The 60,948-nt window shown below is 29.9% G+C and overlaps 5 protein-coding genes across 6 annotated transcripts; 1 reads left to right on the plus strand and 4 right to left on the minus strand.

Moving 5' to 3' along the window:
* Positions 1-14,451: 14,451 nt before the first annotated feature.
* LOC125422443 (probable calcium-binding protein CML47) lies at positions 14,452-15,738 on the minus strand. The gene has a single exon (XM_048474151.2). It carries the CDS (start codon positions 15,638-15,640, stop codon positions 14,771-14,773), a length of 870 nt encoding a protein of 289 aa, XP_048330108.2. The 5' UTR covers positions 15,641-15,738; the 3' UTR covers positions 14,452-14,770.
* Positions 15,739-18,486: 2,748 nt separating this feature from the next.
* Positions 18,487-24,660, minus strand: LOC107408486 (ribonucleoside-diphosphate reductase large subunit). Its single transcript, XM_048472895.2, has 17 exons — positions 24,184-24,660; positions 23,738-23,799; positions 23,508-23,595; positions 22,863-23,126; positions 22,517-22,757; positions 22,366-22,442; positions 22,001-22,171; positions 21,815-21,907; positions 21,568-21,717; positions 21,387-21,473; positions 21,063-21,227; positions 20,860-20,979; positions 20,321-20,523; positions 20,098-20,247; positions 19,865-20,012; positions 19,437-19,520; positions 18,487-19,344 (listed from the first exon to the last, which is right to left on the minus strand). The coding sequence occupies exons 1-17, from the start codon at positions 24,409-24,411 to the stop codon at positions 19,252-19,254; spliced, it is 2,424 nt and encodes an 807-aa protein (XP_048328852.1). The 5' UTR covers positions 24,412-24,660; the 3' UTR covers positions 18,487-19,251.
* Positions 24,661-31,293: 6,633 nt separating this feature from the next.
* LOC125422245 (H/ACA ribonucleoprotein complex subunit 3-like protein) lies at positions 31,294-33,713 on the minus strand. 2 transcript variants are annotated; one of them, XM_048472920.2, is made up of 4 exons: positions 33,555-33,713; positions 32,834-32,909; positions 32,327-32,369; positions 31,294-31,620 (listed from the first exon to the last, which is right to left on the minus strand). In XM_048472920.2, exons 2-4 carry the CDS (start codon positions 32,885-32,887, stop codon positions 31,523-31,525), a joined length of 195 nt encoding a protein of 64 aa, XP_048328877.1. In that variant the 5' UTR covers positions 32,888-32,909; positions 33,555-33,713; the 3' UTR covers positions 31,294-31,522. The 2 variants fall into 2 exon arrangements, with proteins under 2 accessions (XP_048328877.1, XP_048328878.1); XM_048472921.2 differs by having other exon boundaries at positions 32,834-32,906; positions 33,555-33,711.
* Positions 33,714-35,410: 1,697 nt separating this feature from the next.
* On the plus strand, positions 35,411-39,083 carry LOC107419234 (uncharacterized). Its single transcript, XM_016027974.3, has 4 exons — positions 35,411-35,841; positions 37,319-37,357; positions 38,570-38,654; positions 38,758-39,083. The coding sequence occupies exons 1-4, from the start codon at positions 35,479-35,481 to the stop codon at positions 38,838-38,840; spliced, it is 570 nt and encodes a 189-aa protein (XP_015883460.3). The 5' UTR covers positions 35,411-35,478; the 3' UTR covers positions 38,841-39,083.
* Positions 39,084-51,293: 12,210 nt separating this feature from the next.
* On the minus strand, positions 51,294-54,460 carry LOC125422407 (cyclic dof factor 3). Its single transcript, XM_048473946.2, has 2 exons — positions 54,211-54,460; positions 51,294-52,995 (listed from the first exon to the last, which is right to left on the minus strand). Exons 1-2 carry the CDS (start codon positions 54,361-54,363, stop codon positions 51,637-51,639), a joined length of 1,512 nt encoding a protein of 503 aa, XP_048329903.2. The 5' UTR covers positions 54,364-54,460; the 3' UTR covers positions 51,294-51,636.
* Positions 54,461-60,948: the final 6,488 nt, after the last annotated feature.

Consider the following 60,948-nt stretch of genomic DNA (forward strand, 5'->3'; position numbering starts at 1 on the left):
GTAGGTTAATACACTCGCATGGAGGTTAATACACCTGCCGAAAGCTAACACATCTGCCCGAAGGCTGGAATACCCGCCCAATGGCTAACACACTTACCCAAAGGCTAGAACACCTAAAGACTAATACACCAAGATGTACCATATGATATACTAAACAACGGCTCCATATACACCACAACAAAATGGGGTAGCAGAACAAAAAAATAAAACTTTTAAAAACATGATCGATTCCATGTTGAACAGTTCAGGGCTTCCAGACAATTTGTGGGGTGATACATTACTTACTGCTAATTTTATATTAAATAGAATTCCAATGAATAATTCTAATGAATCAACATACGAAATATGGAAAGGAAGAATTCCATCAAATAAAATGTTGAAATTGTGGGGTTGTCTTGCAAAAAATGCTTGTTCCATTACCTAAGAGAACTAAACTAGGTCCTAAAACTATAGATTGTGTATTTATTGGTTTTGCCAATGCTAGTGCTGCATATAGATTTTTAGTTTATAAATCTGAAATTTCTAATATACATGTAAATACGATAATTGAATCTATTGATGCCGAATTTTTTGAGAATATATTTCCTTATAATGAAAATAAGATTAATGTTTCAAAGAAGAGAGTTCTTGAGGAACCTTCTACTTCAGGAGTCCAAGATCAAGACTTGGAACCGAGAAGAGGTAAAAGAATTAAAATGCCAAAGAATTTTGGACCAGACTTTATTACATACGTTACTATTGGAGAACCACAAACATATAAAGAAGCTATGTCTTTACCTAAGGCACCTTTATGAAAGGAAGCTATAAACAGTGAAGTGGAATCCATTTTACAAAATCATATATGGAAATTGGTTGATCTACCACTAGGTAATAAGCCAATTGGTTATAAATGGATTTTTAAAAGGAAAATTAAACATATGGATCTATAGACAAATATAAAGCACGTTTGGTTGCTAAAAGATATAGATAAAAAGAAGGATTGGATTATTTCGATACTTATTCTCCTGTTTCGAGAATAACATCAATTAGAATGCTAATTGCAATAGCATCTTTATATGGTATGGAGATACATCAAATAGATGTTAAAACAGCATTTTTAAATGGAGAATTAGATGAAGAAATATATATGAAACAACCTGAAGGTTTTGTGGCTAAAGGTCAAGAAAATGAAGTTTGTAAATTGGTTAAGTCTTTATATGGACTTAAACAAGCACCAAAATAATGGCATGAGAAGTTTGACCATACAATGTTGTCACATGATTTTAAAATAAATGAATGTAATAAATGTGTATATATTAAGAATTATAAAAATTCTTATGTGATAGTCTGTTTATATGTTTATATGTTGATGACATGCCAATAATGGGAACAAATAAAGATGTGATTATGTTAACTAAGAAAATGTTGAATACTAATTTTGACATGAGAGACTTAGGTCTGGTTGATGTCATTTTAGGAATTCAAATTAAAAGAAATAATGATGGTTACATTCTCACACAATTCCATTATGTAAAAAAAAAATATTAAATAAATTTAGGCAGTCTAACTATAAGGTTGCTATAGCTCCCTTTAATACAAGTTGTAAATTAAAGAAGTTTACAGGAGATGCAGTTTCTCAATTAGAATATTCACAAATAATTGGAAGCCTAATGTATTTAATGAATTCTATTATACCAAATATAGTTTATTCAGTAAGTCGGCTCAGTAGATACTGAAGAGTTTTAAGGTATTTAAAATATATCTTAAACTATGGATTACATTATACGAAATATCCACCAGTACTTGAAGGGTATAGTGATGCTAGTTGGATTTCTAACAACATAGAAACCAAATCAATTAATGGATATGTATTTACATTAGGTGGGTGCTGCTATTTCTTGGAAATCTTCAAAGCAAATATGTATAGCACGTTCAACAATGGAATCTGAATTTATAGCACTTGATAAAGCTGCTGAAAAAGCAGAATGGTTAAGGAACTTTTTAGAAGATATTCTAGTGTGGCCTAAGCCAGTGACAGTCATTTGTATCCATTGTGATAGTATGGCAGCTCAAGCTAGAGGCAAAATCAATATATACAATGGTAAGTCAAGACATATAAGGTGTAGGCATAATACTATTAAGCAGTTGCTCTTTAATGGAGCAATCTCCATATAATACGTGAAATCAAAGGAAAATATCGTTGATCCTTTAACAAAAGGCCTACCTAGACAGCAGATAGCATATACTACAAGAGGAATGGGTTTAAAGCCAATAGAATGAGTTAATCTAGGCGAAAACCTAACCTAGTTGATTCTAGGTTCAATACGCAAATTGGTTTGGAGAAACTCAGAAGGTAGACACACACAAATCCATTCTTGAAAAATTGGTAATATGTTACATAGTTGTTTAGGCTATGCTATGCATTTAATGATTTATTAAAAATCACCTATATGATAATAAATGTGGGGTCGCATTTATGAGAATTAATGGCTGAATTCTCTAAAGCTATCATGAATACCAGGATATATTCAGGACCAAAAAGAATATAAATGAACGAACAAAGAATATTCAAGGTGTGTTATGTGTGAACATATTGTCTTGATTTACTAAGTAAAGAGAATAGTTTTAAGATCCTTTATATCCATTGCATCGCTCTGTAAATCGAATATGTATCACTAAGGTAAGTTCAAGTCCAAAAGACACTTTTCCTGAAGCATGACACATCTATTTCCTCTCTGGTTACATAGCATACATTCATTATATTATAATGTTTTGTTTCAAAATATGGGGTAATGTTGAAGTTATGAGTGTTTTGAAACAAAAACACTTAGTCCCACACAGAAAGTTTAAGAGAAACTTTTATGCTTTATAAGCATAAGTGATGTGGGTTAAAACTTGAATATGGGCTCCCCAATAGGGGCCTACCTGATTACCCATTATATACATATTAAACTTAAACATTGACTCACCAACGGGGGCCTACCTAATTACCCATTATATACATATATATATACATATTTTTATTAAAATAAAATTTTATTTTATTTTTATTTTTTAGAAGTCTGTTAGAAGACGTTTTCAAGAAAAATAGAAGTTATTTCCTATTACAACTTCCACCTTTACATGGAATTGTATTGTTCCAAGAAAGAGTACGAATTATCCTATAAACAGAGAATAAATTTCATTCATTTTTTTTAAAATATATACACAATTTGCCAAAAAAAAAAAAAGCATTCACAGAGGAAATATATTTTTGTTTTGGCATTGGGTTTGGGATTGAGTGCTCAATTTCAAATATCTCATAGTTTAATCCTGGGAGGCAGTCTCCTACAAAACTTCAAGCACATAGAAGGGGAGAAATATTGTCTTTAGGACATTGCTACAAACAAGACTCTATCATCAACTCTTCAATACAAGTTTTCCTTTTTTTTTCTTGGCTGTATATTATTATGTCTTCTCTTCTTCTTTATTGTACATCATATTAAATATTTATTGAATATTTATACTTTGTTTTTACATTGTTTGTGAATTTTCCAACAGCACCAACTTGTCAACTTCCAAGAACGAGTTGAACTGCCTTTCTCAGAAAACTCCATAGGGAACTTTGTGCAATATTTTTCGATACAGGCAAAGGCAGAGGAAGGTACAATGGAGCTTCCAGATTTGGTGTGTATGTTAAGGAAAGGAATTGAGGAGTTTGGTAAGAAAGAAGCAAAAAGAATTGGAGGGGATGATTGGATGGAAGAGATTTTTTGATCATGGAAAGAGAGAAAAGACATTTCCATGAAAGAAGATACAAATCTATATACATGCAGCAATTTGTGTGGTTTTGGTTTCTATGACAGTGATTTTGGTTTTGAAAAACCAATATGGTTGAGCATAAGCACTGGAAGTTTTCTCAATGACTTCATCTTGTTGATTAGCACTAGAGATAGTGATGGAGTTGAAGCTTTTGTGACTCTCATTGAAGAAGATATGGAGTTATTTGAACTTGATTTTGAGCTTCTTTCATTTGCTTATCCTTCAAATCCAAGCTCTTTGTTAATATCTGGAATTGGTGGTAACCACCTTTCTAGGCTTTAATCAGAATCATAAATCATTCATGTAGCATCATTGGTAGATGTGATATAGATGGTAATTCTATATGGTATTAATAATACTTAAAAACCTGTAATTAAGGTTTCGAGGTCCAATTTTGAATTTTGCTTCTGACGTAAAAATTTTATGTGGTGTGTGAAAAAGAATGTATTTGCACTAGAATTTATATATATTTGGAATTTAGTAGTTTGTTTTATGATAATATTATTGCTAGGACCTATCTGGCTCAGCTTTTTGTGCAACATTAAAATAATATACAGTTTAAAGATGTTCAAAGAACCATTCAACTATAAGAGGTTAACTTGGAGGGGGAAAAAAAAGAAAAAAAGAAAAAATAACAATAAGAGGTTAGCATTCATAATTGTGGACATCTGTTATTGAACTTAAGTGGACATAATTTGTGCAAAATTATAACTTAAATGTAAATTTCCTTAGTATAATGTTATTCTTTTACAATAGTATAAATTTCATTTTTACTTTCTAAGTTTTGCTATAATTATAATTTTTTACACTTATAATTTTTAACAGTAAAAATTAACTAGAAAAACTAACAAATAGGTTCTGAATATGATTTTCAAAAATATGGATTAATTAAGACAAAATTGAAAAGATTTAAATGAAATATTCTTTTTAAAATATAAATTATTATAATTAGCCTTTAATATAATAGAAGGACTAATAAAAAAAATATATGATGTTAATGTGAGAGTGGTCATAATTTATATAAAAATTACATATATATATATATATAATTCTCACCTAAGAAAATTGTCAATACTCTATGGGGAAAAAATTTGTTGTGCTGGTGGGAGCACAATCTGTCTCTCACTAACTGATGGAATTCATGTAGGATCCACACACACACACACACACACACACACACACACACATACACATACACATATATATATATATAAGGGTATGCTATAGTGCATATGGTTTATATACGGACCATAAATATTGACGATGATTTTTGCAAAAACCATCATCAATACTCTTTTTGTGTATATAATATTAAAAAAAACCATGTTAATATCTATAGTTCGCATGTCGACCGTCGCACCATAATCACATTCTATATATCTTTATCTATAGATATATATATATATATATATATATAGAGAGAGAGAGAGAGAGAGAGAGACTACAGTCAAGACCGTAGTGACCGTTTCTATCCGGACCAAATTTTCCTTTTTTTTTTTCTTTTTTTTTTCTCTTTCTTGCCTAGTTGCCCACCTTGTCAGACTTTTAGATAAACACAACAGCATTTTCTCCTCTCTCACAACTAGCCTTCTCCTCTCTCTCATTCTCTTTTCCTCTCTCACAACCAGTTTTTTCCTCTTTCTCAGTCTCTTTTCCTTTCTCTCACAAATGGATGGTCTGCAAATCTCCTCTCTTTCAGTATTGAACAAATTTTTTTAACCATTTTGATATGAACATAAGTCGACTTGCTCCTAAACCCGTATTATATTAACCTGTATCACAATTAAGTTCAAATTTTAATAGACATATTAACCCTTAATCAACTTGTGATTAGAAATCTTGGTATATGATGAAGAAGTCACAATAGATGATGGACGTCCTATTGATAAGTCAAACTAAAACACTCACTCTCTAATGGTGTTTTAGGTGTTAAGAATTCTTTCTCATAAATAATTTTCTGTATTTTATTAAAGGTTTGTTTTTCTTGAAAAATAAACCCTTAAATAGGCTAAAGTCACGAAGCAATAAACCCTAATTTAGCTAGGTAAAACTGGTCATGAGATAAGGAAACAATGGGTTGGTCGAAATTCACTTACTTTCCTAAACTAATTTGGATTAATTAATTCTTTTATTTTGAATTAGGAATTAATTAATTTACAACCAAAATAATAAAATTCTAACTTTCCTAAGTTAATTTGTCCAGAAAAATAATTAAATAAAACCAAAATAAAAACTGATTTCCTAAATCAAAAAGTTAAAATCAAATTAGGAAACTAGTTGACTAATTTGACTACTAAACTAACTTTGACCAATTTTCAGCTTGTAAAAGCTCCAAATCATCTCTCATATGCCATGTAGGATGTCAAATAAGATTATTTATGAATCCCATACATTGCCCTTGATTGGAACAAAGAGAAAATGTCAAATCAATAAAATACAATAAAGCCAGCAACAAAACAACAATTTTGGCCAAAAACTCCTCCTATGCGTAAATGCCTTCTTTGATTGCTTTTGCTTCTGCCTTAACTTGTTTCCATGAACTCTTAGTGATATCAATTGGGTTTAAAAAGTGTTGAACCCATTCCTTGCTGCCCAGAGTCCAAAAATGCACTTAAACAGCTATCCGAATCCGTATCGGCTTCCACCACCTGAATGCATAAAATGGATCTTGTATCTTCAAATATGGATAAACCCTTTCGAGAATTGATAACTCGCCATATGAATCCAACTATGTTATCTTTAAATCTCTTGGCTTGTGCTCTAGTGATTGGTCCGGTCTTCATCTGTATTGGATCAGCTCCCTAGCAGGTAGTCGTTTGAGCGGGTTCAGGCATATTCTTATCACATTTTTTTCTCTTTTACACCCCAACCAAAAATTTGTTGAAGTTTAGAAGGAGGTTTTCTTCTTTTTTTTAATTTTATTTTATTTTTTTATTTTTTTATTTTTAAGGATAGAGGAAGAAGAAAAAGAAGCAAAGGATGTCTGGTTCTTATTTTTGTACAGATGAGAGACTGGTTGTGATGGAAAGGGGAAGAGAAGAGGAATCGGATCTGACTCACTACTTTCTCTACCCTTGAGTCGAGCTGAATAGTGGTGGCTCTGGCTGTCGAACGAACATGGCTTTCTGGTTGGAAGGTGGGAGATGGGTGGGAAAGGAAGGAAATGGGAGTGAAATCTTGACCGTTAATTTTAATCCAACGCTCAATAATATAGACATGTTTTTTATCCTGATACAAAATAGTCAAGATGGTTGTGACTGTAGCCTTTATATATATATATATATAGATATAGTGGTTCTAGTATCCAGATGTCTGGATTGTTAAACTTACGGATTAAAAAAGTTGGACATATTGTGATCCTTTTGATTATATCAACAGCTCGAATAGTTTGAAACAACAACAACAAACCACAATCATTTTCCATTACCAACATCATCAAATCAAATTGAACTCCTAGAAATTGTTATATATATATATATATTTTTTTTTTTTTTCTAAAATCACTTTCAGGCACAATCTTGCAAGCTTTAAACTTGTGAACCCAAAATACAAAACAATTCCTAAAGTTCTAAAACCCCATGAAGCCATGTTCCTTGTGAATTCATTTTATATACAGTAGAGCTTCCTCAAACTCATACTTATCAATTTGATACTGCTCAATCAACAAATTCCACCATTGTTGCAATTAGATGCTTTGTTTCTAGCATACAAGTCCATCGATTTGCTACTTTGCTCCCAGATCCTCATCCAGAGCTACCGAGCAATAATCCCAAGCACATCTTTTCACGGGGAACTTTAGTGAAACCTTTTTTATTTTAGCATTTTCCATAGCTTCAGTCCTTCTCCATCGGCGAGCAATACATTCATTTTCTTGAATTTCAAAATTTTACTTTTTTATTTTTTTTTATCAAATCATCTAAGCTATTGACTTAATCCAATGGATCAGAACATACCTAATTTTTTTAACACATTCTTAACCCGTAAATCCAGACGTTGGGATACTAAAACCACTCTGTGTGTGTGTGTGTGTATATATATATATATATGCTTGTAAAAGGCAAGACTGTGCTTTCAGGATAAAAATTGTCAATACCCAATATGGAAAGGAAAAAATCAATTAACCTAACAGCTCATAGGGGTGGGCAAAAACCGAACCAGACTGATCAAACCGACTAAACCGATATATTTGGTTTGGTTTGGGTTGGTTTTAACTTATTAATCGGTTTGGTTCGGTTAAATATATAAAAAAACTGAAACGGTCGATTTAGGTTGCGGGTTGAATGAAATTTTATCCAACCCAACCCGCACCAAACCGATCATCAATTAAACTAACATTTTATTTTACTTTTACATATAAATATAGTATATAATTATAAAATAAAACTATTATTTTATTTATTGTGAGAATGGGACTGAAGAGTATGGAAGAAGACTTTTTAAAATAATTTTCATTTTTATGAATTGTTAGTTTATTTAATCATAAGTTCATTTTGAAATTTAAGATTTCAAATATGGGTTGTATTTTATTTTATAATTAATAATGGTTGTAGATTTATTGTAGAATTCATTTATTGGTGAATGATGTATTTGTATAATTAGGTTGTAGTTGTAGACTTATATTGTAGTTGTATGGTTTTATGTTGTATTATTTTACTTGTATTGTAGTTGTATGGTTTCATGTTGCATTGTAGTTAATAGTTAGTTTATTTGGTATTTTTGCTAGTTGAATGTATGTTAAAATTATTTAATTTAGATATTATTTAATTTAAATAATAGTTTGAAAAAGATGTTTAATTCAAAATATAATACATAAATATGATTGAAGATTGATAATTAAAAAGGATTAAAAAAACTTTATACAATTTTGAGACCAATGTATACAATTTCTATCTCAAAATAGTATAAATAAAAAAATTTAAAACTAAATCCAAACCGATCAATAATCATCAATTTGATTTGGTTCAGTTGAACATGATAGTTAATTCGATTTGATTTCGTATCCATTCCAAACTTAATTGGTTGGTTTAGTTTAAAAAAATCTATAAAACCAAACCAAATCGCACGGGCCCACCACTACCGGCTCATAATTCGACAGGACTCATGCGGGACCCACATGTATTGATGCTATAAATGCTGTTATGCCAAACCATTTAAACGGTATTAAAATCCTTGCACAACCCTGCAACTGGCAATACACTTTTTTTTTTTAATTTCTATTTTTTGTTTGTCTTTTGTGTCTTCTTCTTCTTCTTCTTCTTGTATCTTTTGGTTTTGTCGTCTTCTCTTCTCCATGCACTGACCCTCCAAAAATCAAAGAGAGAAAGATAGAGTGTGATTGATTTCCTTGGCAGTTAAGAAGAAACTACAAAACTATTAGTATGCAACTTCAAATATGAATCCTTGAAATTGTGGAATCAGGAGAATCGGTGAATTTCCACGCACCGTTGATCTCCGTCTTGAATACGATTGGCTTATTGTTTATGATGATTATTTTGTATTCGCTAGGATGCTTTCACTGGAGCATCTCTTTAATTATTATTATTTTCATCATTAAAATGGGCAGCATGAAAGAATACGGAAACAAAAAAAAACAAAAAAAAAAAAAAAAAAAGACATGCATTGCTCATTGCTGGGTTTTAATGTGATGCGATTACCATTTGCCATTTAAATAATATGGCATCAATAATAATTGCAAATGGAAATGAATGGTTAAAATTTAAAAATAAACATAAATATGTATTTTCAAAAACCAAGTTAAATATTCAAATTTATTACTAAAGCATTTTTAATGATTATATCTTATTAAAATTTAACAATTAAAAAATATGATATCAATATTAAAAGATGTTGTTGCTTATATGGTAGATATATATTCCGTAGACAATATCTCTTATAAATTAATTTCTAATACATTTTGTTTACAATAAAATTTAGTGATGATGTATAATATAATAAATGATTTATTTTTCATTTAATTTTATTATTTTTATTGTTTATTTTCTGAAATTTTTGTCTCTTCCTTCACCATTCTTGTTCTTCAATAGACCTTGGCTATTCCTTCATCTACCCATTTTGGATATTTCTTTGATATTCTTCTTTTTTATTATTACTATTTATTTATTTTTATTTTTATTTTGTTTATATATATATATATATAATATTATATTATATCTAATTAAATGGCAAAAATCGAAAAATCCCCCTTTACCCGAAAACCCAAATCCCCCAAGCAATTCGCCAAGCAAGAAAAAATAAAAAATAAAAAAAATTATGGAATTATAGAGAAGATATGAATGTTTTAAGACCATCGCAATTGAAGAGGAAAGCATTGACAGAATCTACAAAGTTTTAGAGGTTGTGAGCAGAGAGGAGATGAGGGGTGGATATACTTGCAGTTGCAGAGTTGATCATGTTGTCTGCTGATTCTAACATGTCTAACAGATCTTAAAAAATAGAGAGTTATTTTGACAACTTCTCTCTGTTTTTTTTCGTTATTTTTTAGCCATATCAACTTAACAGAGCTCGAACTAGTGAAGAGAATTTTTTTTTTTTTAAATTATCTATTTATATAATATGATAAACAATTAACAGAGCAATGAATAGATCATTAAAGATGCTTTAGGGATGGAATATTGAAAGATTCAATTGATGGATTCTAAACACTTAGATTGCAACATCACTAGTGGCCATGGAACAACCTGTCAACTGGTCTTTCTTTAGCTTGTCCATCTTGCCATATTGATTTGAAAGTTTTTGTATGACAAAGAAGAAAAATAAATAAATCAATTTAATACATTCTAATCTGGAAGAATGGCAATCTGTTTGGGATCCCAAGCAGCATATATAACTCTGATCGCATAAAAATATAAACCCAAGATGCATTGCAAATCCATCAAGAAAATTGATTGTTTATATAGAGTTAACTTTATGGGAGACCTTCAATTACATATAATAAAGGTTTTTTTTTTTTTTTCCCAATTTTTGGCTGCCCAATTACATGTAATCGGGAGAGATCTTCTAAATTTATTCAGAATTATTGGATAATTTAAGATATTTTTATAAGAACCAAACTGTTTAATACCCAAACGATAAATAAGAAAAGTGTTGCATATAGTTTTGGACTTCAAAATCTTTTCCAAATTTGTTCAAAATTCTCACATTTTGGAAACTAATCAGAATACTCAGAGGATTAGTGCCTTAAGAGGCAACATGAGGTTTTTTGTAATTTTCAAGACAAAGTTCAAAATGTGTGATAATCCAAGAGGGTACGATATTATGGTAGTTCTATTTTGCACTACAAAAATTGATAGTCACATAATATTCTAAGCATTTTCAGATTTAATTTGGTTTTTACTTTACCAATGAAATTACCTAATTTACCAATAAAATGAAACTGCATACACCACATTATTTTGTACACCCAATTCCCATTGAAACTGATTGACATTTTCAATGACCCTAATTCCCATTGAAATTGATCTCGTCACAGTGAAATCATTCGACTTTATTCAACTGCTCTATTCATCTTCAAACCTAGCTCTCTTATGCCTAATTCCCAAACAACTCTTCACAGATGTTCATTTTAATGACACCTATACTAAAATAAATCATTAAATCATTAAACTTTTGTTTAGTTTATATAAATTGGATCACTTTATACAATTCAGTATATATAATTTAAATAGCCTTAAAATATCCGAGCTATATATACTAAATAACTTTCACCTATCATTCAATTTATGTTTAGTTTATATAAATTAGATTTAATTATCTTCTCCAGCATACAAAAGTTTTGAACAAATTCAAAACATCATGACTATGTATACCAAACAACTTCACCTGCATTGAATTTTTGTTTAGTTTACATAAATAAGATCCCGTTGCATCTTCTATTATACATAATCTTCATGAATTCAAAATGTCTAAACTATGTATATCGAAAAACTTCACCCACCATTAAATTTTTGTTTGGACATTTAAATAAACAAGATCCCATTGTAATTCCCATTATATATAATTCTGACAAATGCAAAATATCTGAAACAATATATTGAATGACTTTACCTATCATTGAATTTTTATTCTGTTTATATAAGCCAGAGTCCCATTAACTATTATGGACTATATAACGCAGACAATTTTAAAATGTCCAAATATATATACCGAACAACTTTACTTTATAAAAACATGATAATATATATCATGCTGGTTTTTTCATTTTTGTAAATGACTTGTGCAAATATCAACCATCATGAATATTATAAAAAGAAAAATATTTTAAAAAAATAATAAGATGAAAGAGATGATTTACCAATAATTCTTGTTCAGCTTTTTTTTTTTCATCGTTAAACTCTGCTGATCGAGTTTATTTTTTTTCCTTTAAAAAAATTACAATTTGTACATGGAATTTTATTTTAATTTTGTTTAAAATTTGAGAATATTTTTGACATTTTATCCATGGGTATTTTTGAAATATAAAAATATAATTAAATATGTAGTATGTCTATCATAATATGAATAGAACCACCCATAATATTATTATTTTATTCCAACAATTATGTGTGTTATAAGGATAATCTAAAGTTAACAGTCTGACATTGCCTTAAAACTACATTCTAGAATGGTATATTGATCCTATAGGAATGCGGTCAGAGGAAGTGTGTGCAAGCAACTCCAATGGAAATGTCGCAGCCGAGCTGGCCAAAGGCCATGCTTCTGTCCCATCCCTGCCCCGATTCAAGTGGCAGCGCGGCAATGCCGCAAAAACTACCAAAAATAACTCCAATGGAAATGTCATTTTGCCATTGACAATTTTAAAATTTGGTATTGGTATAAGTGCTTCAATGAGAAATACCAATGTGAATGCCAAATTTTTGCATAGTTTCTCCAGTGGCATATGCTAAGATATAGCATTGATAAAAATAATAATAATAATAATAACATTTGATCAAATGTTTGTGATGTTTGGATATATGGGCCCATAAGTTCTTATACAGAAATTCTCCATCGTCGTTACTTGTTAAAACCCGTCTCGAAGATCTAATCAAAGAGTTCGCTTTTTAACAATTAAAAAATGAAAATTACATTAATAAACGGTATGGACTTGCAAACTATAATAGTGGCCACTATCAAAATTTGTCAATTGTATTTTTCCTGTCAAAAATTGGTATCAAGAATGCAATTGACAAATTTTACAATTTACTGTTGAATATGTTTAAGATTACTCTTATGCCAATATTTGATAATACAATGTCACTGAAAATGCTCTAAGTTGTGAGGTTTAAAACAAGATGGCTGACATTAAGAAATCTTTGAATTACAAGGCATTATAATCACATGTTGACGTGCCCAAAAATATTCTTTTGAAAAGTTCTTTTCATAATTCTAAAAAAATTCTAACAATATCGTTATTTACATACTACTATTTGAATATATAAAAAATATAAAATAATTTTATATAATATTTTTAATATCCAAAATATTCACAATTTATAAAGTTTTAATTGAACCAAAAAATACTTTTTTTATAAATTTCTTACAAATCAAAGAATACTACGAAAAATCTTCATAATATTTTTTAAAGAAACTGATAGTTATGGAATTTCTATAAAAAAAAATTTTTGGTTAGAATACTTTTTGGGCAATGGAAAAATATATTTATTGGAGTGTTCGGTTTCAAAATTATAAACTTCTCTAAAGATGCTCGGTAGTATATTTCTGAACACATTTGAGATATTAATTGCATACTTCTGAACATATTTAAAATGTTTGTATCTGAAAATATTTAGTCACATACTTCTGAATGTATTTGAAATATGCAGTCGCATACTTCTAACTGCATCTGATGTATTCATATCTAAAAATATTTGATGGCATACTTTTAAATAAATTTAAAATGTACAATCATATATTTATGAATACATTTAAAATATTTAATCTTATACTTCTGAACACAAATATATTTAATTAATAAATATACATAATAATAATTTTAAATAAAAATAAAAATATAAATTTATAATAAAACTATATAGATTTTATTTGATAGTACAATTAAAACTTTTCTATTCAATATCAGTTCTGCAACTGTGTGTGCACGCGCACGTGCGTGCTCGTGCGCACATAAAAGCTGGAGGGAAGTTAGCGATTTTGGCTTGCTTGGAAAAGTAATCGCCAGTGTGTGTGTATGTGTAATAAATATATATATATATATATATATATATATATATATATATATATATATATATATATATATATATATATATATATATATATATATATATATATGCACATAAAAGCTGGAGAGAAGTTAGTGATTTTAGCTTGCTTGGAAAAGTAATTTTTGGACATCAGCAAATGGTCGAACACTTAGTGTGCAAGAAACACAAGTTTCTGCTTATACAAGATATATTCTATGCGGGTCTCTGTTATGAGAAACCAGAGTGGAAAAGAAAATTTTCTTTTGGACCAATCAGGCTTTTTAAAAATTTCCAGTCCAACACTTTGTCTGCGAGCATCACACAATGGAAGTTGTAAATCTGAATTCCAATTTAGTAATTTCATAATTCATTTGCTTATGATATGATTTATGGATGGAAAAATTTTGCTGCGGAATGTTGGTCAAATCCAGCTATATATTTTTCTAAAAAATAACCATAGTCAAGCTGAAAAGTACTCGGCTTATTTCCAAAGTTCATGAATGATCTTTTGAAGATTTTCCATAAACAAAAGAGTTGATGGACAAGCACGAATTAGCTAATAGTGCTCAAGGATTCTTAAACTGTGATATTTGGAACAATTTACACCACTTCTGCAAATTTATACACAAACATAAAATTGTACAAATAACACATGAAAAAGGTTTTTTTTTTTGGATAAAAAAATTAAGGATAATATGGAAATCCACGACGAGGGTAGCATTCACCCAAAAAAAAAAAAAAAAAAAAAAGGGGGGGGGGGGGGGGGGGGAGGAGGAGAAAAAGGATTGCATCTAGTTAGAGAAGCTTTGGTTCATAAGCTGAACAAATTCTTTGAAATCTATTAGTCCATCTCCATTTTTATCAAAGGCTTTGATCATTCTTTGGCATTCCATTTCTGAAGCTTCCATGAAACCCAATGTACAAAGTGCTTTCTTTATCTCCCCTGCATCAATAAAACCATCATTGTTCTCATCAAACACATCAAAAGCTTCCTTCACCTCTTCATCCCTCACTTCCTCCTCAAACAATTCACATATCTTCTCAACTCCATCTTCATCATATAAACTTTCCAATCTCTCCATCATCCCTTTTATTTCTCCCATATACAATTTCTCATCCTCATCCTCCTTCTCCTCCTCTTCGTCTATGTTTCGTCTAACATTATGGAGTTTACGTGTTGGAACTTTACCTTTCCCTTTTGCTATTTCTTTTCTCCATAACTTCTTGTCACCTACATGCTCGTTATAGCAAGATTTTTGAGTTGGAAGTTCTGCAGTAGTACCATTGCTTTTAGTCTTGCTTTTCACGAACCAAATTTTCCATACATTCAAAAAGAAACATATGAAGATTTGTAAGGCATACCTTAAACTTGAACTGAAGTCATGAACTATAATAGCACAACACATAATCAGTAAAAGTAGGAAAATTTCAATAGAGAAGGGGTTTGGAGATTCATCATCCATTATATAATGCATTGGAGAACAAGCAAAAAGAAAGTAAGGAAAAAAAAAAAAGACAAGGGTGAAGAGTGTCAAGTGTTGGGTGTGAAGAGTAGAGAGTGGAGGGTGGTGGTTTACTTGGGTGATTCTTCTATTTATAGTGGCAAATAAATTGAAGTGAAGTGAGGGAAACGAAGAGGAAAATTTCACATGAGTTCCCATTGGAGCAGTTAAGGGGTGGCGTGATTTTTACATATCCTATTTCATTGAAGCTTTCAAGGAAATGGAGTTGATGGGAGCGTCAAATGTCGTGGAAACTTACTTAAAGAAATTTATATCTTCGTGTCTGGGGAAATATAAGATTGAAGAAATAGGATAATAAGCTTTAGAAAGTCAATTCTTTTCTGCTTTCATGATTATCGATGACTTTATCTTTATAAAAAAGAAAAAAAAAAAAAGACTGTAGATTGATGTTACTTTCTAACTCGTAAACTGCTGAGAAATTTCAATGAAACTGACACAATTAATAATTAAGTAGAATTATATAAATGCAAATGCTCCTTTAGTTTAAAATCCTACAAAAGTTGTGTTTTCTTTAGTGCAACATATTACTTTCGTATCTTTTAAACACAAAAGACAGTTAATCTATAATATTATTTAGATTTAGATGGATTAGTCATTTTCATATCATAGTCTTATTAAAATCATATATGCTTTAAATAACATGTTACTAGATATTTGTCTGATATTAATATTGAATTTTTAATTTTATAAAAATCCAAACATGAAAGTTTTTTTTATACAGATATTATATAAATATATTTGACAAAATCAATGAAATCACTTTTTATTTAAATTTGTTTTTGAATAAGTATGCTAAATATGGGGAAGGCAGATTTGTTAAGCTCCATACATAAATATTATTAGCATATTATTAAAAGATTATTAGCATTAGTATTATTATCTGAACTGTCACAATAGGATAAATTTTCAATAAATTTGATTATAGAAATTTCACAACTCCAACACTTGATCTGGTCTTTCATAGTCTAAATGTATAATAGATGTAGAGCATCAACATCATTTCATCGTTATAATTTGATGAAACTTGATATCATTAACGCATAAGCGTAATTTTTACAAAAGAAATATGTTATATATGCAATAGTAATAATAAATAATAAAATAAAAAGACTATCTATCAAAAAATTAAAACAAAAAATTAATAATAATAGTTAATTCAATGTGGGTATTGATGTAATTTAATGTGAATGTACAGGTGAGTAAGCTACACGAAACTTCAAAGTTCTAAACCCTTTTTCAAGTCCCTTTCACATTGCGTGTGTCACATTCACATCTGTTATGTGATTTTTACATTATTAATTAATGTTGTCTCTGTTTTGGGAAATGTGATCCACACTCTTGTGGAATCTACCATAGTTTTATTATTATTATTATTATTTATTTTTTTGGTGCTAATGGTCTTCCTTGTTGCATAGTTATACAGCTTCTTCTATGTTGCTTCCTAAGCATATTACTGAATACCCAAAAATAAACAACGTTCACAATAGGCTTTTTAAACACCAATGTGCTCAATATACCCGTAAAGCAGACAAAAGAAGGATTTCTCTTTTTATACTATTTTTTTCCTTTTTGGGGATGGCAAAACTGTGGAAAAACTTCTAAAGAATAGTTACTTTTTCTAAATACCATAATATATGATTTTGAAATCAAAATTTCTTGTTTAGAAAAACTTATTTCTTCCTTCTTAGAAGTCTTCCTGTGCCATAAGTCTAAGTCAAGGTCAACAAATAAGAAATTGCCCATCAACTTTTCACAACTTGGCGTGTGGTTCCAAATGGAGGTACATGTTTTATTTATTTGCTTGTTCATAACTAATGAGAGATTTTAAATTCAAAATTCATCGTTGAAGAGGACAATAACTTATTGTTATTGGATTGCTCTGCCAAAGACAAAAAATTTGGTTCATTATTATCATTAGGCACCAAGTTGCTTATTAACCTACCTACCGATGGATTCTTTTTATTGGTGAAAAAATCAATCTAACAACATAAATATAGATAAATGAATGTTTAAAAAAAAATTATATATATTATTTGTTGTTGACCTTTCACTTTCCTTTTATCAGAATTTTATAATAAAAAATAAATAAAAATCACCATTAATGAAAAATAAGAAAATTAAATTCAAATCACCATTAATGAAAAATTAATACAGAATTAAATGCAAATCACCATTAATGAAAAATAAGAAAATTTTTGAAAAATGAGTGAAACACATTTACAAACCAATAAAATATAAACATCATTTTGCCACTTCACTTTGTAAAGAAATTGATAAATAAGTCCATGCCTTTAGCATGTTATTGTTTATCGAAATGATTAGTCTTACATTTATATGCCCAATTGTTACCCAGTAAAAAGTGTATATATATATATATATATATTCACATTTCAATAATATTTGATTTTTCTGACTTTCATTACCTTTTTCCCTTCCTTTTTTATTTTTTCCTTTTCTTTTTTATTTTTTTTTTTTTTTTTTTTGGATCAAAAGAAAAAAGAAAGCATGATTTTGTACTTTCGAATTATAAGTAACAGTTTCATCAAGATTTTAAATTAAAGAATGAGAATGGGAGGTTCTAATTTTTTTCTTCCCCCAGTTTCCAGGAACCCAAAAGAGAAAAAAAGGAAAAAAATGAAACATTCCAAACTTTTAGGTAATTCATAGCAACCAGATAGTTATCTCCTTTTAAATTGGAATTATAGATTCAATCAGAAGCTTTCACATCAAAGGCAGTGGACTTATTCGTATTGTCCCGTGAAGAATAAGCAAGAAGATAATAATTGCAATAGAAATATTTGCCCACCTCACCTACTGAAAATAAATAATGCCGCCACATTGACAATTATATCAAGTCGTCAATATTACATGGGGGAAAAAAAAAAAAAAGCACTAAATGACCAAGTTGCCATTGACTCCAATTAAAGTTTATAAATGCATAATAATCTTTTGCTTGAAATTGGAATTCATTTAAACAAAAAATATAGGCCAAATAACAAGCCTAGATTTAAGAATCTTCTGATTACTCCCTCCTGAATCATACAATCAACAACAAACAAAGACAGCAACCAACTTAGTTTCACAGATCCATTGACATATTGGGTTACAGCCCACTAACGCACAATGTGGGCCAATCTATTAGTCTTTCTAGAAACTCAAATAAAACTCAAGTTTACAAAGTATGAAATGTACAAAAGAAGATCTAACCCTCAAGACACCAGACCATAACTAAAAGCTAACACTTACCTTTTTGCGCTTCATGAAAGAGGAATGAGGAAAATATTTAGCCTTAAGAGCCTAAATCCAAAACTTTTTCTCTTCAGTTGAAATACAACACAGCTTTGGTACACTATCTTCCAGGCTACTAGATTGGAGCCTCTTGACGCTTTGGTTTCAGTTTTCCAAAAAAATGCTCTGGCAGTTTTTTCAATCTTCTTACACCAACCTTTAGGAAGAAAGAGGACATTGAATACAGAGACAAAGGAAAAGTATTTTGAAAATGAAACCAAAGAAAAAAATACATACACATGTTACTCTGTTATCCAAACTCAATGGGAAAATACATACATATTTTAATAATTTAGGAGTCTCAGCTATTACATTAGTTTACATGTCATTCACACTTCATACCAAGACACTCCATCTCTAGATTTTTAAACCCTTTTGTCTAAAACCTTCAAAAACAAGTTTCCACCAAAACCACACAAATTAGGCCAAATTCTTGCTCCCTCAGCATGAAGGAAATCTCTTTAACTTCCACAAGACAAGCACTCTTCACGGTTCGTCAAAGAGCAAACCACCTGTGCCAATTTTGCATCGTCATCTTCAACCTTAGGGTTTTCCTGCATTGCGCAAAATCAAAGCTAATTGGTAACATATACAATTTCAACTAAAAAAAGGGATCAATTCGAAATGGCAAACAAAATACCATTACCTTCAGAATGGAGGTATCTACAGTAAATTTGATGGCATCAGCTGCAGCACGTGATCGAAGATAGTACATCCCTGTTTTCAGGCCCTTTTACATCCAGAAAATAAAAGATAGAATTTAGTTGTTAACAACATTTACCAACCACAACAAAAAGAATATTGGCTAATCAAATTCAAGAATCCACGGAAAATCTTTATCATAAAAGTTCAGTAATTCCATTAGGCTACCAATCAGGTATTTACTTTGCAATAGTAAATTTTTGAATATGTAATATCAGAACCATTGACCATCTTACAACAACTTTTTACATTATGAACCCTTACAGGAAGAGCAAATATATCATCTGTCGTTACTCTTACCATAAACCATGAATTATTTGTCCATCAAAATCTTTAAAAACCAGGCATTAGGAAGAGAGAAGTATTTTATACCTTGGACCATGCATAGAAGTGCAATGAAGTAAGTTTCCCAAAATTTGGTTGGTCCATGTGTATATTTAGGCTTTGACTCTGATCTATGTAGCATCCACGATCAACTGCCATATCAACCAATGTCCTTTGCTTGATCTCCCAAACAGTTCTGATAAGAGAAATTTTCTTAGCACATATCGAAACAAAAAGGCAATAAGGGAGAACAAGAACAACCAGGAAATGGCAGACCATACTTGTAAATGACTTTAAGTTCATCAGGGATTTCTGCAATCTTCTGAACGGAGCCATCCTCATAGATCATCTGATTCTTAATTGCAGGGGACCACAGGCCCATCTCAGTTAAATCATGAAGAAGATGTTTGTTCACCACAACAAATTCACCGCTGAAGAGAGATTATGGAAACGGTTAAAAATCATTCTTATAATAGATAAACACAATAGGATGGCAATGCAAACCTCAGAACTCTGCGACTATAAATATTGGAAGTATATGGCTCAAAGCACTCATTGTTTCCAAGAATTTGGCTGGTTGAAGCTGTTGGCATTGGGGCTACGAGAAGTGAATTTCTAACTCCATTCTTAGATATCATTTCCCTAAGAGCAACCCAATCCCATCGATTTGAAGGTTCTACACCCCACATATCTGGCTGAAGAATTCCCTGTACAACATGGTGACCATGTAAGCTAAAGACAATAACATGAAGATGCCAACTCTTCAGCCTGAGACACTCCATAGAATTGATATTAAAACAGAAGCATAAAAGTGGAATAACCAAGTAGCTGATGAGACTATGATCATTAGTATCTAAACAAAATTTTTACATTTTATAAAATAATCCATGGCATGTAATGAATGCAGAATTTCTCCACAAACCATTTGTACGTTAGATGCATCAGTCTTAAATGTTTATACATTCATCACGACGGTAAGATGTTAATAAATTTTAAAACAAGAACCTTTATAAATGCACAAATGCTACACAAATCTCCTATACCTTGCTCACAGGACTGCCCTCATATGATTCATAAGGGCCTTCTTTTGCAGCCAACTCAGAAGAAGCCTTTAGAGCATGATAGTATATGGTCTCAAATATGTCTTTATTTAGTTGTTGGGCCTGCATTCATAGCAAAATAACTAAGAAACCCAAATTATCGATGTTTCTTAAGATAAAGCATTGCTGCTAATAACAAGATTTACCTCAGGTGAATCAAATGCCATGCCAAGCAAGATGAAGGTATCAGCTAGACCCTGAACTCCAATACCAATTGGTCTGTGTCGGAAGTTTGACCTTTTAGCAGTGTCAACAGGATAGTAATTAACATCAATTATCTTGTTAAGGTTTGTAGTGACCAAGGCAGTGACCTATCCATTTGCACCAAAAAACAACTAGTTACAATCAAATTTTATGATAATGGTATCCAGATTCAAGCTGAAAAATAATAACAATGAGTAAGGACACTCTGCAAATTAGACGTGCCCCAATACTACAAGGTAATATGATCAGGGTTAATGGATTCAAACCTCAGCTAATTTGTCAAAATCAAAATATCGATTCTTTGAATCTCTGCTTCCAACATGCTTAAAAGGATGTGACTCTAATGGAACTCCCTGTAACAAGACAAGTCAATTTAAAAACATGAACAATACAATCCAAAACTAACAAAAAATGAACTTGACAATATGCACACTGCAAGTGCCGCACCTTCTCTCTAACACATCTTGGTAAAGCAATTGATGCCAGATTGCATACAGCAGTTTCCGTTGGACTTGTATACTCAATTATCTCAGTACACAAGTTTGAGGATTTAATGGTACCCAGATTTTGCTGATTACTTTTCCTATTGCAAGAGTCCTTAGAAAGGCAAAAGAAAAGGTTAAAAAAATTAACAATCATTATGGAAAGCAATGCATATGAAATAGATTAGAAAGGCAGGTTTCTGAAAAAATACCTTGAAAAGCATATAGGGGGTTCCAGTTTCTATCTGGGATTTTAGAATTTCAAACCACAGATTCTGAGCCTGAACAACCTTCTTGGCCTTACCCTGAAAGAGAGTAGCATCAGTAAAAAACCCAGCAAGATTGACAAATATGGTTCAAAATTGTTTGCTATAATGCCAAGGCAAAACTTGATATACCTGTCTTTCATATTGGGTGTAGAGCTTTTCAAATTCTTCACCCCAGCATTCTGCCAACCCTGGAGACTCATTAGGGCAAAACAATGACCAGTGTCCATTAGATTGGACTCTTTCCATGAAGATATCAGGCACCCAAAGAGCAAAAAATAGATCACGTGCCCGGTGTTCTTCCTACAAGAATAAATAATTTATACATAAGCATTATCAAGCAATACAATACCTATCCAGGCAAGAAACACAGTTAATATTGCCCAAAAATGCATCTGAAACAAACACCGGTATTTAAAATAATAAGATAGTTTTTGGATAACTTTAATGGGAAAACTGTTCCTGAGGACACAAATATTTGTAAATTGACAACATACCTTTCCATGGTTTTTTCTCAGATCTACGAATTCATATATATCAGCATGCCATGGCTCCAAGTAGACAGCAAAAGCACCTAAAAGCAGTAATCTAGAATATGTCACAAGGCATATTGTATAATGAAACAGTCAAAACAGATGATGAACATACCCTTCCTCTTGCCTCCCCCTTGATCAACATAACGAGCAGTATCATTGAAAACCCTTAGCATTGGAACAATGCCATTCGATGTCCCATTTGTTCCACGAATATAACTGCCTGTGGCACGGATATTTTGAACTGATACACCAATTCCTCCTGCTGACTTGCTGATAACAGCACATTCCTTCAAGGTGTCATATATGCCTTCAATGCTATCATCTTTCATGCACACAAGGAAGCAACTACTCAACTACCAAAACAAGAAGCCAGAAAAATGTCATTCTAAAATTACCAATTAATCATTCTCGGCAATAAATAAAGTGGATGAGGAAATCAATAAAAACACTACACATACTTGAGGCCTTGGTGTTCCTGCATTAAAAAGGGTGGGAGAAGCATGAGTGAACCACCGCTGAGACATCATATGGTATGTCTTGATAACAGAATCAATATCATCCTTGTGAATCCCAACAGAAACCCTCATTAACATGTGCTGAGGCCTTTCAACAACCTTCCCTTGTACTTTTAAGAGGTAGGACCTCTCCAGGGTCTTAAAACCAAAGTAATCATATTCAAAATCCCTATCATAGATTATCTCACTGTCCAAACGAGCCGCATTCTGTTGGGGGAAAAAAGAAACATCATCAGACTCAGAAACTAAGATGAACAATCGCAATGATACTTTCAGATTACTAGATTATGGTTTTACTACTTTAGTACAAAGCCCTTGACTCTTACCAGCAGAAAATCATAATCTAAGTAATACAAATTGCAAAACAAACAAGGAAAATCAGGTCTTAGAAGAAAATTGAATAGGAATCTCAAATTAAATCTCTTTGAACTCTAATAAATTATAATTTTAGCAAGACACACAAACTAATAAACAAAACCCAAGAATTCTAGAAACAACATGTCAAATAATAGAATTAATTTATCACACTAGATCCCAAACTAGCCTTACACTAAGCTAAGAACATTTATATGAGAAAGAGATTATCACCTTCATGATAATTTCATAAACATCATCGGCTATTAGTGGAGCTTTCAGTCCAGATCTCTCACTAACATGGTTGTACATGATTTTAATCCTGCATTAAGCACGAATCCCATACCAAAAATAAAAGATTAGCAGAGAGAGAGAGAGAGAGAGAGAGAGAGAGAGATGTAATCACGCTACTTTAAAATGGAATCTACAATAACAAAATATCAACAAATTCTAATGACACTTACGTCTCAGAAAATGATTTCTTTGTGTTCTTATGCAGATTTGAAACAACAATTCTTGCCGCCAACTGCACCAATCAAACAGGTCAAAACAAAATCATTTCATTTCATGAATGACGCAATCATCAGTGAATAATCATCTTATCCAATCGACCAATTAAACAAAAACCCAAAAGAAAATCAAGATAATTTAAGAAACTAAACTAAATCAAACATGAAAAAGTTTATCTATTTAACCAACTGACCTAATACCCTCACAAAATGCGTAAAAAGGAAAACCAATATGATAAAAGATTAATAAATCTTTTAAAAGAGACTGACCCACCAAAAAAAAATGAGCAAATGAAAAACTAAAACAGTAAAAGGAACAAAAGCAAACCCAGAAAACGAAAAATCCTACAGGGCTCAAAAAAAAAAAAATCAAAGCAAACAAAGCGGGGAAAAAGACTGACGGATGCATAGTCAGGGTGATTGGCAGTCAAAGCAGCAGCAGTTTCAGCGGCCAATTCATCAAGCTGGCTAGTGGTGACGCCTTTATAGACACCAGCGCAGACCTTCTGGGCGACAAGAACCGGGTCGCAGTGCTCGATGCTAAGCCCATAACTCAACTTCTTCAACCGCGCAGTGATCTTGTCGAAATGCACAGCCTCCTGACGGCCATCTCTCTTCACCACATACATTTTCACTCTTTTATCTCTCTGTCAGAACTCTCGTCGAACAAGTTAGGTGCACAAGCACAGGCCTCCCCGATTCATACCTTATAAAGCGACGCCCCTGAGAGGTGTTTTATTTTTATTTTTTTTGGAAAATTAATTAGCGTGTTTGAATTTTCGCGCCAAATTAGATTTGGGGGCAGATTTGGCGGGTAAGTGAATTAGGAGCTGTCAACAAAACGTGTACCTTTTTCATGGTGCCAGTGGGGCCTCTCATCCTCTCTGTTTCAATTGTTCTTAAATGAGTTTTACGGTTTTAATACTGTAAATGACTTATAAAAGAAGATTATAAAGAATATTTATCTACAATTAATAAATCATGAAAATTATATAGATAAATCATGAAAATATAATTGTTAAATCGTAAAAATCATGTAGATTTAACACTATGGATGTTGTTTTCATAACTTTTTTTTTTCATAAATATATATATATATAATCCTTATCATCTTTTTTTTCATAAATATACATATATATAATCATTATCACACCCTAAAATTTTTTTTAAAAATGAGAAGGAACAAAAAAAAAAAAAAAAAATATATATATATATATATATATATATATATATATATATATATATATATATATATATATATATATAATCTATTCATTCTCCAATCCTAAATAAATTTTGTGAAATGAGAAAAAAAATTATATATATGATCATAAAAATAATAAATATAAAAATTATATACACATATAATAATGAAAAAAATGATGGTTTTATCATTAAATTAATTGAATGAAAAAAATGTTATTATGATCTATCTTATTAAAATATATATATATATATATATATATATTAGTGATGGAATTGAAACTTGTAATCATCCGAAAAAGACAGCCGTTTTTTTGTTTTTTTTTTTTTATATATATAAGAGTAAGTTTTCGTGATCCTTACACAATAAAGAAAATGTTAAATATATAATCACATACAAGGTTCAAAATATCGATGTTGACGGAAATATCGAAAGTTCAAAATACAGAAATTTCCATGAAAATATTGAAAATTTTCGAATGTCGATTAAAAAATTATAAAAAAATGATAGAAATTTGTTTTAAAAGATGAAAATTTTTATTGAAACTTTAGAATTAGCTTATTTAATCCATCAATTATCAAATTGATTATAAAACTTACTAAAATATTGAATGGATGTTATGTTCTTCTTAATGAATTGATTTATAATGAGCAATTAAACATTAATAACCATAGATGAATTATTATTAATAAAAATATATCAAAAAATACATATATGATAAAATTATTTATTAACTAAAATATATAAAATGATTATTACAATTACATTGTAGTTCATAAATGTCATATTAATACCACATAGAACTTCTAGGTGATTGAAAATCATCGGTTTCTTCCTCATTTTGATTTTGAGATGTAAAATGTGAAAAGTAGTTATGAAAAGATATATCTCCATGATAGTTTTGCATATAATTATTAATATGCTAACCATATGGATCTTGCATTATTGGTTGACTATATGCATAATTACTATTCTCTAATAGTTGAGTTTGAGATGGTACCCATAAGTTGTTACTTGATGATATTCCATAATTATTCATTAAATAAGGGTTATAAAAATGACTTCCAACCCTCATAGATCCAAAATTCATAGAAATTGAATATTCTTTTTGTTGTGACATCTCTATCATAGATTTCTCTTTACGTATATAGTCTTTTCCAACAGCATCGAATCCTTAACCTGCATCTCTACTCCTATGATCTTCATCATGTATTGCATGTGTGTAATATTATTCACCAGTAAACGAGCTTAATCCAACTGTTTGACTTAGTGATTCCTTTTGGCCCCTACCTCTTCCACCTTCTAATTCATATAATTTATTGAAGTTATCTTCATCACCACTGGAGCTAGAGTGACTACTAAGAGTCTTAAATTGTGAATGTGTACTACCTGATGGAGCTGAAGCACTATTAGTTCTAGTTGGCTCTTTCATAAGCCTTTGAAATGAATCACCACTACTAGAATTTACTTTTTCAGTAATCACTTTTTGAATATTTATCCCTTCTTTTTCAGCTTGTTGAGCAATCTTTGGTTTAGGATTCCCCTCATGATCATCTAAATGAACATCTCTAATCCATTGGTATATTTGGTTGCCCTCTTCATCATCATCTTCCATTATAGTTTCAAATATTGTTGTTGGATCCAAGTCTTGATGATTTTCTTCTTCAACTTCCATATCCCTCAACTTGAGTTTCATATTATAATAAAAATAGACTAGTTTTTCAATTCTACTATATACTAGCCTATTTCTTTGTTTTGTATGTATTAGTGCAAAAGTGCTCAAATTTCTTTCACAGGCAGAGGATGATGCTGTTTGTGACAAAACTTTCAATGCCAATTTTCTTACTGTAGGTGCACTATCACCATACATGACCCACTATTCAACTGTTACAAAATAATTATTATATGATCACATATTTGTATTATTACATCAACTGATATTCACATACTACAATATTTAAACTTACCAGGAGATATCTCTTTTCTAGAAGCAATTGCTGTTGGTCTTGCAAATCCTTTCCTTGCATCCTTGAAGTATGTAAGCTGTAAAATAAAATAAATAAAGTTATAAACTCTTAAAATATATTATGTTAATAAATTATCATCATTATACCTCCTTTCCAAACTGGCTAATTGCGGCTGATTTAGGATCCAATGTAGCATAGATATCGTGTACAGCCTTTATAAGATTAGAATCTTCTCCAACCCCAAGTCTATATTAATATTGAGAATTTAAATAATAAGCTATATAAAAGGGAAATATATATATATATATATATATATATATATATATATATATATTTTATAGTTTAATTAGAGATAAATAATGAAAAATATAAAGTATTTTACATTAACAAAAAAATAAAAGTCTAACATATTTTATATAAATTGACTATGAGCTCATACCTGCTGCATGTAATGGATGCTTTAAGGTTTTATCCCACCTATTATTGATAATCTTTAATATCCACTTTGCACCATGCATTTTGTCAAGTTCCTCTCTAACAATTCGCATCAACTCATACACTGCTCCCATTGTTGGATAAACCTCGGTGTCAACAATACGTAAAAATTTATATAAAGGCTCAAATAATTGACACACCTTATGTGCTTGATCCCAAAAAATATGATTAAGTACTATATTTTCCACTATTTGGCATTCTTTTGAAGCACTATAATTATGATTGGTCCAATCAGTAGATGTGAATAGTTGCTTAAGTCCTGCTTTCTTTTTAACCAAGCTATCAAGCGCAAGATAGTTTGTGGCAAATCATGTAAGTCCCGGACAAATGATGTCACCTTTGCAAGTTTCACGCATCTTTGCTAGCAACTAATTATGATTGTAGATGTAAGTTGTGATTGCTCTAGCCTGCTTGATCACAATAGCCACATTCTCATTCTTTCCAATATCTTCAAACATGATATCAATGCAATGTGCTGCACATGGAGTCCAGTACAAATTGTAATCTCCCATCAATTTCTTCCCAGCTTTAACAAATGCGGAGCCATTAACTATTACAATTTGTACCACATTTTTCTTCCCAACTTTCAGAATTATTTTCTTCAATTGCTCATATATGTATTTAGGATCTTTTATTTGATTTGAAGCATCAATAGATTTTAGAAAAACTGTGCTTCCTTTTGAGTAAACCATGAAATTAATAATAGTCATTTTGGTGGGACCCGTCCATCCATCACACATGATTGTACAACCATAGATTTCTTACTTCGCTTTCGTTTTGTTTACTTGGTCTTTTATCTCCTCATACTCATATCCAAATATTTTGTGCTGATCTCATAAGGGGTTGGAGGTTCTATACCTAGCCCTGCTTGTTGGCATCCTGATACCAAATTCTTAAAATAATGGGATGATGCTTTATTTGCTGGTAAATTTTTATAAATAAAAAATTTACTTATTATTCTTCCCATACCTTCTTTTATTTTTCCTCCAGGAAATTTTTTTTTTATATTTTTTTGCTTTGCTTAAGAGAACTTATATAAACTTGGTGCAATAAATTTTGATTGTGGATCTTTAAAACTATGTATTCATTGTACTGCAGGTTTAGCACGACTGCTAGATTTGCCTCCTTCAACTTGATATTGAACTTTGTGGAGATGACTTCTTTCCCACTCTGATTGTTTAGAAGCACGAATTGCCTCTCGATAATCATTTTTCTCATATGGATCCATCCCAGGTGGATATGATATGTCATCATCATTCTCATCATCTACATCATATGTTTCAGCATGCAATTGTCCTCGTAAATCTGCACGAATCTCTTCCATTCTATTTGCTTTTTTGATCTTACGTTGTTGTTTTCCTTTTAAAAGATCTATTATGAATTTTTTAACTTCATGAGGCATTTGACCACAAAGTTGTACATTGTGTGAAGGATCAATACCACTAAGGTGGTATTTTAATCGTGTCACTCCACCACTCTTCATCTTGCGATTACAATATTTGCATATTGTTCCACTTTTATTACTTTCAATTAGAAAATCATATTCCCATGCAGAATCATGTTTGCTTCCTCCACTAGCCATTATTCTATAATAATAATAATAAGAGTAACAGTAATAGTAACAATAACAATTTTAATATTTGTCTATGAATATATATATATATATATATATTTGAATTTTTGATCGGAATTGGATAGAGATATTTGATTAAAATATTTTCTTATAACTATGAAAAATAATTTAGTATAACAAAAAAATCAAGATCTTTGAAATTAAATAATTCATTTTTAATGAATGTATCTGGTATGAAAATGATTATTTACAGATCTCCAATGCCTTGAGTATAAATGTTTACAATTGGAAAACGGACAAAACACTACATAAAGAAATAACCAATATTTTCAAAGCAAAAAAAGAAATAACCAATATATTTAGGCAAATTTAATATACTTTAACAATGTATATTCTAGCCGACATATATATATGTATAAGATTTATTTTCTAATCAAGTTTTTATTTATTGTTTATAAGTTTTAACATATTATATTATGAAGTTTTGCTTATGTAGAAGACAACTTGAAAAAATTAAATGACAAAGTGAGTTTTTTAAGTTATGCTTTTTATCCAATAAGAAAAAACAATTATATTTTCAATCACACATTATACATTAAGTTTAAGGTATATATTAAATTTGGGTTTGTAAATCTAATCATTTATGATTACTACATATAAATATATATATATATATATATATATATATATATATATACATATATACATGTTACATTTTCACCATATAAATAGAGATAGATACATATGTTAATATATAATTAATTAGCTTACAATTAATAATTTAAATAACAATAATACAAGTGAATTAAAGAATTTAGATCTTAAAGTATAAAAGTAAATATAAACCTCTTTTTTTTTTTAAGATAAAGAAACTAACCTGTAAAAAGGATATCCAAATAAGTTGTATGAAAGAACTTGAAATTTTGTGAGAACTGAAAATATATATAAGAAAAAATGTTAAGAACAAAGCATCATACTTACTCTTTAAATAAAATAATAATGTGAATTTTTTTTTCCATGGAATATTTTATAATCAAAAGCACACTCATGACTCATGAAGAATATGTATTGGCTCTGGTAAAAGATAAAAGACACGTGAAATTATGCAAAGATAAGAGAGTGAACAAGCAAATGTAATATATAGAAACAAGAAAGTGTCCAAGTAATGGTCAAACACACATTTATGAAGAATATTTTTTTAATTTCAAAACTATATAATGATGTACTAATGTAAAAGACACGTGAAATTATGCAAAAACAAGAAAGAGTACAAGCAAGTGTAATATATAGAGACAAAAAAGTGCCCAAGCACTGGTCAAACACACATTTATGAAGAATATTTTTTAATTTCAAAACTCTATAATAATGTACTAAGATTCTCTACTAAAAAAAATAATTTTTTAATTTTAAAACTATATAATACTATTGTAAGATACTCCATGGTATAAGAAATTCATGGAGAGTATTTGGTTGATTGATATAATTGAATTATATATTGTCTCTTCTTAAAAGAAAATGAAAAATAAAATTTATGAATTTTTAAAAAAATTATGAATTGTCTTCTTCAATAATATTTATGAATTTTTAAAAAAAAAAATTTCATAGATATTTTTGAAATTTCCATAGAAATTTTATAAAAATTTTGGAAATTTACATGTAAATAAAAGATTTTTTAACCAAATCATTAAGGAATTTATGTAGATATTTTACAAAAATTTCCATGGAAATTTTCGTGAAATTTCAAAAATTTCCATAGATATTATAGAAATTTTATCCATTTCCATATCAAACCTAAATTTTATATCAACCCCTTAAAAAAAAAAAATCAAAAACATTTAAAAAAAATATCAGATATGTTAAACCTTAATCACATATATGTCTTATTTACCCCCAACTGATGTTGAGGCCTTTTCTTTGAAATTTCAGCCAGACCATATGTTGAACCCGGATTTGGAGATATAATATTAGAGGTAAAATCACTAAGGATACATATCAATCCAATAAATAATATTATATCGACCCATAAAAACTAATGCATAAAAGTGACATAGTTAATATTTACCAAAAACTAACATAGTTAAAAAAAATTTAAAAAAATATAGAACAAAAAAAAAAAAAGAAAAAAAGAAAAAAGAAGCCAACTAAGATTTGCATGTTAACCTTATTAACCTATAAATTAAATCCTCATTTTTTTTTTTTAAAGGTCCAAATCCGCCCATGTGAACGAGTTCATTTTCGTTCAAATAATTTGTTAAAAAAACCAAGTCACCGATTCTACATAAACAAGTCCTTAAATTTGACTTCTCATTTTTTCTTTTTTTCATTTCAAATTAAGTCCATCAAATCTGATAACAACCATAATATAGTATACAAGTATTAAGCATAAACATAAACATATCCAGGACAAGTAACAAAACGGTCGTGCACAGCATCACTTCCTGGCAGGGACAAAATTCTACTATAAAGCAGGGCATTAAAACCATCGATCCCTAATAAAGTATTCAATATTTCAGAGGTGGCTTCTGAATTGGCAACAATCCGAAACGCTTCTTTAGAAGAACTCTGTGCCTCGAGTACTTGTCATCGGGGGAGAAACGAGCTACAGTTGAAAATGGAAGAGGTAACATATAAATAACAGAAGGAAACACAATGCACAAAATCTAAGCACGGGGAGTGAAAATCGATATGCAAATCATCTCCAACAACTGTGTTATAGAATTTACAATGTTTTTGGTACTTTCCGAGTATAAGTAAATCCGGCATCACTAGGTACACAATCTCATGAACAAAATAAAGAGAAGTATCACCAAAAAAGGCAAAGTGAGGTTAAGTCATGACAATAGAACCCATCAATCATACCACTACAAATTTCAGACAATGACATCCTTTCTTATAACAAGACAATGAGTAGACGTAATTTCTTATTGTCAAAAATGAACAACATGCTGCACATATCCTTATGATTTAAAGTAATTTCTTATTGTCAAAAATGAACAACATGCTGCACATATACTTATGATTTAAACCACATATAAGAAAACTAAGATTGACTTCGTTTTATAGATGTACTTGCAGACCAGTCCAGCCAGTAAATCAGAACAACCATTATTATTGCTTATTCCCTATCATCATGCTTCATTACACATTTAGAACGAAAGATGACAAAATACTCACTAAACATGTACGTCATTGAAAAGAACAAGGGCACAATCATATATATATATATATATATATATATACATATATGTATAATAATACATAGCTAATAAAGCAGCCAAAAAGTCGGAAGTGCTTTAGGCATCTACCTGGATGGGCTGATTGGGTGGGCAACCCCAGTGGTGATTCTTTCTGCATACAATGCAAGTTAAAATCAATCGTTAAATAGATATAGGGGGAAAAGCTTAAAGAATGAATCAAAATTTATGCAAATGGCACTTGGTATAGGTTGATTGAAAAGATTCTCCTGTACTATGGAACTCATAATATGCAAGATTTCCAGGAACTAGCCAGCAAATTTACTAAATATTATTCAATATCCAATTATACTAAAGCGAATACCGCATCAACAAACTCTACCAAGGATGTATAGCAAGTTGTTTTGAATAAATAATATAATCCAAATCCAACCAACATATGCATTGAACCAGAAAAAAAATTTATGCTTCCAATGCATGAATTTTGAAAAAAATGTTCACGTAAAAAGCCACAAGTACAAGAAGCACAGGTGTTTTCTACATGTAAATTTCAAATGCATTTGAGATATGAGAACTTAGCAGATGTCTTGGGGCTAAAGAGTCTATCAAATTACACACCTTGGTAGTGTAGACTTTATCACCATTCTCGTTTATGTAAAACTGAAGATACATTGTAGCTGACTTTTAACCCCTGCTGAAATCAGAACAAATATGATACCACTCCAACAAAAGATTCATGGAATTAAAAATCGAACAGACCTTCGAAAGAAAAACCATAACACACCGAATATAACAGATAACAATAGATTATGTCAATTTTGCCATATCAGAAGGAACTGAATATGTGGAAAACAAAATACAAGTACTTTCAACTCCCAAATGCAACAAAATCACAAATATTACAAGCAACAGAGACGAACTCCTTGTATGGAAAAAATAATAATAATAAAAGTAACAAAATCTTAACCAAAAAGAAAAAAATAAAACTTTATCCAAACCCCACCCTACATATTCAAGAATCCAAGCAATTCCCAGATACCCACTTTGCGATTGTTCTGTCTTTCTAGACAAAAAGATGGCAAACCATTATATATATACATGAAAACGAAGAAACAACCAGAACAAGCTGAAACTTACAATTCAATACAAAAAAGAAATATAAAATTAATAAATATGAGACGCTACAAAATCATTTTATTAAACAAATTTGACAAAAACAAAAAAGAAAAAAAGAAAAATAATTGCAACATGCAAGGCTTATTTGTTATTTCAACCCGAAATCCATTTAGCTCACTTAAGTTTTGTCCCCAAAAAAATGAATGCCGGTGGGTGAACTTACCGGAAAGTTTGATTGCTGAGCTGCCGGCGGAGGATTTTGAGGCGAACAGACAAATTGGACGCCGGCGAAAACTAGGGTTTTGGGAGTGTGGAATGGCTGAAGGGGATTTTAAAGGGAATTTGAATTCGTGCCCTAATTTTACCCTATTAGAACTTTTATAATCCTATGCGGGCGCCAAACATGGCAAAACCATGAGCTCACTTTTCCACCTTGACAAAAATAAATAAATAACTAAGTTTTTGTTCTTTTTTTTATTTTTTATTTTATTTTTTATTTTTTTTTATGTACAAATAGGTATTTAGGGTATTACTTGGTTTCGCAAAATTTTAAAATAAGAATAGATTTAAAACTTTAACCAAACTTTATCTTTTTTTCTTGTAAAAGAACAAAAATCTTATCTTTTAAGTAATGAAAATTTAGCTAATTTATACAAATGTAATTTGAACTATTTTATTAAAAATAAGGGTGTGTAAAAAAACTGACCAATTAATGAAATCATTCAATCCAATGCAATTTAATTTATTTTGATCAGTTCTTTTAATATAATCGGCTTGCATCAGTTCTGAAAATTAAAAAGGATTATCAATTGATTTGATTCGATTTTTGAGGTGACAATTAGGTAAAATGGATTAAGTTATTAATAATATGTATGATAAAATTATATATTTAAATTTTTTATTTGCACTTGCAATTTTATTTATTGGTTATACGATTTCAATATGATACGTAAGTTTTTAATCATTTTTAAATTTTAACTTATCTTGAAAACATTTATAAATTTTTATGTATTTTTTTTTAAATAAACAGTTTACTTTAAAAAATAAATATTTTATATAATAAAAAGTTAAAAGTCAAAGTATATTGTCCAAAATTTAAAATTCACAAAGTACAAAAGCTTTTAAAAAAAGCTCCATTTTATTTTTAAAAAAATAATTTAAAAATCAAGATTTAAAATAAATTATAGATTTTAAAACATTTAATGGATTATAATATAATTTTATAGATTTTATAAAAAATTTATAAGAATCCAATAAAATTTTTAGGGTTAAGATTGGATTTCATATTAACAATTTTTTTTTTACAATTTTAATGTTAAAATTCATTATTTTTTAAAATATTTTAAAATTAATGATTTTTTGAATAGTATTAGATTTAAAAAAAAAAATTAAAATATCCTAATTGAATACATCAGGATTTTAATGGATTTTTAAAAAAATCTATTAAAATGTTAATTGAATATTACTGAATTTGTATAAACTCTTTAAAAATCTAAAATGAATACTTCTAAACTATTAAATATTTTTAAAATCTTTCAAATTCTAAATTTAATACATCCTTTTAAATCGATTATTAATTTAATTGGCGTGGATTTAATTTTACGTATAAATCAATTCGATTTGAATTGAAACAAATAAAATTGATTACTAATTGAATTAAAATGAACATTCATAAATTAGATTAGTTTGGAACCAATTTTTTAGTGAGTTAAAAAGTTTCATTTTTAAGATAATAAATTTGCAAAGTATTTTTTATACTTTTTTTTTCTTCTTTTTTTCTTTTTTGGATGAGCTAAAAAGATTTTTAAATTTTCAAAACTTACAAAAAAAAAAATTCTATTTTGATTCTATTGATAATATCATAATATAAAAAATATATTTTGAATTGTCAACCCTCATACTTCGAAAAATAAACTAGTTTAACTGTAATTAACATTTTTACACATTCGATTTACATATAAAATTATTTAAAAAATTTATTAAAAGGAGGTGAAATTGGAACCAAATATTTAAAAAAAAAAAAAGTAATTTTTATAATTTAAAAAATATATACAAAAACATATTGCATAGTTTTAAACGAAAACATATTGCATAGTTTATCCAGAAAAAAGTTTGTTGCTCATTTTCTGGGCAAAACAGAGGGGAAGATGAGGCCAGGCAAAGAACCTAAGAGGAGAAGCCGAAGCTCATCGCCAATCAGGGACCGAACCAGAGTTCCCTCGAAATTGGAACAAACCCTAAGTGGGTCTCGTCCTTCCGTCTCTGTTCTGGACCGAGAGCTAGCCACCAACGACGACGCCATTACTCTCTTTGAAACCAATTCGGTTCCCAACCCTCGAAGCTTTCCATACAGTGTCAAGCAGCAATGCTGGGACAAGGCCGATAAGGTCAAAGGCCGAGACCCTGATAGGTGGCGCCGAGATGCACTCGGAAACATAGTGTTTCGGAAGCTCGTGGGCTGCCCTGGTTGCCTCTGCCATGACTATGATCACATTTTGCCCTACTCTAAGGTACTATATTTTCCAAATATGTGTGTATATATATATATATATATACTTTTTTGGTTTATGTGGGTTGGCTTTGGTTTTGTGCGATTATATGGCTATGTTGGTTTTTGGAATATTACTAGGGGAAGGGAAATTAAACGTGATGCATTCTTGTCTTCATTATATGGTAGTGAGAAATTTATGAGAAAAACCGTTGCATAACTTGAAAATTAGTATAGAATCTGTAGGGATTTCGAATTTCTTTTACCTCTGTCATGATTATGATCTTATTTTGCCTTCTTCTTGAGATATTATATAATATCGTTAAAAAAAAAAAAAAATTTTTGTTTTTTTTGGGGGATATCTTTGGGCTTCTGGTTTGGGTTTTGTGAAGTGGGTTGGCTTTGGTTTGGTTCGTGAAGTGGGTATCTTATGGCTACGTGGATACTTGGATATTACTGTTTGCATTATAAGGTGGTGAGAATTTATTGAAAAAACATTGTATAGCTTGAAATTGAAATAAGAATAGAATCTGCAGGAATTTCGAATTTCGTCTAAATAAAGTGAGAAGCTCGTTTTATTAACTTCTGCGTAAATAGGGTAAAGGAAGGGCCTTTTTTGGATGCAACTACTGAAAGTCATATTTGCATTCTATTAACTTCTGCGTTTTCCTTGTGGTGAATCATTTAGTGGGTCGGAGTTTTAGAAGTTGTTGGTTTTACTTTGCAATTCTGGGTCTATTGTGATTTAATCACAGTGAATGAGTTGAGATGAGAATAAGGTTTTTTACTAAATCATCTGCCTAAATGGTGGAGAATGGCACTTGGTTTGGGAGTTGATACCTAGCGTTCAATCTTCACATGGAATTTATATCTCGTTAAAATTTGTTATTTTTGAGGAAAAGAAAACAAGTTATCTGCGCAATGGGGAGTTATACATAAGTTAATTATCAATTGCAGTAGGACATGCTAAGAAATAGGGTGGTCCAAAGTCTTGTTACACCATACCATTGTCACAAAACAATGATAAAATGGACAATTCCAGTCCACCTAAACACTAACTCAAAAGAATGTTTAGGTGGCAAAATGCTGTATCACCATTTTAGCTGTATTCTGCACACTCTCAGCTTAGAAATAGTGTGTGCAACAAGTTGATAACAATAGCGGTCTCAGTTTGATTTCAAACCAGATTGTGATATTTGTTTTGGAGATGCAAACGTTGCTAAAAACGCAGTTGCTTCATTGCTACTGCTGGCTTGATATAGATGCAACTTGCTCGACAAATTATATGCCTGCTTGGCCGGGGATTTTCTTATCCAGCGCCTTATGTTAAACTTCAGTTCACCTTTGGAGGTTAAAATATATTTCTAGATGTACCTACTAGCTGGGGCCAAATTTTGATGTTTGACCCTAGGTCTTCACAAACCTTAAAAACTGAACATTGTACTGTCTTGTGCATGCATGCTTTAATAAGGCTTGACTTTTATATCTTCATATTTCAGGGAGGACAAAGCACACTGGAAAACTGTCAGGTTTTGCAGGTATGGATTTTGTTCTTTAAGGCACTAAAGATCTTATAATTTTGCACTTTGGCATGGTTTTCTAATGCGTTCTATGTATAGTGTTATAGACACTTTACTTTATCTGTAATCTGTATATATAAATCCAATCTCAAACCTTTAATATTGGCACTGCCTTTTTGCATATGTGGGCTGCTGGTTTGATCACCAATACCAAATGGCATAACTCATGTCAGTCTGGCTAGGTGTAATTTTGTATTTCATGTTTCAGAGGTTCATTTCCTTGATCAATTATCTTTAAAAGAATAAATAAGTACTTGTTGGGCCTCCAACTTTGAAAGAGCAAAGTTTATTAGAAAGCTGAAGTCACCTTTGGCATGAATCTCATAAACATCTTCTTTCTGTCCAAAGGAAGTCCCATTCATAGCCTTTGTGCTACCATTCCAGCAAAAACTTCATCAATTGCCTTAATAATTTCTTCCAATGATCTTATGATTGTTTCTATATTCTTTACGTTTCTGGTTTATTCAAGATCTGTTTTCCAGTTTGGTCATCTTCTAGGATACGAACAAGACTTCAAGCTTGCTTTATCTTTCATTTATTTATGGTGTTTGACCAGAAAGAAATTCCAACTAGATGATTGAGACTTTCAAAATTTCCGGCAGTGATTACTTGCCAAATTTAAGGAAATCTTTCTCATGGGTGTATCTTATTATTTGAATTATGTGTATCAGGCCAAATAACAAAAACCAATAAGATATATAGTATTTAAATGAGATAGTAAGTGAAATATTGACTTAATGGCGGGCTAGATTTATTGGAAAAAGAAAAACTTTTATCGATTTATATCTGTGGCACAGTCATTATTAATTGTGGAATACTTATAAGGTCCAAATACTTATTTGTAGAAACCAGCTGAAGTCCCTGTTCAAGGGGAAATATTATACCTCTATGTCTTACTTTTAGCCGGGAAACAAACACCCAAGCAAATTTAAGATTAAGTCGGTAAATAGTTTTACACATTCTTGTAGTGGCAGAGAAATATGCTCAATAAATGTCTATCTTTGAGTTAGTTTTAGTCAACTCTCTCTAGCAGTTGCCTACAATAATTTAGACAATTATCAGTTTGAGAACTTAACCATTGACTGCCATTAAACTGTGAAAATTTATTTTAGTTTTACAGGATATGTTATCTCAATCAATAGCTTTGCTAATATCTCTCAAATTCTGTAGGCTACAGTAAATCGGTCAAAGGGAAACCGGACCGAGTTGTCTAGAGCTGAACTGATTCAGAAAAGTTCTTATTGTCGGGTGTCAGGTATCTTAAAAGACAATTAAACTCACTAATTGTGATTAAGGAGGTGATTCTTCCTGATTTAGTAACCAGAGACAGTTAAAATTGGGTTTTTAATGTTTTGCAGGTCGTGATATGGATCTACTTGAACTTTCAGCGTATGGCAATGTACGTCGTGGACAGGATTCTGGGGGATGTAGAATCCAATAACTGATTAAAGCTTTTATCTTGTAGATTGACTCCAGAGGTTAGATTGGAAATTCATATTCTTAGACATTCATCCAGTTCCAGCTTGGCTCACTGGTTTTGTTGTAATTCTATGAAACCGCAGTGAAATTCATTGATTATCATCCGCAATGAAAGTCATTGATTATCCTTAAACAATTGTAAATACATGAAGTATGCATCTACACTTTTCTCACTGCTAATGGATTGAACAGTTTAACACTGATATTATGCTTGCTCCTACATTAAACTTACCAAACTGTTAATATCTTGAAGGAACACTGCTGAGTTTCAGTACTACTTGGGCCTTTTGGTGACTCCTGATAACTGGGTATATCACTGGTCAATGAGATAATGAGAACAGTGTCAAGTTCAGTCCAGTGAAAAAAAGAAAAAAGAAAAGAATAATAATAAAAAATAAATAAATAAAGCACACATATGCACAAGATTTTAAATTTAGTTCAAGAGCATTTCTATAAGAGTAACCACTAGTAGGGCTGCTGGTTTTTTTTATAAAACGCAATGTTAGGAGTGATGCGGTACAACAAGCCACAATTAATTGAACGCGGTTTTATTTATTTTATAGGACCTATGTATTTTAATTTTTTGTTGTGTATTGACTTTACATGATATTGACTTTACATATGAAGATGATAATTCATTGTTACAATGCTTATGTGGAACAACTATTGTCTCTAAAACTTTCTTCCTAGGGGGTGAACATAGTTTTTGATTTTCGGGGGCAAAGAAAAAAGTGGAAACTATTTTTTATTGTATGAAGCTGAAAAGTCCATACATCAATTATTAATTCTTCTGTTTTTGGTGGATGTCTTTGTGGAAAAAAAAATAATAAAAAAAATAAAACTTAAATCTAGGTTTTGTGATTGACATGTTGTTAGATCATATTTGGCATGCTCTTTAGAACCATAACTTGATCATAAGGTCCAAATGCAATGTACCCTATTTTAAGCAAAGACATCATATGCAATTACTATAAACCTATAATTATATCTCCAAAAAATTCAAATTTGGAATCCTTCTCACTTCCCACTACCAGAACCCTGGTTATAATCTTTATCCTTGCTTTTCGGTAGAAAGTGAAGCTTCATGTCCACACTTTTTCTTCTTTAAGATGCTTTCCATCTTAAAAATATATATATATATATATATTTTTTTTTTTTTTCTTTCTCTTTCTAAAGGAATTCAAATGTTACAAAAAGAAACTCACTAGGTTTTTGTCATTTTCATTGAAAGCACTGTGTTTGATGCCATACACGCGTCCCACTCCCACCTATGGAAGGAAAATAGTTATATGTATTCCTTTGGAAGTGAAAGGCCTGCTTTTTGACCTCGTCACAGCTTTTTATATATATATATATATATATATATATATATATATATGGAAATTCTATAGCGAGGACGGTCCATATGAGAATCGTAGTATTAATGACAGTTTTTCATAGTATCAACAACAGTTTTTTAGAAAATCGTCATCAATACTATGAAAAACCGTCATCAATAATGTGGTCCGTATGAGAACCGTCCGCACCATAGACAGACTATATATATATATATATATGTATGTATGTATGTAGTTAGTTCAAATTTCGATAGGATCAATTCAAATTGATCATTTTTACCTCTACAAGGTGACTTTGATTTTATAAAATTAAATATTTTTGAGTAAATAATTATTCTATATATATATAAAGTAATTTTGTTTGTTTGTTTTTATTTATTTTTTATTTATGTAATGAATATTTTGATTGAACAATCAACAACTATTTTATATAAACATATGTAATGACTGAATAAAATTTTAGATTGTTTGGTTGTTTGATTTACATTGCACATGATTATTAGTTATCATCAGGTAACATAACTGTTGTTGCATGTGATATATATATATATATATATATATATTTTTTTTTTTTCCAATGTGGGAGCCTAGTCTTACTACACTTTTGTCAACTTCAAATTTCAACAAAATAGTCAAAATCTTAACAAAAATTCAATTAAACTAATGTTTGAAAATCAAGAAGAGTAGTCTAATAATAAGTTAGTGGTGGCCGTGGAAACATGAAACAATCCATAGCCATGAAGAACAAGGTGCCTTTTTCTTTTTTTTTTCTTCTTTTACTGGGAAAATCTATGAGCCATTGTTCCAGAATTTGTACCCACAATTTGAATAAATAAAAAGCACTAAATTAGGAGATAAGTTATAGTGGGGGGTTGAATCCGAGACCCAATAATAAGTGATACTTTGTAAAGACAAGGTCAACTTCAATAATTAAGCCATCGAACCAAAATGAAGCATTAATTTATCATGGAGATAGTGCGGAAAAGAGGTCAAACTCTGACTAAAACTTGTAAACTTTCACAAATGGTATGGAATTGTCGATACAATTTGTGAAAAATGGAATAGCAAAAAGTTTTTAACTTTTGAGTAATTAGAGTTAATTGCACTTTTATAATTTTGATTTTTAAAGTTTTACTATTTAGATTTTTAATTTTTAAAAATAATAATTTAGATTTTTAATTTTTCAATTTGTAATAGAATGGTTTAATCACCTCTGTAACCAAACAAATTAGAAACAGTTTCCATATAACTATTTTTTTTTTCTCATTGTTCAACATTTTAATTTCTTTTCTTATGGACTCTACTGTAAATTTTTGGACAAAATTTATATCAGTGTGTTGGATGAAATTAGGTGTTAAATAAATTTATAACAAATTAAAATATTGAAAATCTAAATTGATGCCTTTAAAACTTAAAGATCTAAAACACAAAATCTTACAAATCAAAGCTACCAATTATTCAATTAAACCACTAATTAATTTAGCGACAAAATGAGGTTGAAGATTATTACCTCGGATTGCTAAAAAAACCCATGGTTAAGTTTAAGATTTGACATCTCTAATGTTATTTATGGCCAATGGAATGGCGATTGCTTTTATGATCTTTTAAGTGTAAATTGATGAAAATGCAAGCAATTCTTTATCAAGTAAACATTCTGTTAGTTTTCTAAAAGATTATAAAATAAATAAATAAATAAATAACCCCCGTAATATCAATGGGTCACTTTAATGATTAGCGTAGTAAGTCAAATAATTTTCTAGTTTATTGATGTCATAGTTTCAAAATTTTGGTCTTTGGTCATGTTTTATTGTTATTATTAAATTTTTTAAAGTTTAGAAAGGGCTTTCTTTTTCCTTTTTCTTTTGTTTTTGTTTTTGTTTTTGGTTTTTTTTTTTTATAAATCTTTTTTGTTTAGAACATTGATTAGATTTTATGTCCATTGATATATGTTTAATTTATAATTTATGTTTCATGGTATATGAGAAATTCAAAAACATAAACCCTAGGTGTGACATAATAGTATGAAATATATATATATAGAGAGAGTATTTCTATGGTGTCTATAAAATCATACAGATACCAAAGACTACTGTTGACAATAGTTTTGATTTTCAATTGTATTCGTAAGTTTTTATGGTGCAAATATCCACATCATAATATATATATATATGAAAATTCTATGGTGAGGACGGTCCGCATAAGGACCGCAGTATTAGTGACAGTTTTTCATAGTATTAACGACGGTTTCTTAGAAAATCATCATCAATACTATGAAAAACGTCACCAATACTGTGGTCCGCATAAGGACCGTCCGCACCATAGACGGACTGTATATATATATATATATATATATATATATATATATATATATATATGTATATCCATATAATTTATCTATGGTTAAGGATAATGAGACATGATGTCTTATATCTCTTGTAATTATTTGTATCTATTGTAATCCTTGGTTACATTTTGTAATTTGTAGGTAAGCGTATGCAGCCTTGTTAGTCTTATTTATTGTAACAAAGTCCTCTATATGTATCAATTCATCATTCTATGTAATTGTACAGCTTTTAACATATTCTGAGTTTTATCATTTTATATGGAATTAGAGCCCTAGTTCTCCAATAAGATTTTCTTCTTCTTTTTTCCCCGCTCTTTTCTCCATGGCTTGAAAACCTCTGCTGAACCTTCCTCTATCTCTAAATATGTTCCCACTATTACGGTTCAAATTGAACCTATCATTCATGGTCAATCATTTATTGTTCTTAATGTTGTCTCTTAAGAACCTTTAAAACTCATATTCCCTTGGAGCATTCAATTTGATTCCTTTCTTGCTTCCTATGATCTCTATGGTTATGTAGATGTATTTCTTCTCTATTCACCACCTATGACTATTGAAGTCTCTGATTCTAGCATTGTTGTCAAACCAAACCCTAATATGTTTATGGGTTTGGCAAGATAAGTTTATGCTTAATGCTCTATGCTCTTCAAGCTTTTCTTATGCCTGAGGTTTCTCACTTGGTATTTTAAGCTAAAACATCCTATGAAGTTTGGACAAGTCATTTTGGCTAACCCTTACATTCTCACATTATGCGACTAAGGGAATGTCTCATCAAGCCTTAAATGCCATCGCTCCATCTCTGAATATTTGTTTGTGTAGACTATCACAAATGAACTAGCTCTTCTTCGATTGCCAATAATTGATGAGAAAATGTTCTCAATACCTTTTTCTTCCACTTCAAAGATATCTTTGCTATTTTTAGAACACATGATAATGCAGTCACGTTCAATCATCTTCATGTGCAACTAATCGAATACAACTCATATCTCAAAGAACTTTCTCTTTCACTTGAGCCTCACCCGATAACGCCTCATGTTGCAAGCCGTTCTTCTACTGGTTCTAACTTTTCACATAACGGTTTAAAAGTTTCATAGGTTATGCTTCCATGGGTTCTTTGTTAAATCATCTCCTCGGGTACTTCAAGTAACTATAAGGGGAAATGTCAATTATGTGACCAAATTGGTCATTCTGCTATGTTTTGTTCCTCTCTAAAATAGCAATTGACGTAATCTTCATCTTGACTAATCCAACCAGTTTCTACTCTAATCCCACACCTCATGCATATCACATCAATCCTATTGCTTAAGGAATATTGGGTCATCATCCATAATCTCCATGTCCTTTAAAATTGGCTTGGCTATTAGATTCAGGAGTCTCGCATCATGTGGCAATAAACTTATAGATCCTGGCTATTCACCCAAAGTGAGTATGAAGGAATTGATGAAATCTCTATGGGAATCGGCAAACACACCTTATTACTCACATTGATTCTGCTTTTTTATGAAATCTTCTATTTTATCAGATGTTTTGTGTCTTCCCACCATGAAATGGAATTTGCTATTAATTTCCAAATTCTATAAAACCAATAATGCTTATGTGGAATTATGCTTGATTATTTTGTTGTTAAGGATATGCTAACAGGCTCAATTATACTTGGAGGACCACGTAATAATGGTGTTTTTGAATGTCTAGCACAACAACTCAATTCCTTGGCTTTTACAGCCAATAAAGCCTCTCTTCATGAATGGCACTCTTGTTTAGGTCATTAGTCCTCCAAAGTTCTTCACAATATAGTCTCTCAATTTCCTCTTCTAGTGTCTAATTACAAAAATTTAATTATAATGCATGTAATTGTAATAAAGCATACAAACTTCCATTTGGTGTGTCTTCAACTTTTGTTTGGTGTATCTTCAATGTGTAGCTGTAAACCTTTTCAATTATTTTATTCTCATGTTTGGAGACCCTCTAAATAAAATCTCACGATGATTATAATTAGTATGTTGTTTTTATTTATCACTTCACAAAATGCGTATGGTTGTTTCCCATAAAAAATAAATCTTATATTTTTCAAGTTTTACTAAATTTTAAAAAGGTCATTGAAAAACTTTTTCAAACAATAATTATATCATTTTATTCTAACAATGGAGGTAAAGTCATTAGATTAATTTTTATTTTTATTTTGAAAAATATGATATTTTTCATTTTTTTAACTACTTCTCATACATCGGAACAAAATAATTATGCAAAGAAATATCATAGACACATTTGTGAAACAAGGGTGGCTTTATTAACTCCTATCAATTTACCATTAACATTTTAGTCATATGCTTTACCATTGCTGTTTTCCTCATAAATAGATTCTTCAAACAAAAATTATATCATTCTATTTTGACAATGGAGGTGAAGTCATTAAATTCAAAAGTTTTTTTTTTTCCTGAAAAACATGATATTTTTTATTTTTTAACTACTACTCTTACGCTAGAACAAAATAATTATACAAAGCTTTTGAAAAACATGGTATTTGTTATTTTTTAACTAGTACTCATACATTAGAACAAAATAATTATACTAAGAGAGGTCATAGACACATTCATGAAATAAGGCTGGCTTTATTAACATATGCAATTTATCATGGACCTTGTTACTCTTTGCCAATATTGTTTCTAATTTAGCCATCGCATTTAATATGAGGTTTTTTGTTCAAAAATTTGCCAATCTAGCCACTGCACTAGGTATAAGGTTTTTTGTTCAAAGCTTCCTAAAAGGTCACCTATCCTAGAACTACTCTTGCCTGAATACACTTTGCTTTAGAATTCTTTTAAACCTTGAAGCCAATTGCTCTGGAAAGTCCTCGGCGTTATAAGAATAACTATCATTATATTTGAATCATCTCCTGATCCATATCCGGGTAATATAGGATTGAACACCAAGTAGCTTGTCAATGCCCCGCATCTGCTCACACTAATTGTCACAATTCAACCTCTTTGGGGCTCAACATCTTTACTAACACACTTCCAACAAGTGATCCATACCCGAATGATATGGGATTGGAAGCCACGTAGCCTACTAATGTCTTGCACCCGCCCAATTGTTCATCTCAATCTATCCTCCTTCAGGCTCAACATTTTCATTGGCACACTTCTGACCAGGTACAGGATCAGATACCATTTAGGACATCCTGACTCTATTGATGTATCTATCATTATTTACTGATATTGTCCTAATTTAGTCATTGCACTCAATATATGGTGTTTTTTGTTCAGAAAATCCTAAAAGATCACCCCATCCTTGGACTACCTTGATTTGAGCATGTTTTACTTTCGAGTTCTAATCTAACTCTGAAACCAATCGCTCACTCTGATTTAACCTTGTTTAAATTTAAAGTTCGATAGCCAATCGCTCTGAAAAGCCTTTGGCGTTATAAGAGTTACTAGTATTACATTTGAATCATTCCATGATTTATACCTAGATAATGTGGGATTTGATACTAGGTAATCTGCCAATTCCCTGCACCCTCCCACATTAGTTGTCACAAAGATCATGTTGTTCATTAGAAATTGAAGATGGGAGAATAAGCAGACGTCGAACAATTAGTTTCTACTTTTTACTATTGTGGAATTCGTCATCAAGATGGATCTCCTTTATCCACCCCCTTTGTGGTCTAATGTCCTCGTTAGCACACTTCCGGTCGAGTACAAGCTTTGATATCATCTGTAACACCTGCTTCCATTGGCAAACCTGTCATTCTTTATCGATATTATCCCTTACTTAACCACTGCACTCAGTATATGGTCTTTTGCTCAAAGTTTCCTGGGAAGTCACTCATTCTAAGGTTGCTTTCGCCTGGGCACACTTAACTTTGAAGTTATTTCGAATCCTAAAACCAACTACTTTGAAAAGGTCTTGGCTTTATGAGAGTGACTATTATTACATTTAAATCATCTCTTGATCTACACCGGAGTGATATGGGATTGGATAATAGATAGCCCATGAGTGCCCCAAACTCACCCACACTGGTCATCACAATTATAATTTTGGTCCTATACTTTTACCACTGTCGTTTTCTTTCTTTTTTTTTTTTTTTTTTCAACAAACTACCTAATTATAAATTTTTAAAAACCTTTGAATATCTATGTTATCCACTTCTTAAGCCATATAGTTTCCATAAGTTAGAATCCTCCTTTTATCCATGTGTTGTTCTAGGTTATCTTCCCTCTCAAAGTGGTTGTAGATGCTACTCTCTCTCACGGTAACATATATATCTCCACGCATGTTAAGTTTGTTAAAATAGTTTTTCCGTATCAATCATCTCTTTTTCCTAATGACCTCTCCTCTTCTCCACAATCTACTATTGACAAGTCATTATCTATCATATATGGACTGATCATTAGATATTATTGTTTTTTTATACATTTTAACGTCAAAATATATCTAATCCTGTCATATGCTACGTCATCACAACCCAACACTAGTCTAAATCTTTCCACGTCATTATCTTTCATCCATTCTACTCTTTAACCAAGTCCGTTTCCAGCCTACTCCCATTGTGTACGCCATTATCCTACATCTTTGTGTGACATATGGCAACATAATAAAGCATGTCCGCTCTCCTATATAATGTCATACACCAACAATTATTGCTATAACTTCTACATCATCTCCACCTAAAAGAACTCATGCTATAAGGACACGTTCGTTAAATCATATTTTTAAATCAAAAATTAGTATATTCATGGCTACAAAAGGTTATCTCTGTTAAATGAAGAATCTAAAACATTGGCTAAAGCATTATCTATACCAGCTTGGCGTGAAGCTACGACTAAAGAATATCAAGCTCTGCTTCACAATGGAACTTGGGATCTTGTACCTGCAATGCCTTATCAAAATGCGATTGGAAGTAAATGGGTCTTCCTAATTAAACAAAACCCATATGGATCACTTGAGAGATCAAAAGCTCACTTGGATGCCAAGGCTTCAACCAACACTCTAGCCTTGATTATTCCAAGACTTTTAGTCTAGTAATTAAGCCAGGCACTATTAGAACTGTTTTAGCTCTTATTCTAGCCAATGATTGGAATATGAAACAACTAGTTGTCAATAACACTTTTTAAAATGGCAATTTGGAGGAGGAAATCCCCCTGCATCAACCTACTGATTTTGTTGATTCTACATGGCCTTGTTTTGTTTGTAGAGTAAAGAAACCATCTATGGCATAAAACAAGTCCCACTGGCATGTTATAATACTTTTAAAGGTTTTCTACTTCATTTTGGGTTCAAAAATTATCATTATGATACTTCTTGGGTTCAAAAATTATCATTCTCTATTTATCTACAAGTGCAATGGTGATATTCTATGTCTTTTTGTACATGGATGACATTATTTTGACAAGCAATAATAATAATCTTCTGCATAAGTATATTCATGCCCTCTCAAGTAGATTTTATTTTTTGACAAAACTAATATGGCAATGGCAAAGGAAATGTCTACTCCACTATCCATCTCCAATCCTCTTTCGATTTTTAATGGTAAAAAATTGGACAACTTAACAAAATATCAAAAAATTGATCGACGTTTGTAGTACTTTTATATGACCCGACTTGAAACCACTTTCTATATGAACAAACACACCCACTTCATACATTCTCCTACTCACATGCAATGAAGTGTCGTTAAGAGATTACTTCGTTATCTTAAAGGTACCATTGATCTTTGGTTGTTTCTTCGTCTCTTTTCTCTAGTTTTGCATGCATTCTCGCTTGTCTCATATTTCGAGTAGTATTATATTATAAATGATACACATCACATAGATTTATGTCCTGTCAAATTCTACTTTTACATTACACGGATATAGGTGGAATGAACAAATTAAATTTGCCGCTTTGTAGTAAAGGACGACAGCCACTATTACATGGTTGTAAATATAAGAATTTCAAGTCAAAATCATCCTTTTTTCCTCGGCCTTTGAAATTTAAATATGTATTTGAAGGATATATGAATCTATATAGGATTCACTTTGTCTTTCTAAGTTTTTAATATTTGGCAGACTATTATAATTAATTCACTAGCATTTTTTTAAATTTCAGTCTTTCAAACAATTTAACAGTCAAAGATTTTTTTAAAGATGATCTTAATAGGAGAATGATTGTTTATATATATATATATATATGTTATTTGTATTATATCTAGATGTGTTTATAGAGGCTACCTATAGGAGGTTGGTGGTAACCGAAAGTAGGCAAATGCAGAAAATGGTAGCAAAATGCTTGTTGGTTTGTGAGATGAGTTCAGTCTTTGTGATACTTTATGCTTCCATCGCTGAAATGTGCTCACTATGCTGTGCAACTCCAAATACTCCATGCTTGGATAGTGGTTTGAAATGAAATGACTTCCTTCTTCCTTTCATCGTAAAATTGTAAATGTCATTTCCTTCTTTGGTTTCACAACAAATTAAGCAGCCAAATATTCCAAATCAACTTTGTTATTCATTATATATAGGTTGTCATGAAATTAACAATTGAGTTGAACATTTTCACACTATTCTCTTTATATAGAAAATTGAAATTCATAGTCAAATTGAATAACTCTCGTATATTATCATTTAACAGATTATATATTTTCTCTCGAAGGCTTGATTCATGTCATATTTAATGGGATTTTGAGATTCCATGAAAAAATGAAATTTTTAGGTGTAAGGCTCTTTTTTTTTGGGGGTAGGTGGATAATGGTTTCCTAATTTCAGATGTCATTCTCAAATTTTTGAAAAATTATTTAACATTTTTAATTACATTTTTTTAAGACTTTTCTCATTGCTAACCAAATACTATAAAGAAAAATGATATCCTAAAAAATAATTTATGGAAAACAATTTCCCTCAAAACTTCATTACAAACTAAAACAAGCCAAGTAGGAAGCAGAGAGCAACATGCATTTGTATTCATAAAAAAAAATTACTGAACACGTTAAACAATAAGAAAAGTGTCATAAAACACTAGTTTTCCCTTAAAGAAAAGTGATACCCTTGAAGCGTCATTAAAACTGTTAGTTTTCCCAACAAAAAAGTACGAAAATTAGGCATATGGATGAAAAGACATGAGCAATTGCCTTCCTATAAAAAGTAAAGAGCAAAAAAGAAAGCAAAACAACAAGGGAGCGAACCAAAACAAAACGTATGCATGGCATTATATAGCAGTTTGGGTCCCATACCAACTCAGCATATGCATAAAAAAATTGTGGCCTATATTTGCTCCTAACCAAAAAAATATCTATGTGTTTCTCATTTCTTGATTGGTCAAGGACACACGTTTCACTTTGATTGTAGTTGTTTTGTCCAAGCTGTGAAATAACTTCGGTATTGACACATCCACTAAAGGGTTTTGATCCAAATATCCATGATTAGCATTAGAAAAAAAAAAAAAAACATAAAAGGTACTTTTATGCATTTTTCTCACTATTTATAGAGCTTTTTTTTTTTTTTTTTTGTTTTTTGGCTCTGACTCACTATTTCTAAAGCTGATTTATAGTTCTGACATCCAATTAATTGTACTATTTTCCACTGCCAATCAAGTGGGTAAGAAATAATTATCTTATATGTTTTCTTTTAAAAGCAATATTAATTATTGTTAACAAAAAGAGAAAAAAGAAAAAATAAAAACTTAGATCTCACATATAAAAAATAATAAAAATATTAATTTTAATATATCCAATGGAATCTAGATAATATAGGCTCAGATTGGATTATATACAATTTTAATCTATTGGAACATTCATCTAGTTATGATTTATTTGTCATGAGTATTTCAAATTTCCATGCTTAACAAAAATATACATTTGCTCCTTTCAGACCAATGGTGGCAAAATCAAAATTTTCTTAATCAATGATATGGAGGTTTTGTTTGGTACATCTTACGAAAGATCAGAAGTAATTTTTAAAATTCAAAAGCTATTTTTGAAATGTCTAAATAATTTATCTAGCAATATTTCATACCTTTAAAAAAGCTTTTAACTCAATTTAATAAAGAGTGTCTTTCCCAAAAATCATTTCTAAAAAAGCCAAAACAGAAGCAAAACCTATATCAAACAATTGCCTCAATTTAATTTGAATTCCCATTTCTGGATTAAAAAGCATAAATATATTATTCTTAGCATACAAGGAGGCTTAATGAGACATATTATGGGATGAAGACAATAGGTACATAAAAAAGAACAAATAAGGAACAGGAAGAAAGAAAAATATCAGAGAGTGAATTTATAACTTTAATGCAAGTTGTTTGGATCCTTTTGTGCTTGAAAAGGAAAGTAACTTGGCCTTTACTGAAAATATTCAAGTTTATCTAAACAAAAGGAGGGACCAAAAAGAACTCCAATTTTATAGCTTGTCCATCTTAGCCCCCACTCGGACCCCCTTCTTTATTATTTCAAACATAACCTTGAAATACGGGCATCTATACAAAAACTTCATTTTGCTTTTCCACAAAGAAAAGTCTACAATCCTTTCTTCTTTCTTTCCTATTTTTTATTTTGTTTCTTGGACCGCAATTCTGGTATCTTCTGAAATTATTGCTTTTCTTTAAAAAAAAAAAGAAAAAAAAAGATACTCCTCTACTCAATTTAGATTGAGTATGTAAGAATGCCAATAAATGGTCTCAGAAATTCTTGTTGGTTAATATTTGACCAAAGAACCAAGTGAAAGTAGGGGAGGGAAAAAGTTCACTTTCTATCTGCAGTATACGAAAGTTTAAGCCTAATAAAGGAGGACATATTTTTTCTTCTTCTCATGCTTCTTCTTCTTCTATTTTACACCTAAAGGTTCTCAAAGTCTCACAGCATTTCACATTTAAAAAGATATTTACATGAAAACAAACTCAACTAATTGTATCTCAACGCACCTGTGCATATTGTTACAAAAAAAGAAAAAAAAAAAACAAAATTAGCTCTCACTAAAGCTTTATCCTAGCTAAAGATTAGTTCCCGCATCATTCTGAGGAACCTAGAGAGACTTATCATACTTCAGTTTTCGACCTTTCTTCCGGTCAAATTCACCGGTCAACCCAAATGAAGTTGAATCCGAGACACCATTTTAAGAACTCTCATGGAAGTTGAGAGACCTAGACAAGGCTGCAGGGTTAGCTAGCAAAATTGAAGAGGTTTCAGCAATATTGCTTTTCTCATCACCCTTTGATTGGAAAGCCTTGAACAATCCTCCACCACTAATAGAATCATTCTTAATACCAAGTGTTGCCCAAATTGAGCTCTTAGCAGCTTCACTCGGGTCGTCGATCCGCAACGTTTTCGGGACCAAAACTGACGATCCATTCTTCTGTTTCGGTGGCTCTTCTTGCTCCAAATTGCTGTCTGGTTTCACAGCATCTCCTCCATCTCTAGAATGCTTCCCCAATGTTGGAGAATTCGAACCAGAGCTCGGGGACTTTTGGCTCGGAGATGAAGGTTGTGGAGAAGAAAACCAAGGGAAATTCCAAGTCCCTGGAACAGGACAATTCCAATAAGCTGCTGCTGGATAGAAAGACATTGGAAATCCTGGTGGGCAAAAAGCTGGTGGTGGAGGAACCGCTGAGTTCCATGGATAAGGCCAAGGAACACCGGGTAGGCACGGGATTTGAGATGAGAAACCATTGATATTAGGCTGCTGCAAGTGTTGTGGTGGTTCTTGATGGCAATTCCTGCCTACTTCATCCATTGAAACTGTCACAGAAGATGCACTTGAACAATCATCACCGTTTTCACTCCCTTTATTAGCAAACCCTCCTCCTCCTCCACCTCCTCCTACTACAACTACTTCATTTTTTCGAGTCCCATTCAGGACCTTTCTATCTGCAAGGTTTAAAACAGAGGCCATAGAATCACAAATTGGTGTATCCAATCCAAAGCTGAGGACTCTACCATTGGTTTTGATAGCCGGATGGTGTGTTCCATTCGGTGCATCAATTCGAGCCGCTTGAAGAGCCTCGGAGATGGTTATGTGCCGGTAGCGCGTAGCAGAGTTCTTGTTCTTCCGGCGACCAGCTCCAACCGGTACATTCCTCATGGTACCCCCAGCCGTCCAATATCTTTGACAGGCTTTGCAAAAATGGCGAGGCTGGTTGATGTTGTAGTTGTTGTAGTAGCAAAATTTGGTATCCATACTACTACACCTAGGACATGGAAGGATCTTATCAGGCTTCTTGAGTGTGTTTTTCTGATCTTCTGAATTGTTGGTTCCATCGCTCTGTTCTTTCTCAGTGTTGTTGTTGGTGGTGGTGGTGGTTTTTGATGATGATTTCGCAGTTTCTTCGTTTATGGAGGGAGTCTTTGGATTCACATTAGACTCTGATAATGTTATTTCCCGCAGGTTTCTTGAATCATCATCAGGTTTTTTTGGTGGAGGCGGTGGATCATCTTCTTCTTCTGTGTTCTCAGAGGAATTTTCTGGTTTTGAATCCTGTGAATTTTAAAGAAACAAAAAAAAATTCTAAGTATCAATAAATTTTGTGAGGTCCAAAGGAATTTTCTTTTATTTGTTTAATCAAAATTCTGTTCAATTTTTTATTTGTTTAGTTAAATTGACAAAACCAAAGCAAAAGTGAAAAGAAATATATCTATGTGTGAATCCCAAATGAAAAATCTTAAAAAGTAGTAAAATTGTATTGCTCTGTTTATTGGAATTAATTAAAAATTCAAAGATTGTTCAAAAGGCTATGATCACCATGACCAAAAGAATTTGAAAATTAAAAGAAAACACTTTCTCTTCCAGTAAAATTTGCACTGAGGAAATGGAAGAGTTTGACTGTCTAGGAAGAACAAGATTGAGAAGCATTTTTCGAGTAGGCATTCAATAAAAACAAAAATAAAAATCAATATATAAAAGGAATTATTTTGTGGAAAAACTATAATCCAGCATAATTAGCTTGTAGATCAGAAAGCAAGTATTGGAAGTAGTAAATAGATCACACAACCTAGAAAATTACTAGTACAAATAACTGCACTTAAATGAAACAGAAGGAAAAAAAATTATTTAATTGGTGGGGAAAAGATATATTTTATATGAAAAATGTTTTAGAAATTAATTGGTGAATTACTAATTTCATTGAAACAATGGGGAAAATGCAAAAAAATTTCTAAATACAACAAAAATAATTTTACAATTCAAAACTCTGTTCCAATTGGGTTGCAGGAAAAACAACCAAAAAAAAAAAAAAAAAAAGGCTAGAACTCTTCTATTTTTGCAACACTGAAAATTTTCCTCAAGTTTAATTGAGGAGAGAAGTTTGGCTATCTAGAAAATCGAGGGTAATAATCTTGTTTCTTTTTTCCAAAACACTATTTCGAATTTTCAAAAGCAGAATTTCATAGAACAAAATAGAATTAATCTGTAGAGTCAAAACGAGTTTAAGAAAGTAAAATCCCATTTATGTAATTAACCCAAAAACATTTCCAGAATACACAAAATTTTAGGATATCAAAGGAAAAAAAACAAAAAAAGCTAGTACCAGTCACAAGCATACTCTGTTCATGAAAAATGAAAAAAAAAAATAGCAAAAACAAAAACCAACCAACCAAATCCCTCAGCATTTTAGCAAAAGGGTTACCTTCAGATTTTCAAAACAGATAAATAAATAATCCTCTCTAACACTCACACAGCAAAACCAAACTGTACCTTCTCTGCTTCTGATTCTTCTTCATCCATTTCTTTCTCCGAAGACTTAAAGGCCCAGTCTTCACCGCCGAAGACTAAAGCAGAATCACCGTCGGCCGGCAGAGGTATTTTTCTTCCGAACAGCCTAATAGCAGGGTCCTTAGTTTCCTGCATTTTTTTTTTTTTTTTCTCAGCAACCAAACAGAGGAGAAGAGAATAAAAAAACGCGCAAGAAAATTCGTTGGTAGTCTGTCTTTGGGTTGGTGTCTAACGTCGTCTACGTTTTTGATCCGTTTAAACTAAGAGGTGGATGCCACGTCAGCGACTGGGTTTGATTCTCAGCCACAAGTTCTTGTGGCCTCTAGATTTTCTTTTGTTTGACAAAAATATTATTATTATTATTATTTTTGTTTTAATTTTTATTTTGGTGAGGAATTGAAGGGTTTCACAGAGATTTTGGTGCAACCTTTTTGGTGTTAGTAAGACCTTACAAGTCAGAGAGAATTGGCTGCTTCACTGACGTGGCATGATGTTATTGGACAGATTCTTTGGTCTTTTTCTGAAGGATTGAACTTGTCCTTTTGGAAAGTACAAAAAATTGAATTTTTTCTCTGTAAAATGACTCCACTGCAATCTTAAGTTTTACTATTTGTGGTTTTTTATTTTTTATTTTTTTATTTTTTTTATTTTTTTCTTTTGGAGTCTTATAAAAAAACTTTTGTTGATTTTTTAAAAATTGGCCGGCTCACAGCTTTTTTAGATTTTTATAACATTGATTTTTTTTTTTTTTCCTGTCTTTGAAAAACGATGTCTTTTTCCTCAATGAAAAAAGTTAATAGTTTTCTTTTATTTTAAGAAATATCCTATTTGTGTACTATTAATGTCAAACTATCTAGTTAAAAAACCTAGAACAATGTCAATCTAAAAAGTGTATGTTCAGAGATTATTTTAGAATATTTGCATCTCCTTTTTCTTATATCAAATAAAATAATAATTTTGGTCAGAAAATAAATTAAAACAAATATTTTTCCTCAAGAAAAAAAGTACATATATATTTTTATTTCTTCGTTTAGATGATATTCTGTTTTTTTTTTTCCCCTAACATGAAAGGAGAAGGGACCAATACTCCGCGATTTTATATATATATATATATATATATATATATGTAATTTTCCTGTTTTTGTGAAATATTTTTTTTATAAAAACTGTTTTGTGACACGATAAGAAAAACATGAATTTTGCGTTTTTAGAATTTTGTATATAATATCTTCTCATGGAATTATATAAAGAACTCACTCTACATATAATTTGTACATAATGATTTTGGAGATATTAGATGTTATAATCATATAAATTCGTGCTTTGAGGTTTTTCATTTTTTATTTTTGGTAAAAGTAAAAGTTAAAGTTTTATAGCTTATTTTGGATTATATGAATTTTACTATGCTCATCAAATTTAATTATCAAATTTTAAATATAAATAATTTTTTTTGAAAGGGATACAAACTAATATAAAAAGTACTTTAATGGTTGATAAATCATTATAACCAGCCAAAATCAAGGTTTAAAAAATTGAAATTTTTGTGAAAGTTTTGTCAAAATGTTCATATTTTCAAAGGGTATGTAGAAAATCTTAATCCCAAATGAAAACGGATAAGATTTTTAAAATTTCCATTGAAATTTATGATACTTTCACATAATTTTCATTGAAATTTCTATCAAATTTTTATATCAATTATTTTACAATTTGGTCAAAAAAAAATCAATAATAAATAATATTGATGTTTAACTACCATCTATCCATTTTTTTACCATAATAAATTTAATATTTTTATAAATATTATAAAGTATATATAAATTATAATACAGACAAAAATACACAATACATATTAAATAAGTAATAAATATTATATTATAAAGTAGATATATATCATAAAAATGTATGTATTCTTTTCAAATGTAGCTAAATGAATGGATAAAACATTCATGAAATGTCATTAAGTAATAACTCGTAAATACAGTCTCAAATTCAACCATATAATTTTGCATACAGTCAATTAATATCATATAATGATTATCAATAAGAATAGTCATATTTAATACAAGATCTATATATTTAGCATATTAGCAATTATACATAAAATTATCAAATAAATATAATTTGTAATAATTACTTCTCATATTTTACATTTCAAAATAAAAATGAGACAGAGACAAAAAATTTTTAAACACCTAAAATTCTATGTGGTATTGAGATGACATTTTATAACATATAAATATTATGATAAAATTATTTTATATATCTTAATTAATAAATATTTATGTCAAATATATATTTTTATTTAATAATATATTTTGATCATTGCTGCTTATTGTGCATTATTGACTAAGAGAAATATAAAATTCATTTTATATTTTTGCAATTTTTGTAACCAATTTGATAATTAATTGATTAATTAAGCTAATCCTAAAGATTCAACAAAAAATTTCATCTTTTCAAAATAAATTTTCATAATTTTTTATTAGTTTATCTATATTCAATAATTTTCAATATTTTACTAAATATTTCCATATTTTAAACTTATATATTTCCATCAATTATTAATTTTTTGAACCTTAGCAAAAATTCATAGTTAAATAAAGCTAGTAAAATAATACCACTTTAATTGATATGCAAAAGTTGGTATGTAATTTCCAGTAACGCTAATGTTATTGTTTAAACAAATTGATATTAGTTAATCATATATAACATCCTTTCAACCTTAGTCACATCCTGTACTTAGGATTGGACATCATATCTTAAAAGTGAGTGTGGGAATAAAACATTTTCCTTTTTCTTAATGTGAAAGATATAGTAGTAACTTTAATTTTATGTAAATTATAAATACTTTGTTTTTTTCTTTATGAAATTAAAAAAGTCCCCTATGCACATTAGTAAAGAGAATGGGAATGTTCTTATTTCAAAATTTACCCGCATCCCCATCTTCTTTTCAAATGAGATATGGATAAATTAATAACACTTTGTACCCTTTAATTACTAAAAGGATTTTACTCTTTATCCTACCCGTACATTACTACTTAAACTATTGTTTCCTTCCTATTTTATTTCAATACCACATTTTGATAAAATTAGTCATATAAACCTCATGTATTTTTGTGTAAAAACTTATTACTCATAATTTAGAAGAAAAGAGATAAATTATAATTTAATCATAAATTTAGAGTCAGCTTGGGAATCATTTCTTTTCTAAATAGTTATTTCTAAAAATATATAATCGGTACTTTTTCAAAAAATCATCTAATAGGTGATTTTCTGAAAATAAAATCATTTAAAGGGCTTCATATAAAAATATATATATACATATATATATATATATATAATATTATCAAACATTATAAAAAGTATTTTTATCCTTTTTACAGCGCTTTTAGAGCTCTAAAAATCACTCCCAAATGCTTGTTTGTTGGTGCTCATGTTTCAATCAATCCAACAAAACAAAAATAATTTTATATAGCAAATGTTAAAATGAGAACTCTAACAAGCGTTGCAAAAATAAAAGAAATAGGTTTATGTAGCAAGTGTTATAATGATTAACTAATGGTCTCCATAATAACACACTAAAACACAAATTGTACTCTCAATTGTTTACACATATCCATAGAAATATAAAAAAATTATCAAATATTTATAAAAATTTATGAAAAAAATATAATTATTTATTAAAACTTTAGAATTAAATTGACTAAAATTGCAAAAGAATTGAATGAATTTTGTATTTCTCTTAGTTAATAATATATAGTAAATGTTAATGATCATAAATATATTATTATTAATGAAACAAATACAAAAAAAAAATACACATTTGATAAAAATATTTATTAGTTACGATATATGAAACGATTATTATAATATTATATATTATAAATTGTCATATGTGTATCATATAAAATTCTTAGATGGCTAAAAATTATTGGTCTCTTTCTAATCCTCATTTTAAAATGAAAAATATAATAATAATTACTAAAAATTATATTTACTTGATAATTTTATATGTAATCATTAATATATCTATATAGATCTTGTATTAAATATAATTATCCTTGTTGATAATTATTATATATTAAATATTGATTAACTATAAGTAAAATTATTATCATTTCATAGTTCAATTTGAAATGGTATTTATAAATTACTACTTGACTACATTTTTGTAAATTCATTTAGATATATTTGCAAAAAAATATATTCCTTGTATATATTTATAAAATTTATTTATAATATAATATTTATTATTTTTTATACATGTATATTTGTATTTTTGTTAATATTATAATTTATATTTACTTAATAATATGTATAGAAATATTAAATTTATTATGGCAAAAAAATAATGGAGAGATAGTCAGTTAAGCATTAATAATGTTTATTAATTTTTTGATAAAAATTTAAAATTTAACAGATGTTTTCATAGAAATTTCAGAAATTTTTATAAAAATTATGAAAGAATTGATGTGAATTCCAAACAAAAATTTCAATGAAAATTTTGAAAATTTTATTTATTTCTATTTGAGACTAAAATTTCTTATCCACTGTTTAAAAATATAAAAATTTCAACAAAATTTTTGCAAAAAATTTTAATTTTTTAAAACATAATACGTAAAAACATACTATCTATCAAGTGGCCCCTCAACACTCTTAAAAATTAGAAGTGCTTATCGTTTTATCATCATGTATTTCCACTACCAAAAGATTTGATAGTTATATTCAACCATATTTTTCTCTTATAATTCATCAATGCATTTCTCAAATAAATTCTAATATTCCTTGAACCATATCAACAATAATAAAAAGAAAACTTTTGAGAAAACCATTTATACAGACGAACTTATTTCTCAAATTTAATTTCTTAATTAGAAAAATACTGAAATATCTAAAACGCATAATTCCACTCAAAAACATAAAAAAAATTCATTAATCCTATAAATTTTAAAATCATTTTCACAATTATTTGATAATTTCACACATAAAAGAATATTTACTTAATAAAACTTAAATGAGTTCCCTGGGAACAATCTAATGACTTTTACTAAAACAGCAACCCCAATTTCGAATATTCATATCTCCCAAAAAAAATAAAAAAAATAAATAAAAATCTAAACTTAAATGAAATATTTTGTGGTGTTACAATTTAAAATACCGCTCTTTAATCTTTAAAGACAACCAAACAGAATGATTTATTTACTTTTTATTTTTGGTCTTTTGTATTTGGTGTCGGAATATGGATATTTTCTCTATACACTTACTATTTATAATTAATGGTTACACTTTGATGTCTTCTTCGAAGTGAACATCAAAATTTAAAGCTTGTCTCTTGAATAAGATTTTACAAAATTGATATTTTCCAAACAACTTGCCATCCCAACTCGCCACAACCAATTCGTGAAAAGAAATAAAAAATGATATGAATTGATTTGTTAATATTTATCTTTTATATATATGTGAGCGCAAACTATGATCACATATATATATATATATATATACAGTGATAAAAATGAGGTGGGTTAGAGTATGTAAACTAATAAAGTTTTATTTTTAAAAATATCATATACATATATTATGGTATAGTCTATCTGCATACGAATTTATATTAAAGTTGATATTTTAAAATTAAAAAAATTATTTTTTATGTGTTTTAAACAAAAAAATATTAATTTTGATGAGATTTACATACTGAGGGACTATTTTGTAGAAATGTTTTATATATAGATATATGACAACTTGACGATTAGTTGGCAAATTGACTCAAATTTCAGCCTCAAATTAAATTTTGATTAGAGTAGAAAAATATTCTTTATATTGAAAAATAATTGGGTAGAAACATGACATCTAACTGTATTTTTCCACTCTTGAAAAAAAAATTAAAAAAAAAAAACTGTGAAGATTATTAATATGTTTCCTGATATGGCATTGTTATAACGCCAGATGGCACATCAACAAATTTGTATAATATAACTATATATTTTACTATAGATTGATTTAGATATTTTGTTTATTTATATAAATATATATATGTATATATATCAAAAATTACGTACGTGGGACTGAGAGGAAGAAAAAAAACATCTTACTTTTTTTGGTGAAAAAAAAAAATCTTACTTTTGAGGAAAACTAAGATGAGTATTTTGTTGAATATTGTAAAAAAAAAAAAAATTAATGAATCAAGATTGTAAAATTTAAACCAATTTCTTACCCTGAAAAAAAAAAAACAATAAATTCAATATCTATGCAAAATTGTAAAAAGCCGGCAGTGCCCTTTCCTTGAGACATCATTGCCACCAAAAAAAAAAAAATCTCTTTTCCTTGAGACATTACCCCCAAAAAAAAAAAAAAAAAATCCTAGAGATATTATAAAGGTATTGACGTGTCATTAGGTTATTGGTGATCTAGCTAAGAATTTTGTTTCTTTCACAAGGGACGATTTTTTTTTTTTTTTTTTTTTAATATATATATTTTTAAATATTATGTATATATATATATAATATTTTGTATACTTGATTTGATTAACGTGTTTCTCGCCACATCAGCCTCGCAATTTTCTCAATTGGGTCCCACATCCAAAAGCCAAGAAAAAAAAAGTTGAAAAGCAATCCCAAAAGTTTTCAACATCATCCTCACAGTTGACCGACACGTGTCCAGTGCGAGACACGTGTAGACCATATAATAGATCTCAAACTTCACGGCTCTCTGAATCCTAAGCGA

This window comes from Ziziphus jujuba, chromosome 2, assembly GCF_031755915.1.
Source record: "Ziziphus jujuba cultivar Dongzao chromosome 2, ASM3175591v1".
NCBI classification, from domain to species: domain Eukaryota; kingdom Viridiplantae; phylum Streptophyta; class Magnoliopsida; order Rosales; family Rhamnaceae; genus Ziziphus; species Ziziphus jujuba.

Bases quoted from the DNA above. Each gene is read 5' to 3' on its own strand.
- LOC107419234 (XM_016027974.3), top strand. From the start codon at position 35,479: ATGAGGCCAGGCAAAGAACCTAAGAGGAGAAGCCGAAGCTCATCGCCA. The intron at 35,842-37,318 runs GTACTATATTTT...TTCATATTTCAG, and splicing joins ACATTTTGCCCTACTCTAAG to GGAGGACAAAGCACACTGGA. The intron at 38,655-38,757 runs GTATCTTAAAAG...AATGTTTTGCAG, and splicing joins TTCTTATTGTCGGGTGTCAG to GTCGTGATATGGATCTACTT.
- LOC107408486 (XM_048472895.2), bottom strand. From the start codon at position 24,411: ATGTATGTGGTGAAGAGAGATGGCCGTCAGGAGGCTGTGCATTTCGAC. The intron at 23,800-24,183 runs GTCAGTCTTTTT...TGATTGGTGCAG, and splicing joins ATCACCCTGACTATGCATCC to TTGGCGGCAAGAATTGTTGT. The intron at 22,443-22,516 runs GTATGTTCATCA...TACTGCTTTTAG, and splicing joins AGGGGGAGGCAAGAGGAAGG to GTGCTTTTGCTGTCTACTTG.
- LOC125422443 (XM_048474151.2), bottom strand. From the start codon at position 15,640: ATGGGAACTCATGTGAAATTTTCCTCTTCGTTTCCCTCACTTCACTTC.
- LOC125422245 (XM_048472920.2), bottom strand. From the start codon at position 32,887: ATGTATCTTCAGTTTTACATAAACGAGAATGGTGATAAAGTCTACACT. The intron at 32,370-32,833 runs GTGTGTAATTTG...CATTGTATGCAG, and splicing joins ATAAAGTCTACACTACCAAG to AAAGAATCACCACTGGGGTT. The intron at 31,621-32,326 runs GTAGATGCCTAA...TTTCAACTGTAG, and splicing joins CACCCAATCAGCCCATCCAG to CTCGTTTCTCCCCCGATGAC.
- LOC125422407 (XM_048473946.2), bottom strand. From the start codon at position 54,363: ATGCAGGAAACTAAGGACCCTGCTATTAGGCTGTTCGGAAGAAAAATA. The intron at 52,996-54,210 runs GTACAGTTTGGT...TAAAATTCACAG, and splicing joins AAGAATCAGAAGCAGAGAAG to GATTCAAAACCAGAAAATTC.